A 72,089-nucleotide genomic window follows, 5' to 3' on the forward strand; every position below is an offset into this window, starting at 1 on the left:
GTATTTGAAAGTCAAATTTTCTATTCCGCTCTGGTCTTTTTATCAAGAATGCTTGAAAGTTCTCTATTTTATTGAAAATCCATATTTTGCCCTGGAGTATTATACTAAGTTTTGCTGGTTAGGTGATTCTCAGTTTTAATCCTAGCTCCTTTGACCTCCAGAATATCATATTCCAAGCCCTTCAATCCCTTAATGTAGAAGCTGCTAGATCTTGTGTTATCCTGACTGTGTTTACACAATACTCAAATTGTTTCTTTCTGGCTGTTTGCAATATTTTCTCCTTGATCTAGGAACTCTGGAATTTGGCTACAATATCCCTAGAAGTCTTGTTTTTGGGATCTTTTTCAGAAGGTGATCAGTGAATTCTTTCCATTTATATTTTACCCTCTTGTTCTAGAATATCAGGGCAGTTTTCCTTGATAATTTCTTGAAAGATGATCTCTAGGCTCTTTTTTTTTGATCATGGCTTTCAGGTAGTCTAATAGTTTTTAAGTTACCTCTTCTGGATCTATTTTCCAGGTCAGTGTTTTTTCCCAATGAGATATTTCACATTGTCTTCCATTTTTTCATTCTTTTGGTTCTTTTTTTTTTTTATAATTTCTTGATTTCTCATGCAGTCACTAGCTTCCACTTGCTCCATTCTAATTTTTAAGGCAGTATTTTCTTCAGTGGTCTTTTGGACCTTATTTTCCAATTGGTTAATTCTGCCTTTCAAGGTATTCTTCTCCTCATTGGCTTTTTGGAGCTCTTTTGCCATTTGGGTTAGTCTATTTTTTAAGCTGTTATTTTCTTCAGTATTTTTTGGGTGTCCTTTAGCAAGTCATTGACTTGTTTTTCATGATTTTCTAGCATCACTCTCATTTCTCTTTCCAATTTTTCCTCTACTTCTTTTATGTGCTTTTTCAAATCCTTTTTGAGCTCTTCCATGGCCTGAGACCAATTAATCTTTTTATTGGAGGCTTTTGATGTAGTATCTTTGACTTTGTTGACTTCTTCTGGCTGTATGTTTTGATCTTCTTTGTCACCAAAGAAAGATTCTATAGTCTGAATCCTTTTATGCTTCTTGCTTATGTTCCCAGCCAATCACTTGACTCTTGAGCTTTTTGTCAGGGTATGACTGCTTATAGAGTAGACAGTGCTTTGTCCCAAGCTTCAGGGCTTTCATGCTGCTGTTTTCAGAGCTACTTCTATTTTGAGGTGGTATGATGCTCCTTTCCTGGACTGTGCTCTGGTCTGTGAGTGCAGGCACTCCTTTCTGCAGTGCAGCTACCAGGAGGACTCCCTCTCCACAGCCCCTACAAAGCTCTGCCACACCAGTGCTCCTTCTCCCCCAGTAATTGCCAGCCAGGACTGCAACCCAGATCCAAGCAGGGCAAAGCAAGAGAACCTTCCCTCAGTGCCAGCAAAGCTCTCTCTGCACTCCCACTCTGATCAGCCACTTGATTCCTTCCAATGTGTGGGCTAGGGACTCTGGAAGCAGCTGCTGCTGTTTGCTACTGCTCTAGCCACCTCCACCACACCAGGGCTGCGGCCAGACAGTGTACATTTTTCACCCAGATCTAGAAGTTTTCCCATGGATGTGCTCCATTGTCTTTGGCCTTTGTGGATTGAGAAGTATGGTAACTGCCGCAGTTCAGTGATTCAGGGCCCTGAAGCCTGCTCAACCCAGTCTACTCTGCACCTGGTCTGTCCTGGTGCAGCCCACACTGGGTTGTGCTCAGCTCCCAGCAAGGTGGGATCGACCCTTCCCAGTGACCATCCAGGCCCTCTTGGGCTGGAGACTTGTTTCTCTCTGTTATTTCATGGGTTCTGTAGCTATAGAATTAGTTTAGAGTCATTTTTACAGGTGTTTGGAGGGATTTGGGGGAGTGCTTAAGGGAGTCCTTTTTTTCAAGCTGCCGTCTTCAATTAACATCAATTTCAATATTAGAGTATTGAATTTTTAATGTAACATTCTTCTAGCCAATCATTATACACTAGAAGTGAGTATGAAGTCTTCTGGAAAAGAAATGGGTATACCTGAAACCATGCCAACAGGAGGCACATTTTCCAGCTGTTTCTCACTCTATCCAGTCATAAAAGATGGAATACTTCTTGTCAAGAGAACATTAAATTTATGATTCTTTGGGAACCTACTGATTTAAGTCCTTCCTATATTTGTAATATATAGGACTTAAAGGTATATTTATGAAAAATTCTTGGGAGATTTTTCAAATAGGTCCATTTTATAAATCCATATTGATTTTCTTTAACTATATTGGTAGAGCTAGAATCCCAAAGTGTCTTTTGCTCAATTTGATTCTGAGTTAATGAACTGTTTTGAAGGTCAGAGCACTAGTACAATGTCCCTAATTATTGTTTTCACTAGTTTATTATTTCACGACATTATCTAATCTTTGGCTTGCTTCCTGAATACTTAGGAAGGCCAATGGAAAAACTCAGGTAAATAGAAGATGGCAGTTCCCTGACCATAAAACCACATTATTTTATAGTGGAGAGGCTCATTTCCTTCAAGGTTGTTCCTTGAATTAATATAATCTTAGTTCTCTGCAAATTAAAACCTATGAAAATGTTTATACCAATGTATGCAATCATTTAACTATATTTAATTCAATAAGCATTTATTATGCTTACTATTAATGACCATACATGTAATTGTGTTTGTTTTACATCATAATTTTTGAATTGTTAAGTTAAATGAAATAAACTTATGCTGTTGTTTAGTGTCAGAGGGAGAGAGATATATTTACAGAGTCCAGCTAGTGATGGGTAAAGTGGATGAGGAACAAAATAAGAACGATAGAATGTTAGAACTTGGAATGCCTAAAGATATCATTGAAATCTGAGATTGTAGAGATAAGGAAATAGAAGTTGAAAGACTCAGTGACTTGCCCAAGTTCACCTAGCTGTTGGTGGCAGAATGTTCTATGTTCAACAAATTATATAGAGTTTTAGACAAAGAGTTGGTGGGGTACTAATAGGAGACTGCTCCCGATCATCTGTCCAGGAAACTTAATTCTTATTGTCCTAAAATTTTGATTGAAGCATTAAGTAGATCAAATCAATTGTTTAATGCAAGAAGCAGCTCGGTAGAAGATAGTAGCAATAACTTTGCAGAGGAAGGAGCAAGTAGAAGCTTTGGAGTCCTAGAGGACCTCAGTTCTGCAGACAAAGAGAAAGAGGAGTGGAGCATAGCCAGCATGCTGAGCTATGGGGCCATGATGGCTGTCTTACCTAGAGTATAACTTTACCATCATTAATTCTCCAGGGACTTTGTTTTTCTCTCTACTCATGGCATGGGTGATTGTATCCATCTGCATCTGGGGATTCTCCTTCTTTTTTCTGTCTTAATCAAAATTTTCTTATTTGATAGATGATACCTCATCTGTGGTAGAGAATGCATTGGGTGAAGGCTCAAAGTGTATTTGAATAACTATGATTGTTCCAAACACAATATACCAAATCTAGGACATTGCTACCCAAACTATAAAAAGAAAGAGAGAAGTCAGAGAGGGGAAGAGGTTTTGGGGTAAGTGTGGCACAATTATTAATAATACAATGTGAAAAGCAGATGAATAATCATTTCCAGATGTCTCAATTATTTACTGTGAATTAGTGACAACTACTTAAGTTGCTAAGGCCCCCAGAATATATGCCAAGACTTAATTTACTAGGCATTGCTGCCCCACCCATTCCATGCCCCAACTCCAAGCTACTGCTTGGGACAGTAAGAGTTAAGTTTCCTGGACAGATGATTGGGAGCAGTCTCCTATTAGTATGCCGTCAACTCTTTGGCTAAAACTCTGTATAAATTTGAGCCTTGTGTGGCTTTTGGGGCCTTGGATTGGAGTACACAGCTTGTTGCATACCTGAGTCATTAGTTGCCTATGGAGCTGGGGACAGAGATGGGAGGGGAAGCTGCCTATTTTGTTCCCTATTAGCATTGACTGCCATCATTGCGTGGCATGGTCACTCTTTAAGAGAAGTTCCCTCTCTTTTTGCTCTAAATTTACACTCTTTTTCTGATGGTAAAATAAAGACTTTTAAATAAAATTTACTGCCTTGTTGAAAAGTGAAAAAAGTTAAATTGATAATTTTAATTTTGGAACATTTTTTTCATATGGCTATTCATCACTTGGTTTTCTTTCTTTGATACACTAATCTTCTTATCTTTTTCTATCCCAGGTCCACAGATCACTTCCTTGACCTCTCCAGCCATACCAACAACCATACCACCATGCATTCCCCCAACCTTTTCAATTCCCCTTTATTGTCTCCCCCCATTTAGAATGGAAGCACATTGAGGGCAGAGACTGTCTAGCATGCTTTCACTAGTAATCTACAGTGCTCAGCACAGTGCCTAGAATATAGTAAGTACTTAATAAATTCTCAAATTGTTCCCCATTCATGGAATATACTCTCTCCTCCCATGCAGCTCTAGGAATCTTAAACTCCTTTAAAGACTCAATTTAAGTGATATTTTCCACTCCGTCTACATGGTTTCTCTAATCCCCTAACTGCTAGCGTTCTACCTCCCCAAAATACATTCTAGATATTTGGTAGGTATTCTGTGAATACTTATATATTTACACATTGCCTTTGTTTCCTTAGCACTTAGATTTTTACTTGGCACACAGTTAGCTTTTAATAAATTCTGTTTGATTTATTGTTTAACGATGTACCGATTGTGGAAATGTTGCATTCAGCTAGTAGGATGTAACTTTCTTGGTGACAGCAAATATTCCGCTTTTGTCTTTGTATTCCTATTGCTTACCATTGTATCTTAAAAGATGATATCCACCAGTTACTATGACCGAGAAGGAAAAAAGAAAAAACACTTTTTGGTGAGCAATCATCATGATGATAGGACTCTAGAAACTTAATGAGACTAGCTCACAGCTGACAGACAGAAACTCCGTCAGTATGTTACACTTGAAACCTTCCCAGCTTGTAGGACCTGCCAGATTTTGTGCTGTACCGTGCTGGCTTAACCTCTTATGACCCAGGATCACTCCCACACCACAATGAGGCATCAGAATAGGACTTCAGTTTAAGGATGAATGAATAGAACAGAAGAAAAGGTGTGCCCACTGTGTAACTCCACCATCCCCACCATCCTGCAATTTAAAAACCACCTGAATTGATGCCTTTTCCCTGTTCTTTATCTCCTCCCATAAAAGACTGAGGTAGACACTCACATGGCAGCCCGTCAATTTTCCATTTCCCAAGACTATTAACTTCTTGGCAGTAGCAATGCTCCCTGTGCTCTTTTCTCCCCATATGCCATCTGTCTCCTTTGCTTCATATCACCACCTCCTTTCAACATTTTAAGCTTAAATGACAAGAGGTAAAGAGCACAGAAGCCAAAAAACTGGTTTGAAATCTTAGTAGAAACTCTTTTCTTTGAAGGATTCTTCATAAGTTAAAAATCTTGCAAGCCCTTGATAGAGAAAATCACTGAACAGAAACCAGTCTGGAACTTTTACCACTAAAAAAAAAAGCAAAGAGCAAAATGTTCCTTCTATAGAATGGCTGCAATTTAAATTACAGTTCAAAACAATTTTTTTAATCTGTTAAAGATTACTACATTCTATTTGAGAATGTTTGGGAAAATGTAATCTCACAGGAGAAAAGAATTGTAGCTAAACATAGACACACTACCCCAAATTCCCCAGGACAGTTCATACTAGCATGCACATTCATATGGTCCATCAAGTATGTGCCTCATGGCAATCATGTGACATTAATAGTACTAGGTCACATTTCAATTTCATATATGTGGAGATTGGGCCTCAAAGAGATTATCTAATTTGCCCAAGATCTCATGACTAATAAGGGGCAAAGCACAGACTAAAATGCAGGCCTTTTGACTCTGAAGAGCTCTTGCCACTGCATCACAAGACACTCTTTTAAATATAAACAGAGTGGCAACACACATCTAGGGCTATTTCTATTTGGAAACACAACAAACATCTTGCAAGTCCTTGAAAAATAGGACTGATTTTGCTTGTTTACCTTTCCTTTTTTTCCCCAGAACTTACCACACTGCCTGGCACATAGCAGGTGCTTAATAAATGCTTATTTTTGACTTGATAATTTGAAAAAAAAGCCCACTGTATTCCACAGTTGAGTATATGGGAAGGGTTTTTTTGAGGGGAGAGTTGTCCTTGTAGTCATAGTGCCTAGAACAGTACTTTGTATATAATTAATACTTTATGCTTATTGAATTTGATTGCATGAGATTAGATCTACATTGGTAAGTACTTAAGTGAAATTAATTTGAACAAATAAAATATTTGCATATATTTATTCCTAAGCATAGATTTTTATTAGCTATTTCTGGATCTTATCTGCATGTTCAATAGGATATTTATTGAAAGGATATATGGGCAGGGGGAGGAATGACTATTGCTTGCCAAATACAAGATATTCAACAAGGATCCTTCAGGACTAGCTTGGGTACATTCCTTGACCCCAATGTTTTCCATGTGTACTGGAAACATCTGGTCAACAATGCAGATTGTGGCCATGAGACTGTGAGTCTGATGGACCCCAAATCCATGTTCATGGTGACAGGAAGCTATATCAGTATGGCCAGATACTACAACGAAGCTAAACCAATGGAGGCTCAGTTTTAACCAATCCCCTGGGCAAGTCAAGGCCTGGGGACATCTTCAGGGAAATATTAACTTAACTCACATGAGGGAAGTGATTAGGACATTTCTCTCACCACAATATGCATATTTATTTACATATGCACATATGTAGGTAGATGTTTGGATATATAATTACATCACATACATGCATTTATGGTTGCATTATCAATATTTATACATGATATAAATATGTTTTGATAATATGTAAATAATGGATAGACAATACACATATACCTATATAAACATACACATACATATGCAGGACCATTATTAATAGTTTTTGATAATGCAATTATATAACTGAGTAAACATCCCTGCCCAGTGTTTGCTACTGAGAGTGATCTCAGCAGTCATCCCTTTCTGAAATTATCTTGTAATGGGGGAGAGACCACTGGCACCAATTCTTTCAGCTGATTGTCTTAGGTAATAGAAAGGTCATTGATAACTTTTGCCTTGTGATTATCTTAATTACAAACCTGATATAACAGAGAGAAAAAAGCCACAAATATACTATTCAGTAATATTTTAGAGAATGGTTATATCTCATTGGATATTTGTTCCTCATTTCCTTTAAATTCCTAAAATTCATCTGGTCTATGACTGCCTCCATTGCAACAAAAGCTATAATTCACATATTAAATTCGAAGATAAGGTTCCTACTTCCTGTCTCCTCCAGCCTTGCCCTGGGCAGAGAAGGATATCTGAAGCATTTTTTGTATTCTTCTACCTGTTTTATAGAGGAATGTCTGAAACAGTTGTGGTGTACATTTGCCTGTTCAAAAACTTCTTTTCCTTCTAAGACTAATAATCGCTTCCTTCAGAATATCTTCCTTGATCAGCTGAATTATAAGAGATTCATTCTCCTTAAATTTTCTGGTAGCACATTGGAACTCTCCTTTCCTCTGACTCAGTTTACTTTTTAACATGTGTATTTGTCTTAAACACTATGCGATTGATTGTAAACTCCATGAATGAAGAGATTACTTTGTTTTTCAACTTTTCCCTAGGTGCCTTATATAGTACCTTGCACATTGTAGAGCATTAATAACTATTTGTTAAATTGAAATGGTGATTAACTAGCTAAAAGCCATCTAATTATTGAAGGTAGCATGCCCTGCACTCAGTGGCAGAACAGATTAAGACTCTTGTTTCTCTAAATATTCTCTTAATATCTTAATCATATTTTGAAACAAAAATTCATTATGTTCAGATTCACAGAGGCAAATGGCATATACTGTACTGATATTATAATCTGGCTAGAAGTTAGGAAACCTGGGTTCTAACTATGGCACTGCAATTAATCATATTAGTTCAGTACATATTTATTAAGTGCTTATTGCATGTAGGAAAGCACTGTGGCAATAATGATTACAGTTTCTATTTATTCACTAATTTACAATTTAAAGAACTTTCACTTTCAGTAGGGTTAAAGTGACTTGACCAGGGTCACACAGCTAATTAGTGTTGAGGACAGATTTGAATCACACCTTCCTGACTCCAAGACTGGCACTCTATCCACTATGCAGCCTTGCTGTCCAAGCTGGCATCCTAGCAGAGCTGGATGCTAACTGAGAGCTTCTTACTTCAAGTCATAAGAATTGTTTGACGTGGCAAACATTTCAGTGTTTAATTTGCCAAGATTAGACACTCAACAAATCTTAGTTGAATCACATGGAATTAGTGTAAGACTCTTTCTATTTCAATGAGTTTTAGTGAATCCCAATAGATTGATTGGAGTGCCTTTTAAAAACTAAGTCTGTTTCTCCTTTTGCTTCATTATGCAATGAGACAGCTTCAATAACCATCCACACTACTTGGCCTTCCTTTCTCCTCACATATGTATGTATGTGTGTATGTATGTATATATGTGTATTTAAAAAATAACTTCTTACTAACCATGTATATATGTGACGAGAGAGGAAGGCCAAGTAGTGTGGATGGTTATTGAAGCTGTCTCATTGCATAATGAGATTCACATTATAACAAATTATTGGAAATCATTTCAACGATTGTTGGGATGGAGTCTAAGGAAAGAATCTGATGCTGAGTAATAATTTTGTACTACCCAAAGCACTTGAGAACTAACATCTGGGAAGAAGAAAAGGAACCCTAGACTGAACAAGATGAAATATTTACTAGCTGTTGAAATTATAATGATTCTGTTTGGAGGAGGGTAAGTAAAAATAGCCCATGCATTCGATTCAATTCCATTTGATTCAACAGGAATCTATTAAGTACCTGTTACATTTTTGGCACTTCGCTAGCTACTGGGGTATGAGGAGAAAACAGAAAGCATTGTTGTAGTTGAGAAGCTTACATGCTTCTAGAGGACGCAGTATACACACATACAGGTATATACACAGTATGAAAAAAGTTTTACAAAGTAACCCCAAGGATACTACAGTAATAACTAGGGAAATGAATAAGGCCCCATGAAGGAGATGTCTTCTTGGAAGGAAATTAGGGATTCTAAGAGGTCTGGATAAGGAGAGGGGAGCATATTCTGGGCATGGGGAGCAGCCTGTACAAAGGGATGGTTATGAGAGATGCAAGACAAAACAAATTTTCATGAAGAGGCTGCTATTTTAAATCTATTATCTAATGAAAATTAACTTTCACTCCAAAATTAACTTCAAAAATTGAAGTACACAATGATTTCATAAGTAGAGATAACATGGATCTCTATTGAAATTCACTCTGGGGGAGCCATTGAATACTAGATAAACTAGAGCCAGAAAGCACCCCACATATACAGTAAACATACCAGGGGGAATCTTGTGGATCATGAAGCAGCCTGAGCTAATAGGGAAGAACATATTTTCATTGGCCCCATGGGCTGTAATATAAACATTATATTCCAAGGGTTTTTTTATGAAGACTAAAGATAAGCATAAACTAAATGGTGGTTATCATGATTGCTAATAGTAAAATCTGTATTTATTCATTATGGGTAAAGTTTTTCTTTTCTTCCCCTTCCCCCACCGCCATTCTATTCTTTCTTTGGCTCCAATACAAGGAAGCCAGACTTTCTTCAAGAATGGGTTTCTTCTTTTCTAGTAATCATCTCATTGTCTTCTTATGTTTTTTTTAAAATGCAGACTATCCTTCTCGTTCCATCATGCTTAGTGATTGTTTCTGTGTCTGACCCTCTTTTCAACTTGTATATTAGCATTTCATTAGGATATACTGTTCTAACAGGGGGCAATCCCATTGAAAATGAACTCTGGTTTCTTGGAAATGGGTGAGTGCATTGGCATCTTGTTCTGTGATGATGCAGCATTCTGTTATTAATCCCCATGGTTGGGATTTGTGTCAAAGAATATTGGAAAGTGATTGAAGAAGAGACTTCTAATTGTGGCTTTAAAGGAACGAGGAGAGACAGCCATGTGTAGAAAAGGATAGTGGGAAAACATTTCATGTCCTCCCTCCTGGAAGCCATGGAGATTGTGAGAACATGGTAACAAGAATAGATGCTTGCTTAGGCAAGCCAGAGATTGGATTTCAAGTCCCTTGCTGTATTTCCCAGAGTCGTGATAATGAACAGTGATCCTGAAAAATGGAAGTTTATAGCTCCAAAATTAGCCTCAGAAATTCAAGAGATCAAAAGTTCTGGAATTGAGAGGCAGGTGATCACAAAGAGCTGATTCCAGCAAGAACTTCTTGGAGAAGAACCCTAGTTTCATGAGGATTCTATAGTAGCAAACAGAAGACCAAAGAGGCATGTCCTCCTGGTCAGAACAGACTTTGTGAGTTTGTTGGAGAGCACACATATGAAATGAAGGTGAAATAAATGTTTAAGAATCTCTCACACACATTTTTAATATCTTGTGAAATTATAACAAATGATGGATTACTTGTTCATGTTTTAAATATTTGTTAATGTACACTTATGAGTCCTTTGGGGTTCAAGCATTTCCTTCATGGTAGAGGTATAATAGCTATTGAATGCCTGTTTAACTATTACTTTGTACAGTGAATAACTTTATAGGTAGGATCCTGCTAATACCTTTTAGGGGAGAATCTAGACATGGCCTACATCTAAACTTTATGTAAGAGATATTTCTCAGAACTTAGGATGTAGGACTAGAAAGAAAGAGAAAGAAAATGCCAGAAGCAGGGAGAGAGCCTAATGCCCTCTTTTAGAGGGCAGACTCCACCTGGACTTATTTACTTAATTTTCATAACAATAAAAGTAGGCAATAAATTATTAAAACTGGATTTATTCAACCATCAATCAAGAATCATTTAGTAAGCCCCCTTTATCTTCTCTAGCTAGGTACTGGTGATTATCTAATAATATTAGCCACAAACAAAATATGGAAGTCAGCTTCCAGGTATGAAAATCACTAATTTGTCTAAATGTGTGTATTAGAAGTAGTAGTGGCCTTATGTCATAGCTACTCTGGGGACTGAGAATATTAGAATCCTAGAACTGGGGTCATGGCATTGTAATTTACTTTAGAAATCTATACTAGCTACTAATGGTTTCCTTATAATTGAAACTGTGAGTCATTTCTATTGTTGATTAATCCATTCTGTGCTTCATGTTCATCAGAAAAAGTTGTTTAATGTCACAATCTTTCACAGTTTAGTCATTTGAATACTGTCTGCAAGGTACAAGATGACTTTCTTAAGCAGTAGTTTTGAAAGAAGCCTAATCCAATAAAAAATTTCAAATTCATGAAGTAGTGTAGGTAACTATATTCAACAGATTTATATTTTAGGGGAAGACTTCTGCTATACCCTCAATCTATTTCACTGGAGGGAGATGCTTTTATAAACTCAAATTATTATGGAAATTATTCATTTCTATCATCCTCTTCATTGTTTGGCCTAGAATGTGTAAAGGGAAAAAAGATAACCCTGAGTCCCAGTCCAGGATTTTCTTGTATAACTGTGGAATTCCTCAATTGGAATCTGAAAAATAAATAAAAAATGTGGAGCTGGAAGAAAGCTTGAGATCTTGTCCATCCGTGTCATTTTCGTGGATGAGGAAACAGATCAGCAAAAAGGTCAGCTGCCAAATTAATGTAAAACAAAGACCAGAATCCAGGTATCCTGGCTCTATGCCCAGTATTATTTTCACTATAATATTCCTTTTTCTGTATTCCTTCATGCTAATAGATGAGGAGGAAAGGGAAAGGAACAAACATTTATTAAATGCCTACTATGTGCTAGGAACTGTGCTTTATAAGAGTGGATATGGGAACAATAAGTAAGACCAAATTAATTTAATAGTTCATATACTATAAGAATTTGAGTACATTTTAGAGATAATCTAGCCCAGTAAATCAACCTCCACTCTTTTTGAGCCTTTTAGTATAAAAGCATATTGAGGATTCCTGATGTTGGAGGAAATTTGCTGCAGAAAAAGCAAACAAATAGTATGCTATTTGAAATTAGATGAAGCTGTTCAAATCCTGCTTCTGCCATTTAATAACTTTGTGAAGTTGGGCAAGTTATTTAACCTTTGTGGGACTTATTTTCCTTTACTATTAAACAAAGGGGAAGGACTAGATTACTTAATAAGACTGTTCCAACTTTAAATCTGTGATCCTATAACTATGGAGTTGAAGTAATAATGACTTGTAAGGAGAAGGATAAATGAAAAATAGTCCATGTATTCAATTCCATTTGATTCAACAGGCATTTATTAAGTACCTGTAGATAGAGCACTGGGCTTGGGCTGTGTGACCCTGGAGAAGTCACTTAATCCTGTTTGCCTTGGTTTCCTTATCTATAAAATGGGCTGGAGAAGGAAATGGCAAACCACTCCAGTATCTCCTCCAAGAAAACCCCAAAATGCAGGCTGACCATACTTATGTTTTTGACACTACATGAGCTATTAGAGATACAAAGACAAAAGAGAAAGAGTTGTCATAGTCAAGAAGCTTACATACTATATGGGGGAAACACACATATGTACATGTATAGGTAAATACACAGTATATCAAAAGTTATTTGGATGTTTTATCTGTGAATGTTACCTGCATATTTTTTCTGCAAATAGAGCCAAGTATGTCCAAAATGGAATATCTCTCATATTATCCCCTACCACTCATCCTTCTTTCAAAATTTCTTGTTTCTATTTGTTATCATTATCTTCTCGGTCACACACACACAAACACACACACACACACACAAACTCTAAGCCATTTCCTTCACCTTCACATCTATATCTAGCCTTAAGATTTTGTGATTGTGAAATTAAACTATTATAATCTCCTTGATCCTTTTTTAGACTGTGTTGAATGTTTTATTCATGTAAAATAAAGGTAAACTAACAATGTTTGATGTGCGTATGGACAGATTTCATGTGTATATGCAATAACTCTATAGTTTTCTTTGTGACTGTTGTTTACAGGTTGGGAACTACTGGTCCAATTTATTATTAATGTCTGAAATGACTTCTTACATAGGATCCCTCACATTATGTCCACTTCTTAGCCTCTCTTGGTTCAAACGTACTGAATCATAAGTTGAAATATAACTTAGAGCTTAATTATTATAATTCCTTCTTATAAGAAAATGAGGCCTAGGCATGAGAAGAGATTTCCCCCATGTTCTCACAGAGTCAGTATTCAGTCAGTCTAGCCCTGATTGGGCAGATCAGAGGAAAAAAATATTCTATAGTGCCACACATCATTCATTTGGTGGTAGAATGCAAAAAACCCCAAACTAGAGTTCAGAGCATTTGGGTTCTTGTATCAGCTGTGTCACCAATTTTTACTTCCCATGTCTGGACCTCACTTTCTTACATTTGTTCCATCTCATTACAATTAAATGGGAATTGGCTGCTTATGAATACAGACTGTAGGTGAAATTTCAATGTACATTTCAATTTGAGGCCTAAGTAAACTATCTAAGAGTGATGTGATCTGGACTTACGATATAATCATTATCGTGTGCAATATTGTTGCCATCAATTCAGATGGCTGAGGACCAAATGCACCCTCTTCTCTTCAGCCTAATAGAGGGTAGACCATTATTCCTTGGTTAAAGTGAAAAATAACTGCAGACATTCTGGTCATAAATTATTTCATTCATAAAAGTGCCATGCACAGCATGTACCCCAAACATTGAGCAGCTCTCTAGATAATTGTTTCTGATCGGTTGAAGCCCACAAGTGGACTTCCTGAATATTTCAAAATGCTCCAGTATAACAGTGGGGCACTGAACATCTGTCACTTTCCTGCCCAATTGTCCATCAGGCAAAATGATTAAATCAACAAGCATTATTTTGTATAATAGAAATGAAATCACTGTAATAGACATTATCACAGGATCAAATTTCCCTGCTTTGAAAATAAGCATCTTGGCTACAAGTTCACAGTTATGTAACAGCAGTAAACTGTTATCCTGTGACAATATTAGATTCTATTGACATTATCTCTAAGTGATCCCTTGGTATTATATATAAAAGTTTAATATACATTCAATTTAGTAGGAATTTCACTCCCATGTCACATTGTCATCTTTCCATTTTCCATTTCACATGAGTGCTGATATTTGAATTGAAATAGAATTTGTAGTTCTAAAATGTTGTGTGCCTTTTGGTCAAGGTACAATCTTTTTCTGTATCTTAGCTGGCTCTACAAATGCACTGCTCTTCTAAATTTTTCAATATTACTTTCTGTATGCTAATTTTCATCTATGTGCATAGATATGTCAAAAAATATCAATTTGCATCTCATATTCACTCATTTATTCAGTAATTCATCAAGCAGTTACTAATTAGATTGGGGGATGAGGTACAGACACAAAGGACACACAGAAGCATAGATGTTAGGTGGTAGTGGTTTGAAAGGCTCACCTTAATCTTGAATATAGCATATTTTTTGGTGGACATAGAGCATCGTATCCCCTCCCTTTTCTACCTGATTAATTGGCTTCATATATTGTTCTTAGCTAGTTCTGACAGAGATGAATTATATCCCAGGGTTCTGAAAGAACTTGGAGATGTGATTACAGAATCCATTATCAGTCATCTTTGAGGAATCTGAGAAAAAGAGATGTTGAAATGTTTTGCATCTCAAAATAGGGGGGAAAGGTATATCCTAGGATAACCAGGGACTCAAATTCATTTCATTCAACTCTCCCTACTAGTGAAGATTGATCACTCAAGGCTCTGGCCTTGCATAGAGGGCAGAGGTATTGAGATCTTGAGAGAAGACAGTTCTTAATGTTCTGACTTCTTCCTATAAGAGAAGACCCATATTTCCATATTGTCTTCAGGTAGAAGCTCCTGAAGGGAAAGAAGTTTCCAAGTAATAGCCACCATAAAGAGAATCTGGCATCTCCTTCATGCCCCTATTCCCAGCCTACCTCACTAGAGACTTCAAGGAATTTCCCCTTAAGTAAAATGTGGGATTCTCTCTTGGTTGATCTGATATATCTCTCTCCCAGTGGGAGAATTCATTCACTGTGTGTATATTCTCATCTGTATAACTACTGTGATTTCTGTTTGCTATTCATTCTTTATAGTCTTTGTTTAACTGGCATATAGTGAGAAGGGAAGTCAAGCTTTAGATTAATAGCTTGGGCCACTCTTTTCCAATGAAGAGATAGCAACTACAAGCATGGCTTGAACCTAAAAATTATTTCTCCTAGACAAAGAATATTTCAGGAGCAGATAGATGTAATTCTAGCCCATTGTCCCAAATCTCTGAGGAGAGCAGAGTAGTCAGCATTTGGAGCTAGTCTCCTGCTTCCCATTCTGGTAGAAATCAAAGTATCGAGAAGTGGGTAGAGGAAGCTCTATATATCTATTGTGAAACTAATCTAGGTAGATCTGTGCAGGACATCATTTCCCAACCACAAAGCAGGGATATCTTCTAAATCTAAGTTCTGGGTCTTTTCTTTTCTTCCTATACATTGTCTCTTGGTGATCTAATGTGTTTCCAGGGGTTCCATTAATATCTCTATACAAATGACTGTCATGTCCATGTATTAAGCCCCAAACTCTCTTTTGGACTCAACCTCAAAATTGCTCTCTGCTTCCTAGAAATTCTACCTGGTTGTTTTATCTGCAAAAAAGCTAAATATATTCAAAATGAGATATCTCTCAATTTACCCCCCAGTCCTTCTCTCAAAATTTCCTATTTATTGCTACTATATTCTGAGACACGTATTAAAAAATTCTGAGTCACTTTCTTCACTCGTACCTCTATATTTAATCATAGGATTATGGGATCATAGAATTATACCTGGAAAGTACCTTAGAGATCATCAAGTTCTACTACCTTATTTTGTAAGTGAGGAGACTGAGATACAGGGAGGTTAAATGAGTTGACTAGGGTCACATAATTCATTAATATCTAAGGTAGGGTTGAAACTTAGGTTTCCCTGTCTCTAAGACCAGCATCTTACACACTATACCAGACTGTCAAGTCCTATTGTTTTGGGCTCCACATTTTTCACAACCATTCCCTTCTCTTGATAGTCACTACCTCACTTCAGGCTCACTTATTTATCACCTTTTGCCTAGATGATTATAAAAACTCCATTTAGCTCCCCTTCTTCCAGTTCCTCTTTTCCATTTCACTTCTCCTACTTAGAAGTTTTCAGTGGCTTCCTATTGTGTCTGACAAAATTACAAATGCACGAACCTGGTTTTTAATGTCTTCCACAATCTGGCTCCCTTTCTAACTGCATTTAACATTGCTCCCTTTCAGGTACTTCCTGTTCATGCCAAACAGAACCATTAGTTGTTACCTGTACTTCTATTTTGAGACTCCATTTTTCATGAGCTGCTCCAATACTTTGTACTTGCTTCACCTCTGTTTTTCAGCATTCTTACCTTCTTTTTTTTAAAGATTAATTTATTTATTTTTAGTTTTCAACATTCATTTCCACAAAATTTTGAGTTACAGTTTTTCCCCATCTCTCCTCACTCCCCCAAGATGGAATGCATTCTGATTACCCCTTTCCCCATCTGTCTTCCTTGCTATCACCCCTCATCCCCTTCCCCCTTACTCTCTTGTAGAGCAAGATAGATTTCTGTATCCCGTTTCCTGTATATCTTATTTCCTAGTTGCATGTAAAAACAATTTTTAACATTTGTTTTTAAAACTTTGAGTTCCAAATTCTCTCCTTCCCTCCCTACTCACCCTCGTTGAGAAGGCAAGCAATTCAATGTAAGTTATACATGTGTTGTTATGCAAAACACTTCCATAATAGTCATGTTGTAAAAGACCAACTATGTTTCCCTCAAGCCTATCCAGCTCCTCCATTTATTCAATTTTCTCCTTTGACCCTATCTCTTTTCAAAAGTGTTTGCTTCTGATTACCCCCTCCTACAATCTACCCTCCCTTCTTTCATTCCCCCCCTTGCCCATCCCCTTCCTCCCTACTTCCCTGTAGGGCAAGATACCCAAGTGAGTCTGTATGTTATTCCTTCCTTAAACCTAATCCGATGAGAGTGAGATCCACCTCCCCCCTCTTCCCTTCCAATATAACAGTTTTTTCTTGCCTCTTTTATGTGAGATAATTTATCCCATTCTATCTCTTCCTTTCTCTTTCTCCCAATATATTCTTCTCTCACTCCTTAAGTTTATTTTTTAAATATCATCCCTTCATATTCAACTCACCTGTTCCCTCTGTCTCTATGTATGTATATTCCCTTCAACTACCCTAATACTGAGAAAGGTCTCAAGAGTTACAAATATCATCTTTCCATGTAGGAATGTAAACAGTTCAACTTTAATAAGTCTACCTTTAATAAGTTTACCTTTTCATGCTTCTCTTGATTATTGTACTTGAAAGTCAAATTTTCTATTCAGCTCTGGTCTTTTTATCAAGAATACTTGAAAGTCTTCTATTTCACTGAATATCCATTTTCCCCTTGAAGTATTATAGTTAGTTTTTCTAGGTAGGTTAGTCTTGGTTTTAATCCTAGCTCCTTTGACCTCTGGAATATCATATTCCAAGCCCTTCAATCCGTTGTTGTAGAAGCTGCTAGATCTTGTATTATTCTGATTGTTTCCACAATACTCAAATTGTTTCTTTCTGGCTGCTTGTAATATTTTCTCCTTGACCTGGGAACTTGGGAATTTGGCTACATATTCCTAGGAGTTTTCTTTTTGGGATCTTTTTTCAGGAGGTGATCAGTAAATTCTTTCAATTTTTATTTTACCCTTGGGTTCTAGAATATCAACGCAGTTTTCCTTGATAATTTCTTGAAAGATGATGTCTAGGCTTTTTTTTCTTGATCATGGCTTTCAGGTAGTCCAATAAGTTTTAAATGATCTCTCTTGAATCTATTTTCCAGGTCAGTGGTTTTTCTGATAAGATATTTCACATTATCTTCTGTTTTTTAATCTTCTGATTCTGTTTTATAACTTCTTGATTTCTTATAAAGTCATTACCTTTCATTGCTCCATTCTAAGTGTTAAGGAATTATTTTCTTCTTCTGGCTGTATGTTTTGATCTTCTTTGTCACCAAAAAAGGAATCTAGAGTTTGAGTTTGAATCTGAGTTCATTTTTGCTGCCTGTTTATGTTCCCAGCCAACTACTTGACCCTTGAGTATTTTTGTCAGGGTATGACTGCTTGTAGAGTAGAGAGCACTTTGTCCCAAGCTTTAGGGTCCAAGCACTGCTGTTTTCAGAGCTACTTCTACTCCGCCATCAGACCAGGCTCTGTCCCAGCAGTGCTCCTCCTCCCCCAAGAACCACCAACCAGGACCACAATTCAGATCCAAGCAGGGCGCAGCAAGGGAACCTTCCTTTGTGCCCACAAAGTGCTCCTTGTACTCCCACTCTGATCCACTGTTAGATTCCTCCCACAATGTGAGCCAGGGACTTGGGAAGCAGCTGATGTTGGAGCTCCAGAAGCAGCCTCAGGAGCTTCCTGCTGCTGCCACCGCCATCACTGCACCACCTCCGCCACCCCCAGGGATGGGGCCAGACAGCTCTGAAGTCGATTCTGCAGTTTCCCACTAACCTGCTCTTTGGCATTTGTGGATTGAGAAGTCTGGTAACTGACACAGCTCAATGATCCATTGCCATAAGGCCTTTTCTGGCTGGCTGACTCCCGGTCTGGTCTGTCCTGGCATGGTCCACACTAGGCTGACCTCTGCTTCCAGCACTATGTGATAGACCCTTCCCGGTGACCATCCATGCTCTCCTGGACTAGAGATGTTTCCCTCTGCTATTTCGTGGTTCTGAAGATCTAGAATTTGTTCAGAGCCATTTTTGTAGGTGTTTGGAGGGATTTGGGGGAGAGCTTAAGCAAATCCCTGCTTTCCAGCTGCCATCTTGGCTCCACCCCCTCCCCCCCACCCCCACAGCTGACTTTCAATGAGCCCACAGTCTAATTTAGATTAGGAGAAACTCAGTTCAATCCAATGTGGATTTAGTTACAAATAGTGCATAGAATTGCAGTTTTCCCAAGGGCCATTTGCTACCAGCATCTTGAAGTACATCCCTGCCACTTTCAGTTAGTCTGGTGCCCATGTTTCTCGTGACAGCCTTTCTGCTCCCAAGAGGGAGGATCTGAGTCTGGAATTATTTTCTTCAGTGAGCTTTTGGACCTCCTTTTCCATTTGGCCAATTCTACTTTTTAAGGTATTCTTCTCCTCATTGGCTTTTTGGACCTCTTTTGCTGTGTGGGTAAGTCTATTTTTTAAATATTTTTAAAATTTTTTTTTATTTTTTAAAATTTATTTATTTAACATATTTAGTTATCAGCATTGATTTTCACAAGAGTTTGAATTACACATTTTCTCCCCATTTCTACCCTCCCCCCCACTCCAAGATGACATATATTCTGGTTGCCCTGTTCCCCATTCAGCTCTCCCTTCTGTCACCCCACTCCCCTCCCATCCCCTTTTCCCCTCCTTTCTTGTAGGGCAAGATAAATTTCTTCGCCCCATTGCCTGTGTATCTTATTTTCTAGTTGCATGCAAAAACTTTTTTTTGTTTGTTTTTGAACATCTGTTTTTAAAACTTTGAGTTCCAAATTCTCTCCCCTCTTCCCTTCCCACCCACCCTCCCTATGAAGTCAAGCAATTCAACATAGGCCACCTGTGTATCATTATGTATAACCCTTCCACAATACTCATGTTGTAAAAGACTAACTATATTTTGCTCCTTCCCAACGCATCCCCCTTTATTGAATTTTCTCCCTTGACCCTGTCCCCTTTCAAAGTGTTTGTTTTTGATTACCTCCACCCCCATCTGCCCTCCCCTCCATCATCCCCCCCTTTTTTTTATCTTCTTCACTCTTCTTTCCTATGGGGTAAGATACCCAATTGAGTATTATGGTATTCCCTCCTCAGGCCAAATTTGATGAGAGCAAGATTCACTCATTCTCCCCTCACCTGCCCTCTCCCCTCCTCCCAGAGAACTGCTTTCTCTTGCCACCTTTATGCAAGATAATCTACCCCATTCTATCTCTCCCTATCTCCCTCTCTCAATATATTCCTCTCTCATCCCTTAATTTGATTTTATTTCTTTTAGATATCTTCCCTTTATCTTCAACTCACCCTGTGTCCTCTCTCTCTCTCTCTCTCTCTCTCTCTCTCTCTCTCTGTATATGTGTATATATATATACACATATACATATACGTACATGCACATTCACTGCTTTCCAGCTGCCATCTTGGCCCCGCACCCAGAAGTCCGGATAAGTCTATTTTTAAGGTGTTATTTCCTTCAGTATTTTTGGGCCTCCTTTAGCAAACTGTTGACTGGTTTTTCATGATTTTCTTGCAACACTTTCATTGATTTTCAAAATTCTATTTAAGTTACTTCATGGCCATATTTTTCTTGGAGGCTTTTGATATAGGATCTTTGATTTTGTCATCTTCTTCTGGTTGTATGTTTTGATCTTCTTTGTCACAAAACTGAGATTCTATAGTCTGTTTTTTTTATTCTGTCTGTTCATTTTCCCAGCCAATTACTTGACTTTTGAGCTCTTTGTCTAGGTATGATTTTGCTTCTAGAGTGGAGAGTGCTCTGTCCCAAGCTTCAGGGGTTTTGCACAGCTGTTTTCAGAGATAATTCTAGATACCTGTAAAGTTTCAGTTCTTTTGAGGTTGTATGATCCAAGGAGAGGTGTTACTCCTCTCCTGGCTTACGCTCTGGGCTGTGAGCGATGCTAAGTACTCCTTTACACCCTGGAACTGCAAGTATGACTCCCCCACCTCTGCCACCATAAGCTCTGCCACACCAGTGATCCTCCTTACCCCAGGGCTACAACCCAGATACGAGCAGGGCAAAGCAAGAGAATCCTTCCTCAGTGCAAGCAAAGAGATCCCTACACTCCTGTTCTGATCAGCTGCTTGATCCTCGCACCCTCTGTGGGCCTGGAGCTCTGGAAGAAGCCACCACTGCTGTTCCTGCAGCTGCCTCTTTTGCTACAGGACTGGAGCTGGACTGTGCTCTTCTCTCACTTAGTTCCAACAGAGTTTTTCCATTGACCTGCTAAGTTGTCTTTGTGGGTTGAGAAGTCTGGAAACCACCACAGCTTAGTGATTCAGTGCCCTGAAGCCTGCTGTGCCTGGTCTATGCTGACATGGCCCATGATGGATTCTGCTCTGGTCCCAGCACAATGGGATAGACCCTTCCCTTCAACCTTCTGGGATGTCTTTGGCTGGAGACTTGTTTCTCTGTCATTTTGTGGATTCTGTAGCTATAGAATTTGTTTAGAGTCATTTTTACAGGCATTTGGATGGATTTGGGGGAGACCTCAAACAAGTCCCTGCTTTTACTCAGCCATCTTGGCTCTTGCCCCACTCCCCCATTCTTACCTTCTTTTAAGGTTAAATTATTTTCTTTCATTCCCATGAACAACTTGCCATTTTCTATTTTTTTTTGCCTTTTTTCAGGATGTCCTTGATACCTGGAATGCACTCCATCTTCAATCCCAAGTCATAGAATCCCTTGCTTCCTTCAAAGTTCAGTTTAAGTATTCCCACTTAAAGGAGGTCTATCCTTATCCTTTTAGTTGCTAGTATAACCATCCCTTGAAATTAATTTGTACATATATTGCTTAACTTTCTGTGCACATGTTGTAAGCCCCCCTCTACTTCCCTTCTGCCCTGTCCCCACAATTTAATATAAGCTCCAGGAAGGTAGGAATTGTTTAATTTGAGGTTATGTGTTCCCAGCACCTAGACTTGTTCCAAGCACAGAGCTCCTTTATGTTTGTTTATGTTTGTTCAATGAGTGAATAAATGAATGAATGGACTTAATTAGATTTTATAACAATCTAGTTCACCCAATGCTATCAAATCATTTAAGAATGGAGGTGGGTTGTCTTCACAGAGGAAGAAATTGGAAGTTAAATGCACTAATAGCTTTGACCATATTGACAGGCATTCCTAGTTAAAATATTTGGCTTTGGGCATTACCTAAATCTATAGAACCATTGTTTCATAGTCTGTACATTATTTTCTACCTACTACATACAGATGATAATACATAATATATAGCTATATTGCAAGGGAGTGAGGAAGCCTTCTTAATTCAGGCTCATAAAATTCTGCAATGCACATACATTGATGATGATGCAGGAAAATAAAATATCAATATAAATCATTTGAGAGTTGTTTCTAAATTGAGCATTTACCCACCCTTGAAAATAAGAGCTAGCAAGCCTTTATCACCAGTGATGATATCATAACCAGCTGTATCTAAAGGTTGTAAAATTTGTTAAAGTGTTGCAGAGAGAAGAACTTTATGCTTAATATGGCCCCTTTGTGTGTTTTCAGGTGGGTTACTGAAGTAGTTATTTTATGTTCTACTGTATTGAGGATGTGAAAGTATTTGTCACCCTGGGTAATAAAAAAAAGGTGTTAAAATGTACAGTACCCACTCAGCAACATAAGGTCAGATTAGCATTCATTTGGATTTCACAAGGTAACTGAACATAGATTTGAATTGTAAAGTAGCTGTAATTATCTTTTTAACAGACACAGTAACTCTTCTTTGGCAACAGGCTTTATAATTATGGACATTGTGTTCTATACTAACTTCCCTGTCTTTGACAGACTAGAAGATTAAAAGACACACTACCACTTCCTGTTGTTATTTCTCACTTTTGGGTCTTTCAGATGTCTTCACATCTGAAGGGATGACCCAAATAGGTTTTGTGCCTCATTATTCATGACATATTGTCCCCTTTAAAGGAATAGAGAACTTCATATTTCAAAACATAAGGCTGATTTCAGCTCATAACTCTGTGTGTGTGTGTGTGTGTGTGTGTGTGTGTGTATGCTTAACCACGTATTTTATGGGAGAGAATAAGTCTTTTACTATTGCAGGGAACTTCTGGTGTGTGGAATCTTCTCTACTCATGCGGATCAGCCACTGCTCCGTAACTTGTAGTTTTAAAGAATTTCCTGGGGCCACTGAGAGGTAAAGTGACCTCACCATGGTCACAAATAGTATGTATTAGAGATGAGCTAGGGCTTCCCCATCCCAAGACCAGCCTCCTATGTGCTTCCTGGCACCATGAAGTTAATAGCCTTCCCCACATGAAAAGATGAAGGAAGGAAGAGAGGAAAGAAGGAAGAGAGAGAAAAAGGAATGGATGAAGGAAGAAAGGGGAAAAGGAACAAATAAGGGAGAGAAGAAAAGAAGGGAGAGAAGAAAGGGAGAAGGGAAGGAAGGGAAGAAGGAAAGGATGGAGAGAGGAAGAAATGAAGTGAGGAAGGAAGGAAAGGGAGAGAGGAAGAGAGGGAAAAAAGGGAAGGAAAGAGAAAAGAAGGGAAAGAAGAAAGGGAGGAAGGAAAAATGGAGGGAAGGAAGGCAGAAAAAGGAAGAAGGGAGGCAAGGAAGGGAGATCAGAAAGGGAGAGAGAAAAGGATGGAAAGAAGAAAGGGAAGTAAAGGAGGGGGAAGGAAGAGAATGAAGGAAGGGAGGGAGGAAGGAAGGAAGAAAGCAAGGGAATAGATATAATGTGAGTAATGGTACATATTAAATACTTTACTGTATTAAGAATACGTGGGACAGCCTCTGTGGTCCACTGAGTCCACGTGACTTATAATGTCAAAAGAAAGTGAGGAAGGCACTCAACATGTTGAGTAGACTTCCTATGATACAACTTTGGTCAGACATGGAAAATAAATCACCCAGAATGGGCAGGCACCAGTTCCTTACCATTTGTGTTTTGCTGGGAACATACATGCCAATGAGATTACAGATTCATTGGACTGTTTGTATAAGATGATTTCCATTAATGATAAGGGGACCAGAGCATTCATGGGGACACATAAGTTTATGTTCTTCTCTAAGTCTACAAAAATGTATTTTTGTAGACTTATTGGCTTACACACAAGCATATATTTATTTACATGTACACATCCACAAGCATATATTTATTTACATGTATGCACAAATGAATGTACCATGTTCACATGTTTATATAACATACATTTATATAAGCATGTGTGTACAAATATGTGTACAACACAGTTCTGTTTGTGTGTCTCCTAGTCATCTCAGCATCTCTACCTCTGCCAAATTTGTTTCCCTTCTGGCTAAGAGTACTAATTATGAGCTTAGGACTTCTCAGAAGGGTATATAAAATGAGGAAGAGAAGAAACAGCTTCTCTCTTATGATGGATGGTTGAGGAAGTAATGAAAAGAACAACAGGTACAGAAGAACTTGGTTTCTTTCTTCAAATATATGAAGTGATCTCACGTTAAGGAGTAGACAAATACTCTTTGTACTTCTCCAGAGTAAAGATAGACAGAGGATAATGAGTGATAAGAGCAATACCAGACCTAGTTTTGGTCTTGACTCTGCCACTTGACCTCTGGACCGTCATTTCCATATGTAAATTTCCAAACATAAAACAACTTGATTGTATAGTGATGCATAGGGTCATTTTTACATCAAAAAATTTATTACTGTGACTCAGAATCAGGTACAATGGTAAAAGTTGCAGGAAAGCAAATTTTGGCACAATATGTGTAAGAGCTGACTAAAAATTGGAGTTTACCAACAAGGGCAGATACTATAACTGACTTCACTTTTATATGTTTACAGAGCCATTTGAATTGAACCAAATTGAACCAACTACCTTACAAAGTACTACATTCTCCATTACTGACCATGTTTAATCAGCGGTCATATGATCATGTCATTAATTTTGATGAATTTCATAGTAAATTTTATTTGATGATTTTCCCAGTCTATTCCAAATATAGTCCAAATAATTTCCAACAAGGTATTTTCAAACTTTTAGAACATAATCTATTTATTATGTGGGGCATCCTCCATTACTTTCTAACTGCTTTGTGTAATTTAGTGCTGACTTCTCAGCTAATAAACATTTTGAAGGAAAAATATATGTATATTTCTTTTATATCTTCATAGATTACCACATCCTCATAGTTGGCCCTCAATAAATACTTAGGGAAAGTATCATAGAGTTCTAGATTAGGAGCCAGAGGACCTGGCTGGAACTTGTGTAATCTTGGCCAACTCATTTAAGCTCACTGGGCCACAGCATCATGCAAAAGGATGGGGCCTGGTGTATCTGGTTCCTTCGAAGCCAAAACCATGGGCTTGCTAATTAGAAACTGGCTAGGTAAATTACATTTTTATTATTATTTTTTGATGAGGCATCTTTATTGATATTGATTTTCTGTTGATTATAAAGACAAAGCTATGCATATCTTCATTTGTAATCTTACTCTTGAAAAGTTTTAAAATTTATCTATGACAATAAAAATGAATACTTATTTTTAGATTATCTGCACATGTAATGGAGAAGAACAGGTTAATTTCCAAGTGGGTCTGTTTGTGCCAAAATATAAGAAACATTTTAGGGATTGTCAAAATTCAGGAATTGTAGATAATTACTTCAGATTAATTATACAACTAATTTTACTTTTTTCTCCTACTTTTCTAATCCCATCAAAGCAACGTTCTCAAGGCCTAAAAGTTTCACAAGCTCCTTCTAATGAACCTCATTTGTTTAATTTATTGTGCTTACAATTAGGGGAAATAACTGGGCATTCACCTCACTAATAAGCCTGTTTAAAGTATGCAGATTTGTCACTTGCATCTTGTCAATGGCCCTTAATGGCACTCCCATCCCGGTATTCTAATCCTTGCCTGACTGCAAACAGGTAAATTAAAAAAAACAACAACAACAGCAATGTTTTTGTATGTGTTTTAACTTGCTTGCAGGCCATGCCTGTGTTTGGGATGGCATTTTCACGAGCTTCTTAAATTCAAAATGAATCATCTACCCTTAGAAATAGTAGCTGATTTCATGCCTTAAAGGCTGTTTGTAATTGCTGAAACTCCTCCTGGCAGAGCAATTTCTCGTGGGTCTGACAAGCAAAGGTGTCAGTGCAAAGTTCCAGCTGCAGGAAAAAGAAAGAAAGGCTTAGAACTGCTGTGAGAGAGAGATAAAGAATATTTGGGGAAAAGAAAAATTGGGGCCAAGTTGATCTAATTGCTGGGATTTATCCCTTAGCTGTTGTGCTTCTTCTCCAAAGGAGGCATCTACCAAGCTCTAGGAGAGAGGGAGAAGGAGAGGGAACACACATACACACACACACACACACACACACACACACACACAGAGCTGGGAAAGGATGAACTAAGCAGGTCCTGAGTTTAAAGTGAAGTCAATAGAGGAAAAACAAGCCCCTTAAGCTTTCCACTTTGTCAAACAGAATTTTGACCCCAGTCCCAGGTCTCTTGTGACTACTGTATTTCTCTAAGACAGTCTCATTTATTCAGGATAGCTGAGAATGGCATGGCATTACATTTATATTGAATTCAAGCTAAATATTCACTTTCATGCTCTTGTGAATGCATTTATTTGAAAAAATGATGCAATTACCATCCAGCAAAAATCAAATTTTTGAAACTCTTCCAGTTGTTAGCACATCAGGGAAGGCAATACAACTGAAAGATAGTGGGGACACAGAGAAGAGGAACAGATGTGGTTGCTACATGGAAGGAGCACCCAAGCATTTTATCACATCCAGGGATTATGATAAGTGACAGATTCCAGTAGTAAGGACAGAAGTGGTACAATGGGAAGAGTGCTTTCCTCAGAATCATGCTCTGTGCCTCAGCTTCCTGGTCTCTACAATGCAAGGTTGGGGGGATGAAGTAGAAAGAATACTGTGGATAGAATAGCTCTGATGAACTGGAGTCAGAGCTACAATGAGAATGTGCCAAATAGGGCTTTGCCTCAGGGCATTTGCATAAAGGTTATGGGGTACTTCTTGTCCAGGAGGAGTGTGTGTGCATTTTGTGTGTGTATGTGTGTGTGTGTACTTACACAATTCTTCCCCACAGCACACAGTCGTAAAGTCACCTCATATGAAAATAATGGTACTCAGTGTGGAAAACTGTGTAACTGAGTATCCTCCCTTCCCCCGAGGGGTGTGCTGTTAAATGTTTAACAAATATTCTCTAAACAAACAAAAAACACTCAAAAATCAGTACAGGACACACCTTAAAATTATCTGCTTTATTAACATTTTTGCCATTATTTTCTTAAACTCAGTAAAAAATAAATCAAGGTCTGATTTGTCACTAATAGTTATTGATCTAGTTTCTCTTTCTCCTTAAAATGATAAATATGAAATTTCTGAGGTATAAATACTCACCGTGAAAATTTAACAATCAGCTCTTATGAATCAGTTCTAGCTGGCTCCAGTATACCTTTGCACCAGTGGAATGCCCTCTTCTGTGCATGGCTTATGTATATGTCTACCTTTGCCAAAGTGTTCCAAGGTCCTATTTTATATTACTGGGGAATCCATCCCTGATGTAGTTTGAGTCCTAGATTCCCTTCTTCCCTCCCCCTTTCTTTATCTTCCAGAGAACCATCTTTTAAAATGGGGTAGGGAGAGTTAAGCAAAAACATCCAACCTAATGGAAAATTCAGATATTACATGTACCACTAATGAGTCAAGCATGGGCCACGCTCTATTGATTGCCCTCTTGGAAAGGGCAGAACACAAGTAGACCATATTGATACAAACAGAAAGAAAAAAAGACCGGGAGACTTCAAACAGAGTCAAAAGTAATTGAAACCACAGCATTGTTAAATTCAGACAACTTAGAAAGAACAGGTTTTGGTGGAAATAGAGGATGGACAGTCTGCCATTTGGTTGTTCCATACCCATTACCCTTATACTTCGGCAAAGGGGAGAGTTAGTATACCTTCACTTGTATCTTTGGAACCAAGCTTGGTCATTGCAATCTTGGAGCATTCAGTTTTAGATATTTTATTGTTTTTTCCATCTTCATTGTTTTAGCCATTGTTTTTAGTTTTAGTTGTTCTACTTGTGTCACTTTGTATCAGTTCATGCTAGTCTTCCCATTTTTCTCTTTATTTATTTTATTCATCAACTAATATAGCATAATTATATACATTTTATAAACCATGTCATTTTTTTTAAGTTTTACCCAATTCGCCAATATACTTCATCAGATTCACTTCTAAGATTCTTCCCCTATCCCTTCAGGGAATCATCTGCTGAGCATATCCCCAAGGGCATTCTAGGAAGAGCCTTTGACATAGTCACCAAAAGTTATTCATCTAATTATTTTAAAATTTTTGTCTCAAGCTTTTTTCTTTCCCCCAAATTATGAACTTGAAATATGTGTAGACAAAGGTGATATTTTCAGTCTTGATGCTGTTGTGATCATTACATTCTGAAAAATAATATTAATGTAACGTAAATAAGCTATGCAAAGCTACACATGATCTATTCATGTTGTAATTTTAAGCAGGGGAGGGAAGGATATGGAGCAAGCATTTATTCAGCATCTACAATTGTCCATCTCTATAAAGGTAAAGGAAATAGATTGTCTTGTGATAATCACAGGGGGGAAGGGGAGGGAGTCTCTCTCTTAGTCATTGCTGTTAAGATTCTTGCCAAAGTCCTCCTTAATGGTCTAATCCTTCACCTGGAAGATGGTCAGCTATCTATCTGAGAGCCAGTGTGGCTTCAGAAATGGCCAAGAGTTGGTTAATATGCTGTTTGCTGCCCAACAAGTCCAGGAAAACTTCCAGGAGTGGAAGAGAGCTCTGTACACAATGTTCATTGATCTGACCAAGGCCTTTGATACTATCAGTCATGAGGGCTTATGAAAAATTATGTCAAAATTTGATTGCCTGGAATTCATCAGTATTGTATGTCAGTTTCATGATGGGATGCTTTCTTGGGTTCTAGATGATGGATGATGCTCTTGTACTTTCCCAGTCACCAGAGGAGTAAAGCAAAGCTGTGTGCTTGCTCCCAGGCTTTTTAGCATGATGTTTTCAGCAATGTTGTCAGATAACCTTCAATGAGGACAGACATGGCATTAAGTTCAACTACTGCACTAATGGTAAATTATTTAACTTGAAAAGGCTACAAGCTAAGTCCAAGTGGAGGGAGAGTTGGTACACAATTTTTTTTTATTTGCAGATGATTGTGTACTCAGTGTAACTTCTGAAGCTGAGATGAAAGGGTATGGATTGATTCTTTGCTGCTTTTGCTAATTTTGGCTTAACAAGTAACATCAAGAAAAACACAGGTTCTCCATTAGCCAGGACCACACCACCCATATGTGAAACCATAGGTTACAATAAATGGAGAAATTTTGAATACTGTGGATTAGTTCATTTATCTTTGCAGTATATTTTCCAGGGATGTCCACACAGATGATGAGGTTGATGGATGCATTGACAGAGCTAGCTCCGTGTTTGGGAGGCTCTGAAGGAAAGCATGGTAAAGAAGAGATATTAGACTGTATACCAAACCGAGGTCTACAGAGCCATTGTGCTGACCTCATTGTCATATGCCTGTGAAGCCTGAACAGTCCACCAGTGCCATGCCAGGAAACCGAATTGCTTGCACTTGAACTGTCTTAAGATTCTGAACATCACTTGGCAAGATAAGACACTGGAGTCTTTTCTTGTGCTAAACTGCCAAGCATTCAAACTCTACTGCAGAGAGTGCAACCCTGATAGCCTGACCACATTGTTTAAATGCCAAACATATGTCTGCCTAAAAGACTATTTTACAGAGAACTCACAGAAGGCAAGCACTCACGTGAAGGTCAGAAGAAGAGATACAAGGATACTCTCAAGGTCTCTCTGAAGAATTTTGGAATTGATTATGTGTCATGGGAGAATCTGGCAAAAGACCTCCCAGAATGGTGTGCCCACATCAAAGAAAGTGCTGTGCCTTATGACAAAGGAGAATTGCAGCAGCTCCAAAGAAAGATGAGATGATGCTCAATGTACCTTGACTCCAACATCATGATATAATTTTGGTCCTCTTCAGGGACAAAGGCTAGACACTGTGCTGAGCACTTTACAAATATTATCTCTTTTAATCCTCACTAAACCTCTAGAGGCAGGTGCTGTTATTGTCTTCATTTTACAGTTGAAAGAACTGAGGCAGAGGTTAAATGACAGATATGTACAGCTAGTATATATCTAAGGCCAGATTTGAACTCGGGGCTTCCTGACTCCAAGACCAGAGCTTTATCCATTGTTTTACTGAGCTGCTTCTAATTAATCATTATTTTTTAAGCTATGATTTAACACTTGAACCAATGGGTGAATGTTTTGTGTAAAAACCAAAAACCATGATCTCAGTAAACTAAATATTAATTTTGTTATTGACTCTCACTGATCACAATATTCAAATAACAAATCTTTTGGAATAAAAGTTGTTCTTCACCCATAACATTCTTGGGGGATTATAAATTCTTATTAATAAAGTAGATATCTTTTACAAATTAGCACATAAGAACATAAAAGCACTGAAAGACATCTAGGTGCAATGTGTTGATTAAGTGATAAATATGTTTAATGGTGAATAAACTAGGATCAAATATCAGAACAACTATGTATCCATAGACCTATACCATGTGACAGGCACTTCATGAAAGTGTCTAATTAAAAATTAATCTTAAATACTTTTAACTTTGTAATATAAATAAGTTAATTATATTTTGCTCTTAGGAGCTATTGATGTGATTCTTGTATTCATTCTAAGGTTTTTTTGTATCTCATATTTCAGGGGAGAAAAAGAAACTTGAAAGTTTATGATTGTCCAGCAATGTTTTGCCCACATGTTCTTTTTCTGGTATCAGGGGAAGTGACAATCTTCCTAACCCTGAAAGTGAAGAGAAGAAATGTATTCCCTTCTACTCTCTGGGAATTTATTGTAATAGAGAACACCTGCCCTGAAACTGGTTGTCATTTTGCCTTACCTTTCACTCCACTCTGCCCCCATAACAAGGCCATGAAAATTCTGTTTCTTTATTCTATTATTAAGTTTTCCTCTATGTATTATAATTTGTCAATGCTGTAGGAGAACTGGCATCTTAAATCCTGCAAATATTTGTCTTCATATTTTAAGCAGGATTTGAAGAGGAAACAGTTCTCACACATTTGAATATGTCATTGATCTGTGATTTCATCCATATAGATTTCCTCTCGATGTTTCTCTTGGGTGGGAGAAACTAGGGTGGGAGCAAGAGAAATAAAACAAGCATTGGTTACAATAATAGGAAATGGGTGGGGAAGTGCAGAGATTGAATGAGTGATGCCATCCAGGTGGCTAGCAGAAAGTCACAGGAGAATGGGGCCGTGGAAGAGAGAGGAGCTGAAAGTTCTCAGGTAAGTATGAAAAGATGAATGAATTGTAATGAATGATTCTTAGCAGGATATAGACATAACAGGAGAAATAGTTGTGTTTGAAATAGGCAGTTATTGCATTGCAGGAGAAATTGTGTAATCGAGATTTCAATTCATTAGCTTTCCTAGTTTTCTTTCAAACATCCTTATTTTTGCTAAAGGCTCCACTGTTCTTCCAGTCTCTCTGCTTTGTAATCTTGCTGTCAGCCTAGAATCCACCCTTTCTCTTGCCTCACATATATGCTCAGTTGCCAAAACTTGCTATTTCTACCTCTATAACATCACTCACTTTCACTTCTCTCTCCTCATGCAGCTACTTCATTAGTCCAGTCCTGATTAGTTCTGGCTTAGATGATTAGAACAGCCTCCGAAGGCATTTCTCTGCCTCCAGTCTCTTTCTATTTCAGTCTATCTTACATACTGCTGCCAAAGTGTTTTTTCCCCAAAGCACAAATCTTACTGTGTCTCTTCCCTACTATATAAATACCAATGTCTTTCTGTCATCTCTAGAATCAGCTATGGACTTCTCAGTTTAGCTCTTAGAGTTCTTTTCAACCTGGCCTCAATTTATCTTTCCAGACTCAGTGACACTAGTGCCTCTTCCATACTCCTCAGTCCAACCAAATGGTCTTCCATCTGTTTCTTACCCAGCACTCTATCTAGTATCTAGTCTTCTTGCTTTTGTAAATGTTCTCTCTCTCTCTCTCTCTGTATATACATATATATATGTAAATATCTATGTATTTTATATTTCTGTATGTGTCTGTCTTTCTCCCTCCCTCCTCCACCCTTTCTCCCTTGTTAGAATGCATCTCCTTGAGAGGATGAATTGTTTAATCTCTTCCTTTTGTATTCCTAGTGCCTGGTATATAGTAGGTGCTTGATAAGTGCTTATTGAATAATTGACCAATCACTATGATTCTTAAGCACTTCAAAGGATCTAAAGTTAGATGGGATGTTAGAAATCACCTCAGCCAGTCCCATAATTTCATAGGCATAGACACTGAGTACTAATGATGTCAAATGATTTACCAAGGTCATATAAGGCCTCAGTATCCCAGGGTTTGATCTGGGTCTTGCGATTCCAAGTCTATTATATTTTAGTTCATCACACTGCCTTTTCTTCTAAGTTTTCTTTACTAAATGATTTTTAAATAATATTTTATTTTGGGGGCAGAGCCAAGACGGCAGAGTAAAAGCAGGGACTTGCTTGAGCTCTCCCCCAAAACCCTTCATATACCTGTGAAAATAACTCTAAACAAATTCTAGAGCTATAGAAACCACAAAATGACAGAGCAAAAGAAATCTCCAGTACAAGACAACCTGGAAGATCCACAGGAAGCGTCTATTGCAATAAGCTGAGAGTGGAGCATAGTCCAACATGGCCCATGCCAGCACGGACTAGGCTGGAGAAGGCCTACAGAGATTGAATCACTGGCAGCTGTGGCAGTTTCCAAACTTCTCCACCCATAAATGCCAAAGACAAAGTAGAAGGTCAGTGGGGAAACTCTGTTGGACCTGGGTGAGAGAAGAGCATGCTCTGGCCCCAGCCCTGGGGTGGTAGAGGTGACAGTAGTGGCAGCAGCAGCAGGAGCTAGGAGTGCAAGGATCTCTTTGCTGGTACTGAGGCAGGATTCTCTTGCTTTGCCCTGCTTGGATCTTGGTCTCAGTCCTGAGTGGTGGTCCTGGAGTAAGGAGGAACATTGGTGTGGCAGAGCTTGTGGTGACTGTGGAGAGGGAATCCTCCTCACAGTTCCAAGATGGAAGGGAGTGCACAGGCCAGGAAAGGAGTAAACACCTCTCCTTGGATCATATCACCTTAGAACTAAAAATTTGTAGGTGCCTAGAAGTATCTCTGAAAACAGTTGCACAAAAACCCTGAAACTTGGGACAGATCACTCTCCACTATGAAAGCAGAGTCCTACCTTGACAAAGAGCTCAAAAGTCAAGTAATTGGCTGGTAAAATGAGCAAATAGCATAAAAAATCAGACTATAGAATCTTACTTTGGTGGCAAAGAAGATCAAAACATACAACCAGAAGAAGACAACAAAGTCAAAGCTCCTATATCCAAAGCCTCCAAGAAAAATACGGACTGGTTTCAGGCTATGGAAAAGCTCAAAAAGGAGTTTGAAAATAAAGTAAGAGAAGTAGAGGAAAAATTGGGAAGAGAAATGAGAATGATGGAAGAAAATCATGAAAAATGAGTCAACATTTAGCTTGCTAAAGGAGACCCAAAAAATACTGAAGAAAACACTTTAACACCTTAACACTTTAAAAAACAGACTAACCCAAATGGCAAAAGAGGTCCAAAAAGTCAATGAGGAGAATATCTTAAAAAGCAAAATTGACCAAATGGAAAAGTAGGTCCAAAAGCTGACTGAAGAAAATAATTGCTTAAAATTTAGAATTGAGCAAATGGAAGCTAATGATTTTATGATAAATCAAGAAATTATAAAACAGAACCAAAAGAATGAAAAAATATGGATCAGGTAGGTGGCACAGTCAGTAGAGCACCAGCCCTGGAGTCAGGAGGACCTGAGATCAAATCTGGCCTCAGACACTTGACACACTTATTAGCTGTGTGACCTTGGGCAAGTTACTTAACCTCAATTGCCCTGCCTTCCCCCCTCAAAAGAAAAGGATAAAAAAATAGAAGACAATGTAAAACATCTCATTGGAAAAACAACTGCCCTGGAAAATAGATCCAGGAGAGATAATTTAAAAATTATTGGACTATCTGAAAGCCATGATCAAAAAAAAAGCCTAGACATAAATTTCAAGAAATTATCAAGGCAAACTGCCATGATAGTCTAGAACTAGAGGGTAAAATATGAACTGAAAGAATCCACCAATTGCCTCTTGAGAAAGATCCCAAAAGGAAAATTCCTAGGAATATTGTAGCCAAATTCCAGTGTTCCCAGGTCAAGGAGAAAATATTTCAAGTAGCCAGAAAGAAACAAGTATTGTGAAATGAGTATTGTGGAAACACAATCAGGATAATACAAGATCTAGCAACTTCTACATTAAGTTATCAAAGACCTTGGAATATGATATTCTGGAGGTCAAAGGAGCTAGGATTAAAACCAAGAATCACTTACCTAGCAAAACTGTGTATAATCCTTCAGGGGAAAAGAGGACTTTCAAGCATTCTTGATGAAAAGACCAGAGCTGAACAGAGAATTTGACTTTCAAATACAAGAATCAAGAGAAGCATGAAAATGTAAGCAGGAAAGAGAAATCATAAGGGACTTATTAAAGATGAACTACTTACATTCCTACATGGAAAGATGATATTTGTAACTCATGAGACCTTTCTCAGTATTGGGGTAATTGAAGGGAATATATGGATTGAATACAAAGGATGACATCTAAAAAATAATGTTAAGACATGAGAGAGGAGAAGGAGAAATGGAGAGATAGAATGGAGTAATTTATCTCACATAAAAGAGGCAAGAAAAAGCTGTTACAACGAAGGGGAAGTGGGGAGAGGTGAAAGTGAATGAGTCTCATTGGATTTGGCTTAAGGAGGGAATGACATACACACTCAATTGAGTATCTTACCCTACAGGAAGGTAGGAAGGAGGGGGATAAGAAGGGGGAAGAATGATAGAAGGGAGGGCAGATTGGGGGAGGGGGCAGTCAGAAGCAAACAATTTTGAAAAAGGACAGGGTCAAAAGAGAAAATAGAATAAATAGAGGGTGGAATTGGATGGAGGAAAATATAGTTAGTCTTTTACAATATGACTATTATGGAAACATTTTGCATAACTACACATGTATAACCAATATTGAATTGCACGCTTCTAAATGACTCTTAATCAGATAAAAGCAGATTAAAACAACTCTGAGGTACCACTTTACACCTGTCAGTTTGGATTTTTTGTCTGAAAACTGCCTGTTTATTTCCTTTGACTATTTATCAGTTGGGTAATGACTCACATTCTTGTAAATTTTTTTTTTGTATTTTTTTTTCCTTTATTTATTTTTAGTTTACCACACACGGTTCTACATAGTTTTGAGTTCCAGTTTTTCTCCCCTCCCTCCCCCCTCCCTCCCCAAGACGGCATGAAGTCTCATATAACTGTCATGTATAACTTCGCATTGAATTAATTTATGCTCTAGTCAAGTCGTGGAGAAGAATTTTGACCAATGGAATGAATCATGAGAAAGAAGAAACAGAACCAAAAAAACAAAACAAAAAAAACAAACCCAAAACCAAAAACAAAAGAGAAGCAGAAAAGGCAAGCATGTAGTGTGCCTCAGTCTGTATTCAAACTTCGCAGTTCTTTCTCTGAATGAAGATAGCATTCTCCATCGTGAGTCCCCTGGAGTTGTCCTTGCCCCTTTAGGCTGCTGAGAGAAGCACAGTATGTCAGGGTTGGTCCTCACGGAATCCACATATCTGTGGCTGTGCACAAGGTTCTCCTGGCTCTGCTCCGCTCACTCAGCATTATGTCGTGTAGGTTTTTCCAGGTTGTTATGAAGTCTGCATCATCCCCATTTCTTATGGCACAATAGTATTCCATCACCTTCATATACCACAGCTTGTTCAGCCATTCCCCAATTGATGGGCATCCCTTTGCTTTCCAATTCTTGGCTACCACAAAGAGAGCTGCTATAAATATTCTTGTACATATGGGTCCTTTTCCCGCTTGCGTGATTTCTTTGGGATACAACCCTAGAAGTGGTATTACTGGGTCAAAGGGTATGAACATTTCTATAGCCCTTTGGGCATAGTTCCACACCGCCCTCCAAAATGGCTGGATCAGCTCGCAACTCCACCAGCAATGCAACAATGTTCCAATTTCCCCACATCCTTTCCAGCATTTATCATTCTCCTGATTTGTTATTTTAGCCAATCTGACAGGAGAGATGTGGTATCTAAGAGTTGTTTTGATTTGCATTTCTCTAATCAGCAGCGATCCAGAGCATTTTTCCATATGCCTGTAGATAGCTTTAATTTCTTCCTCTGAAATTAAATTTTAGAAATAAAGCCTTTGTCAGAGACACCGTAATATTGTCCCTCAGCTTTCTCCTTTCCTTCTAACCTTGCTTGCATTGGTTTTGTTTGTGCAAAAACCTTTTAATTTAATATAATCAAAATTATTCATTTTAGATCTTGTAATACTCTTTGTCTCTTGTTTTGTCATAAATTCTTCCATTATCTGTAGAAGTGGCAAGTAAACTATTCCATGCTCCCCTATTTTGCCCATGGTATTACTTTTCATAACTAAATTATGTGCCCATTTTGACCTTATCTCAGTATACAGTGTGAGATATTGGTTTATACTTTCTGCTGATTTATTCCATTGATCCACCACTTTGTTTTGATTACCTCTTTATAACACAGTTTGAGACCTGGTATGGAGAGACCACCTTCCTTCACATTTTTTTTCATTAATTCCCTTGATATTCTTGACCTTTTGTTCTTCCAGTTGACTTTTCTTATTATTTTCTAGTTCTATAAAATAATCATTGGTAGTTTTATTGTTATGGTATTGAATAAGTAAATTAATTTAGATAGAATTGTCATTTTTATTTTATTGTCTCAGCCTATCCATGGGTAATTAATATTTCTCCAGTTGTTTAAATCTGGCTTTATTTATTTGAAAAATGTTTTGTAATTGTGTTCATATAATTCCTGGGTTACTGTTGGCAAGTAGACTCCCATGTATTTTATATTGTCTATAGTTACTTTAAATGAAATTTTTTCTCTCTCTTGCTGGACTTTGTTAGTAATATTTAGAAATTATGATGATTTGTGAGAGCTTATTTTATAAACTGCAACCTTGCTAAAGTTGTTAATCATTTCAGTTAGTGTTTAGTTGATTCTCTTTTCACTTTTCCTGGTTTAGTTATCAGCACCTTATTTTCATTGTAAAAGTAGTTTGATAGGACTTATTCTTTGCCTATTTTTTCCAGATAGTTTATATAAAATTGGAATTAATTATTATTTAAATGTTTGGTAGAATTCTTTTGTGAATCCATCTGGCTCTGAGGATTTTTTTCTTATGGTGTTTATTGATGGCTAGTTCAATTTCTTTTTCTAAGATATAGTTATTTAAGAATTCTTAATACTTAATACTACTGCTAATCTGGGCAAGTTAGGTTTTTGTAAATATTCATCCATTATACTTAGATTGTCAGATTATTGGCATATAATTGGGCAAAATAGCTTCTAATAATTGCCTTAATTTCTCTTTATTTGTGGTAAGTTTACCTTTTTCATTTTTTATACTGGTAATTTAGTTTTCTTTCTTTTTAAAAATCAATTTGACCTATGCTTTATCTATTTTATTGTTTTTTTAAAATAAAACCAGCGCCTAGTTTTACTTATTAATTCAATATCTTTCTTTCTTTCAATTTTATTAATTTTACCCTGGATTTTCAGATTTTTCAGTTTGGCATTTAATTGGGGATTTTTAAATTGTTATTTCCTTTCTTTTTTTTAAATTTTATTTAATTTATTTAATATATTTAGTTTTCAGCATTGGTTTTCACAAGTTTGAATTCTGAATTTTCTCCCCTTTTCTACCCTCCCGCCCACTCCAAGATGGCATATATTCTGGTTGCCCTGTTACCCAGTCAGCCCTCCCCTCTGTTATCCCACTCCACTCCCATTCCCCTTTCCCTTCTTCTCTTGTAGGGCAAGATAAATTTCTACACCCCATTGCCTGTGTATCTTATTTCCTAGTTGCATGCAAAAACATTTTTTTTGTTTGTTTTTGAATGTCTGTTTTTAAACTTTGAGTTCCAAATTCTCTCCCCTCTTCCCTCCCCGCTCACCCTCCCTAAGAAGGCAAGCAATTCAAAATAGGCCACATGCGTATCATTATGTAAAACCCTTCCACAATACTCATGTTGTGAAAGATTAATTATGTTTTACTCCTTCCTAACCTATCCCCCTTTACTGAATTTTCTCCCTTGACCCTGTTCCTTTTTGAAAGTGTTTGCTCTTGATTACCTCCTCCCCGTCTGCCCTCCCTTCTATTGTCCCCCCTTTTTATCTTCTTCCTCCTTTTTTCCTGTGGGGTAAGATACCCAGTTGAGTGTGTATGGTATTCCCTCTACAAGTCAAATTGGATGAGAGCAAGATTTACTCATTCTTCCTCACCTGCCCCCTCTTCCCTTCCTACAGAACCTCTTTTTCTTGCCACTTTTATGCAAGATAATTTACCCCATTCTATCTCTCCCTTTCTCCCTCTCTCAATATATTCCTCTCTTATCCCTTAATTTGATTTTATTTTTTTAGATATCATCCCTTCATATTCAACTCACCCTGTGCCCTCTGTCTGTATATATATATATATATATATATATATATATATATATATATATATATATATATGCACACATACACCTACATATATACATCCATAGACACACACATATGTGTGATACTGAGGTCTCATGAATGATACACATCATCTTTCCATGTAAGAATGTAAACAAAACAGTTCAACTTTAGTAAGTCCCTTATGATTTCTCTTTCTTATTTACCTTTTCATGCTTCTCTTGATTCTTGTGTTTGAAAGTCAAATTTTCTATTCAGCTCTGGTCTTTTCACTGAGAAAGTTTGAAAGTCCTCTATTTTGTTGATAATCCATATTTTGCCTTGGAGCATGATACTCAGTTTTGCTGGGTAGGTGATTATTGGTTTTAATCCTAGCTCCATTGACCTCCGGAATATCATATTCCAAGCCCTTCGATCCCTTAATGTAGAAGCTGCTAGATCCTGTGTTATCCTGATTGTTTTTCCACAATACTCAAATTGTTTCTTTCTGGCTGCTTGCAGTATTTTCTCCTTGACCTGGGAGCTCTGGAATTTAGTGACAATATTCCTAGGAGTTTTCTTTCTGGGATTTTTTTGAGGAGGTGATCTGTAGATTCTTTTAATTTCTATTTTACCCTCTGGCTCTAGAATATCAGGGCAGTTCTCCTTGATAATTTCTTGAAAGATGATATCTAGGCTCTTTTTTTTGATCATGGCTTTCAGGTAGTCCAATAATTTTTAAATTTTCTCTCCTGGATCTATTTTCCAGGTCAGTGGTTTTTCCAATGAGATATTTCATGTTGTCTTCCATTTTTTCATTCCTTTGGTTCTGTTTTATAATATCTTGATTTCTAATAAAGTCATTAGCTTCCAATCTAATTTTAAGGTAGTATTTTCTTCAGTGATCTTTTGGACCTCCTTTTCCATTTGGGTAATTCTGCCTTTCAAGGCATTCTTGTCCTCATTGGCTTTTTGGAGCTCTTTTGCCATTTGAGTTAGTCTGTTTTTTAAGGTGTTATTTTCTTCAGTATTTTTTTTGGGTCTCCTTTAGCAAGTTGTTGACTTGTTTTTCATGGTTTTCTCCCATCACTCTCCTTTCTCTTCCCAATTTTGCCTCCACTTTTCTAACTTGCTTTTCCAATCCTTTTTGAGCTCTTCCATGGCCTGAGACAAGTTCATGTTTTTCTTGGAGGCTTTTGATGTAGGCTCTTTGACTTTGTTGACTTCTTCTGGCTGTATGTTTTGGTCTTCTTTGTCACCAAAGAAAGATTCCAAAGTCTGAGACTGAATCTGCGTCCGTTTTTGCTGCCTGGCCATGTTCTCAGGCAACTTACTTGACTCTTGAATTTTTCAGCAGGGTATGACTGCTTGTAGACTAAAGAGTACTTTTTTCCAAGCGTGAGGGGATGTGCTGTTGATTTCAGAGCTATTTCTATACAGCCAGCTCTGCCATACCAGCACTCCTCCTTCCCCAAGAACTGCCAACCTGGACCTGATGCAAATCTTAAGCAAGCTCTGCACTCCTGCTCTGATCTGCCACTTAATTCCTCCCACCAGGTGGGCCTGGGGCCAGAAGCAACTGCAGCTGTAGTTCTGTAGCTGCACCACCCTTGCTACCCCCAAGTTGGGCCGAATGGTGAACTCTTTTCACTCTGTCCCCTGCAGCTTTTCCCACTGTTGTCTTTGGTGTTTGTGGGTTGAGAAGTGTGGTAACTGCCACAGCACACCAATTCAGGGCACTAGGGCCTGTTCCACCTTGCTCCTGGTCTGGATGATCCTGCTGCCACCCACACAGGGCTTCGCTCCCCTCCACTCCGTGCACGATAGACCTCATCCAGCGACCATCCAGGCTGTCCTGGGCTGGATCCCTGCTTCCCTCTGCTATTTTGTGGGTTCCGCAGTTCTAGAATTTGTTCAGAGCCATTTTTCATAGGTTTTGGAGGGACCTGGAGGGAAGCTCACACAAGTCCCTGCTTTCCAGCCACCATCTTGGCTCTGCCCCCTGAGTCCTAAGTTGTTATTTTCTAGTTTTTTTTTCTTTTAGTTGCATGCCCAGTTAATTGGTTTGCTTTTTATTTTATTGATGTAAATGTTTAAAGATATAAATTTTCCTCTATGTCCTGCTTTGGCTATATCCCATAAATTTTGGCACGTTTCATTGTTGTTATTCTCTTTAATGAAATTATTGTTTCTATGATTTATTGTTTGACCCGCTCATTCTTTAGGATTAGATTATGTAGTTTCCACTTACTTTTCAGTCTATATCTTCATGACCGTTTATTGAGTGTAATTTTTATTTCATTAAGAAATGAAAAGGATACATTTAATATTCTGCTTTTCTGCATTTGGTTGTGAGGTTTTTATGGTCTAATATATGGTCTGTTTTTTGTAGATGCCGTGCATCACTAAGAAAAAGGTCCTTTCAATTCCCATTCAGTTTTTGGCAGTGTTCTATCATATATTTCAGTTTTCTAAAATTCTACTTCCCTCCTTAACTTTTTAGTCATTGGTGTTTCATTTTTTTCTAATTCTTAGAGGGGAAAGTTCAGGTCCCCCCTAGTATAGTTTTACTTTCATTTCCTCCTAAAACTCATTTAACTTCTCCTCTAAAAATCTGGATATTATACCATTTGTTGCATATGTGTTTAGTATTGATATTGCTTCATTGTCTATGGTACCTTTATAACAACATGTAGTTTCCTTCCTTATCTCTTTTAATTGGTTCTCTTTTTCCATTTGCTTTGTCTAAGGTCATGGTAGCCTACCCCTTCTTTTTGTTTTAGCTTCAGCTGAAGCAAAATAGATTTTGCTGCAGCCCCTTATGTTTACTCTGTTTGTCTCTTTGTTTTACGTGCCTTTCTTGCAAAGAACATATTGTGGGATTTTGGTCTTTAATCTGCTCTTCTATCTGCTTCCATTCTATGGGTAAGTTGATCCCATTCACATTCACAGTTATGATTACTGTGTATTTCCTTCCCTCTTAATCTCTCTCGCTCTCTCTCTCCTTATCCCTCTCCCTGAACCTCTCCTTTTCTCCCCGCATCATGTGCTTCCTTAGAAATGTTTTGCTTCTGACCACCTCTCCTAATCCTGCCTCCCTTTTATTATCCCCTCTTTCTACCTTTTCCCTCCTACTTCAGTCAATTTTAAAGCAGATTTCTAGTCCTATTATGTATGTTGTTCTCTCTTTGAGACAATTGCAATGAGAATAAGGTTTAAGCTTTGCCCACCAGTCCTCCATCTTCCCCTCTATTGTAATAGCTCTTTTGTACTTCTTTCAAGAGAGTTAGTTTACCCCATTCTACCTTTTTCCTCCCCCTTCACCCATTGCATCCCTCTTTGTCATCCCTTAATTTTGTTTTATTTTGGGTGTTTTTGGATATCATCCTATTACATAGTCAACTCACACTCACATCCTCTGTCCATCTATACTGCTTCTAACTGCCCTAATACTGATACAGATCTTGAGTTATAAGTATTTTCTTCCCTTGTAGAGATGGAAGTAGTTTAACCTTGTTGAATCTCTTATGTTTTCTCTTTCCTGTTTACTTTTTATGCTTTTCTTGAGTCTTGTATTTGAAAATCAAATTTTTGGTTCAATTCTTGTCTTTTCATCAGGAATGCTTTAAAGTCTTCCATTTCGTTAAATGTCCATTTCCCCCCAAAGTAACATACTTAGTTTTGCTGGGTAGGTGATTCTTGGTTGTAATCCTAGCTCCTTTGGTTATGTTTTTTTGCATACCATATTCCCAACCCTTTGATCCTACAATATTAATGTTGCTAAATTTGTGTGATCCTGACTATGGCTAGATGATATTTGAATAGTTTCCTTCTGGCTGTTTGCAATATTTTTTTCTTGGCCTGGAAGCTCTGGAATTTGGCGATCATGTTCCTGGGAGTTTTCATTTTGAAATCTCTTTCAGGAATTGATGGGTAGATTCTTCCAGTTTCTAATTTATCCTCTGGTTGTAGGATATCCAGGCAGTTTTCCTTGATAATTTCTTAAAATATGCATAGGATCTTTAAAAAAGTCATGTCTTTCAGGTAGTCCAATAATTTTTAAATTATCTCTTCTGGATCTATTTTTCAGGCCTGTTGTTTTTCCAGTGAGATATTTCCACCTTTCCCTCTGTTTTTCCCCCATTTTTCTGATGTTATTTTATTGTTTATTGATGTAATTTATTCATTAGCTTCCAGTTTTCCAATTCTAACTTTTAAAGAATTATTTTCTTTAGTGAGCTTTTGTACCTTCCTTTTCCATTTGGTTCATTCTACTTTTTAAGGACTTGTTTTCTTCCATGAAATTTTGTACATCTTTTTTCCATTTTTTTATATTTCCTTTACCACGATGTTGGACTTTTTTCATGATTTACTTTTTTCTTTCTTGTTTCTTTTCCAGTTTTTCTTCTACCTCTCTTATTTGATTTTAAAAACTTTTTTGAGCTTTTTTTCAGCAGTTCTTTTTGGGCCTGACACCAATTGACATTTTTCTTTGAGGCTTCAAATGTAGCTATTTTGACTTTTTTATCTCCTTCTGATTTTGTGTTTTGATTTTCCCTGTGACCATAGTAACTTTCTATGGTCAATTTCTCTTCCTTCCTTCTTTCCTTCTTTCCTATTCCTCAGACTGTTTTTTTAACTTTTAGTTTTATGTTATAATTAAGCTCTGCTCCTGGGGTGGCAGGGACACTGTTTCAAGCTTAAGGTTTTTGGTGCTGCCATTTTTAGAGCTAATTGTGGGGACTTGTAAGTTTTTGGTTCTTTGAAGTTGGTTTGATTTAAGGAGAGATGTGGTCACTGAACTTGCAGTTTGCGCTCTGGTCTGTGAATGACCCTAAGCACTTTTTTCTGTCCTGCCTTACTCCTCCATCTTAGCACTGCCCTCTTCATCTTTACTAAATACTTGAAGATAGCATGGTACAGTGGAAGAGCACTCAACTTTGAATCATAAGACCTGGGTATGAATCTGTCTCCTGCCATTTGCTAGACTGAAGCCACTGAGAAAATCTCTGGCCCTTTGTTTCCTCCTCTGTATAACTGAAGGGGTTTGATTAGATAGTTTCTGAATGTACTTTCAGCACTGACAGTCTCTAAATCTAAGTTATAAGCAACTTAGCAGAGACTACCAGATATCCCTTTTCTTGAGCAGTTAGTTAAATTCCTTCCCTTTCCTTTTGGAGATCTTTTGTAGAGCAGCCTCAGGATAATTTTAGTACCCTGGCACAGTAACTCTGAGGAAAAATGAGAGTCAGAGAAAGGTAGAAAATACTCCTCTAAATTCCAAAACATTGTCAGGCTATGCTGACATGAGTGAGAGATGTGCCATCCAAGTGCTGGGGAAGATGAAGCATATTATACAGACAGAGACATTAGTATTTTTTGTGTTTTTTTTTTTAACAATGCAGTGTTCTCATAGTACCCTGAGAGACTTTTGGTTATGGAGCCTGGGGACTCAAAGTTACAAAATATCTCAAAAGGAATGGAGATCCTTTGGTCCAAAGATAAATTTTCTGTTTCTCAACACAGTTGGGAGAGGCATGAGATACAAAGTGGCTGATCCCTGTGGGACAACTGGATAGAAAGCTGGTCCCCTGCAGAACATGATGAATACTATCTATTAGAGAGTGGCAGAACTGCAGAAGTCAACAAAGCAGCTGAGGAGGGGGTTATGGGAGAGAAAGCTACCAGCGTCAGTGATACTGGATCTGAGCTACAGGAGGAGTTGATACAACAGTGCTTGGAGGGAACTTAAAAGAGAGAGCTATAGAGGATGGTGGTTCTGAGGGGTAAGCTACAGGAAGCTGGATGCTTCATGTAGAGATGACAGTTGCTACTAGGGAAAAATTAGCAGAGTTCTGCAAAAGGATACTGAAAGAGGAAGCCTGACCTTTACCCACACCTTTTACTTCTCTCATTATGTGAGAAAAATAAAAAGGAATTATAGTGGAAAAAATATCAAACTGTGATTAGAAATGGAAAATAGGCAAGAAAGTTAAGGACAGGGAGGTGGCACAGTGGATAGTGTGTGAGGCTTGGAGTCAAGAAGATTCATCTTCCTGAGTTCAAATCTGGCTTGAGACACTTATTAGCTATGTGACCCTCGGAAAGTCACTTAACCCTGCTTGCCTCAGTTTCCTCATCTGTAAAATAAGCTGGAGAAGGAAATGGCAAACCACTCCAGTATCTTTGCCAAGAAAACCCCAAATGTGGTCACCAAGAGTTGGACACGACTGAACAACAGACAAGAAAGTTAAGGGATTGAATAAGTATACCATCCAGCTGGCTAGCAGAAAAGTCAGAGAAGAACAGACCTAAGGAACAGAAAGGAAAGAGTTCTCAGGTGAATACCAGAGCATGATAAATCATAATGAATGACTCTTTAATCTTTTTGTGTTCAAGACAAGAAGCTTGGAATGGTTGTTTTGTTTTGCTTTGCTTTAGGCATGAAGCAGTTGTTCTCTAGTGAGGCACCTGGGAATATGAGGAGTTGTCAGATAAATAGCTTACTTTGTATTTTGAGTCATTCCACCCTGGGTTAGGAATTTTTTTCTTCACATGCCCTAGAATGTATGTTATTTTTCACTAGGTAGAAGTTGAGAGTTCTACATGATAGAAAGCCAATACAAGTTTCTCTGACTAATAGCTTTTCTCTTTTATTATAGAAAGAGCGTATATTTATTTGCCTACTATAGCCCTCAGTGGCTCCCTCCTGCTCAGAAATGCCAAGATACACTGTAGGGACCTTTTACTTCTGCACTGTTGTTCCCATACAGGGGGAACTTGGAAATTCCCATATTCCTTCAAGGGTACCTAGTAACTCACAAGGCTAACTACTGCAAGCATGTAGATTAAATGAGGGAATTTCAAACTTTTCCAACTGTAAGACTTTTTGATTATCTTAATTGACATGGGAAATACTAAAGAGGCCAAGCTTCTTACAAAAACACCCACACATGGGTATAAATAGATATATCTGTACACACACACACACACACACATACACACACACACACACACACACACACACACACACACACTCACGCACTCCTTAGCTGTGACCTCTGCATGTCTATGAAGATGTGTACTTCTTTCTCTTTGGCTCCAAGTTTCAAAGCCTTGTTGGGATCTGAAAGTCTACCAGGTGTTGGTGCCACTTTTTGTCTGTTTTTTTCTTTGTTTTGATAGCTGTCTCTGTGATTATGGCAGCTGTGCCATGGCAAGAAATAAATCACATAGAATCAACATTGGAGCTTAGCACCATTTAATTTTCTTCTTTATATTTTCCAAATATCTTAACAAAATAAAATAGACTGGGAGAGACTATGAAGTGAAATCAGGTCCAGGAGGATCCGTAAGATACAAAGTTGCAAAGCAGCTTAGAGATCATTTAGTTTAACTTCCTTATTTGACAGACGAGTAAACTGATTCTCTAAGAAGTTAGCAGAGGTAGAATTTGAAGCTAGATCTTTTGAGCCAAAATTCGGTGTTCTTTCCATGCTATCATACTATATCTTTATAAATATTGGATTTTATAAACCAGAAATTGATAAATGCAGAATATCTATTAAACTACAGGCATCTATTTTTCATATACAGTATACTTAAGATAGATTGCTGTGTCTGCGTATCTTTGGACAGAGCAGGAACTATACTGTTAGTTTCCTTTCAGATGCTCATTATTTAATTTGATGAGGAGAAATCTTAGTTTTTTCGTAGCTTTGTAACATTGTAAAGGGTTGATAGCACACGTTTGATAACATTTATTGAAGCTGAAAAGCATAAGGTGACTTCAAAACAGTTCCTTCTCCTTCCCCAAAGGAATAACATACAGTCCAGATGCTTATTTGACTTAGGAAAATGTTATTTCATGTTTCATCTAAATGTTGGTTTGATGTTTGATCCAACAACGTAAGATTGGAACTGTGCAAATTCCCAAGACAAGGGGTATTGTGAATTCTGAGAAAATTTGGCATCATGGATAAGAGATGAGGCCATTCTGGGGAAGTTGTCAGGAAAAACAGGAGGCCCTGCTGTCTGGGAATACAGACATAAGGTAAAACTCAGGCTTGGAAAGTGCATTCTCTTTTCAGAAAATGCAAATGTAGTCTGAACTCGATTTCCTAGAAAAGAAGTAATAGAAATGCTAAGGCCCTCATCACCTTTCACCTGGACTGCAGCATACTGCTGTAATTGGTTTTTCAACCTCCAGGCTCTGCTCTCTCCAGTTCAACCTCTACACAGCTGCCAAAGTGATAATCTTAAAGCATAGATCTCATTGGGTTGTAGAACTCCGGGCACCCCTGCCAATACACCCAGAGCCCAAATAAATTTGAATGGCTTCCTGTGATCTTTAGGATTAAATACAGGCTTATTTGTTTGCCCTCTAAAGCCCTTCCCAACCTGACTCCAACCTACTTTTGTAGTCTTATCACACATGGTACACCCCTTTACACAGTGTATGATCTAGCCAAAGGAGCCTTCTTTCTCATACAAGATGTTTCTTATCATCTCCATAACTTTGGATAGGCTATCTGCCAGGTTTGAAATGGATTGATTTCCTTTTAGAATCCCTTTTTTCTTCAAGGTTCAGCTCATATAGCAGTCCAACATGAAGCCTTTCCTGATGCTCCTCCATCCCTCTGCTCCAATTGTCCTCATCATGATCTTTTATTTCTTTTACATACATACATTAATACATGCACACATATATACATGCATAGATACATATTGTCCCCTCTGAGAGACTATAAACTTCATTGAGGCAGACACTGTTTCATTTTCTGTTTGTATCCCCAGCACCTAAAAGAGAACCTGTCACATATTAGGCAGCATATAAATGCTGATAACGATTAATTTTGATGATGATAATAAAAATGGAAAGGGAAAGACAGTAAACTAGAAAAACTAAATTTGAGTGTGAGAAAGTCGAGAAATGAATCAGTTAAATCTCTGTAATCCATGTCAGCATTAATCAGTTCTCTTTTAATTCAAATAAAGCTAGAAGTTAGAATAAGAAAAGTGAATAACCAGCAACAATCTATGCATCTAAACCTCGATGAGTTATGAAATCGTGCATTGCATCATGCAAATTGTAACTTGAGGCATCTCTGCATAAACCACTCAGCTTCCAAAAGGCAGCATATGTTTTGTGCTTTGGGAGTCAGACAAAGCTTATATTCTGTGTATAGTCTTATTTTTTTTTACCCAGACTCCCCACATCATGCACTTTGGGTTACACAAATTCAGTCCTTATGAGATTCTCTGTAGCACTGTAAAAAGAGGAATGGCCTTCACTGAAGACCCATTCAAGGCTGACTGACAACGCATGCATTCCAAATGTTAGAAATATGAAAAAATGGCATCCATTACATTTCTTCTGAGTGAGTTTTTTCAGGGATTCACATTGTTGCATCTGTTAGAGAACACACATCTGTCTTAGGCCATAAAGATATTCAAAAAAGGAGGCTTTTAAAAGTTTTTTTAAAAAATAAGTTGAAGGGAAAACAGACTCTAGGAACACCATGAGATGGTTATAAAACAAACATAAACAAAAGTGAGCATGGAACTTTTTTTCTAGGCCAGCCTCCCCATGAAGTATGGCAGAATAATAAGAGCCTAACATTTGCTTAAGCATCAACATGCAGTTGTAGTAGAGAAATCAATGACTTAGGACAGAGATTTTTAACCTTTTCTGAGATCCCTTTGACAGTCCAGAATTGCTCATGGAGTATGGCTTGGGACAATTTTTTTAATTCATAAAATAAAATATAAAGAATTATAAGAGAAACACCTTCAAATGTAGCTATGAAAATATATTTTTAAAATCCACCTATTTCCCATAAAGCCCTTGGCTCTTTATTGGTAGGCTTTGGTTCTTTTCCTGTTTCTGTGCCTAATAACCATATGAAAATTGAATCTACGGGACCTAATGAGATCACCAAGTGAAATAATATAGAAGGGGAAGAGAAGAGAGCTCAGGACAGAGTCTGGTGTATTATCCAAAGTTAACAACATGGCATAACCTGGATGAAGAGCTAGCAAATGTGACTGAAGAGTGGTCAGATATATGGGAGAAGAACAAGGAAGGCAGTATCAAAAAATCCTAGAGAGAAGAGTCTATCAAGGAGAAAAGGGTGATTAAGAGTGTTGAAGGATGCAAGGAATTAAAGGATGAGAACTGAGAAAAGACCATTAGATTTGTCAATTAAGTGATTGCAAGTAATTTTAGAGAGAAGTTTTTGGTTGAATAACGTGAAAAGCCAGACTCTAGAAAGTTTAGAAAAGAGTGAGAGGAAAGGAAATGGAAGTACCTCTTGTAGACAGTCTTCTCAAAGAGTTTAGCTACAAAAAGCAGGAGAAATATAACACTCTAGTTAGCAGGGGTGAATGGATCAAGTGGGGGTTTGGGGAATGGAGACAAGTGGGAATATTTATTGTCAGTAGGGAAACTTCTAGTAGATAGAGATTGAAGATAAGTGAGGAAGAGGAAACAATCTTCTGGAGAAAATGGGATAGAATGGAATCACTTGTGTATGTAGGTACCCTTGTTAAAGAGAAGCATCCCCCTTTCAGGTGATAAAGGGGTGAAGGAAGAGATAGTGGCAGAATGTATCTGGGTGCTGTGAGATGAGGAGGAGGAGGGGAGACAAAGAAGATGTCACTAAAACTTCTCAATTTTTCAATGAAATATGAGGCAAGTTACTCAGCTGAAGAGAATTGGAGGGAGGGAGAGCTATGAGAGGCTTAAGGAGTGGTAAAAACATTTGGAAAGCTGTTGTAGTGAGTCACCTTTCAGCATATGCATCATGAATATCTCTTACATAAATAATGAACCGGATCTAGAATTACATAGGAGGAAGAGATCGAATGGATTACATCTGGGAGTGTGTGCTTTTACTGATCTCAATGTTCCTCATGAAACAAAATCCCATCATTTTAATATCGATATTCTTGCAGTGACATTGAATGGTTTGAGTATTTTTATGTCATGTTATGAAGAATTCAAATTGCATATGCCCCAAGGAGAATAAGGGGGATAAATAATGGTCATGAATGGGCTATAGCATTTTCCCAATAAAGAATTGAAGAGATAAAGGAACATAGAGGAGCATAGAGCATATTGTGAGAGATGCATGATCAGAAGAAGAGGTGGGTTGATCTAATAGTCCGTGATGGATAACTGATGGATAGCTCTCTTTTCTTTATGGAATATCAGGACATCTAAAGGAAGCCCTCTAGCATGTTGCATGGACTCCTATGGAGGAACTATGACAGGTCATGGACAATGGTTACAGTCACAAAAGGTATGGACGGCTTGCAGACTGTACTGTGACAGGAAATAGGTCAATTTTAATTAAGTGAATTAGAATCAATTTTCCTTTAGATTTTGAAATATGATTCTTGGAACAAAGGTATTGCAAAACAAGAGTGGGGAATTGCGAGTAGACAAATCACAGAGATGAAACTTTTCAACTGGTTTGTTTGGTGTTTTGCCAAAATGATCTATTACCTTAAAAAAAGATGGCACTCTGTGTTTTGATCTCTTCCTTCTTGTGAGCTCCTGCAGCCAGAGCACTAGGGTGGATACTGCAGTTAGAAATGGATATGGCTTCGTATCATTTCATTGCTGCCAAAACTACTGTTATCCTGTGGTGTGGAGGTTGTAGAGTTTGACAGTCCTGGGCATGTTATGAAAAAGACATGAAATAATGAAAAGAACATTGGATTCAGCTCATCTGAAGCCTGGCTCTGCCCTTTATTTTGGTGACATCACTTGACCTCTTTGAGCCTTAGTTTCCTCTCTGAAAAGAATGTAAATGTCCAAAAGCCATTCCAGTTCTAACTCTCTGAGTGTATTTTTCAATACTCATATCTTGCTCATTAAGTTACAGAGGGATAGGAAACCCATTGACTGACTTGTGACTGACTGGTGCTTGGAATTCTTCCAAATATAAATTTTGCCCCATCATCAACACTCTTTTACATTATTATGCCCTAATTATGATTTTATAGATTCTAAGTTAGTTTCCCACTATCCAACCATTTAGTAAACTTCCAAGGCATTTAATTTCCTTCACTTGAAATGATTTTAGACTATACAAATAAAAGTGGGGACAAACCTCTTGTTAGTATAGAGAACATGGTGTTCTACTTTAAATGGAATCAAGAGAGAATTTGAAAGAGTAAAGGAGGAGCACAGACTAAATTATAGGAAGGAGACCAAGAACAAAAGTGGCTTTCATATTTATAGAAATAATTTAATGACTTTTTCTGAATGTTGTGACTCAAGCTTAATTCTCTTTCATTAAATGCAGTGATAAACATGTAATAAAAGAGAAGCAGGCATGGTTTTCTCAAATATTATGATATACTTTGTGATTTCATTTGTATAGCAAACTCCCAGATGAGGTAATTCTCTCCTATCAATGCAGATTGGCAAATTGCCAGTAACTCATAGTTTTAGCCAGTTGCCTAAAATATTTAAAAGTGTAATGGCCCAAGGGCACATGACCAGGATGTGTCAAGGAGAGGATTTTAATTCATCTTCCTAGCTTTAAGGCCACATTGCTATGAATTGCATCATGTTGCCTCTAACTTACTAGCATAATGATTTATCCTGTGTTTTCCTTTACTCACTAAATATTTTTGAGGAAAAGATCTTTTCATCATGGCTCCATGAACTTGCATGTAGTGGGAAATTTTATTTCTCTCCTCATCACCCCTCACCCCCAGAATTTTGTTAGGCATTTTGTAGGCATTCCTTGCCACTTGGCCCTAGGACACTTTGTGTAGAAGGCTTGAATTCACCTCCTACTCTTATTAGCTGTGTAACTGGGCAAATAAACTACTTAAACTTGCAGAGGTTCAGTTTTCTTACTGGAAAATGAATATGATAATACCTTTAGCAACTATCTTACAGATTTTGGGGAAGACTAAAGTGAGTTAATATGTATTAAGTGCTTTTCCGACATTGAAACACTATTATTGTATTTGTATCATGGACCCCTTTGGTAATCTGACAAAGCCTATGGAACTCTTCTCAGAATTTTCAAAATCATAATGGAAGAAAATGTGAAATTTCAGTCAGCAAAAATACTTTCTCCCTATATTTCCTGAAAGATATCCATAGCCTCCCTTGGGAGTCTGTGTCAAAAATTCCTGCTGTTAATGCGTTTGTTGCTGCTGCTGCTGCTGTTGTCAGTGATATTCAGAAAGGAAAGATCAAGGAATAGGGTTGTGTGGCCTAATTATGCCTTCAAGCAGAGTTTTTCTCTCTCTGGCATTTCCTGCATGTGAATAGGACCCCAGGCCCATTTGTTCTGCTGTTCATAGTATCCATATCATAGAAAAACAGATTGAGGTGATGGTGAGTTGACTCTGTAGCCAGAGCAGAATGCTAGGTTGCTTGTAATGGATTTGTCTTCCCTTCAGTGCCAGGCTAGTTGTGTTGTTGTCCTGTCATGAATTCCAAGAAGGCATCTAAATTGGTCATGGATGCCACTGAATTTGGGCAGCAGCATCTTTTGATCTTTTTTTTTTTTAGTATTTAGTTTATTTATATTCAGTTTTCAACATTCATTTCCATAGGTTTTAAATTTTCTCCCCCTCCTTCCCCAAGAAGGCATGCAATCTGATATGTGCTCTACACATACATTCCTATTAAAAACATTTTCTCATTAGTCATGTTGCATAGAAGAATTATAACAAATGGGAGAAACCATGAGAAAGGAAACAAAACAAAAGGAGATAAGAGTCTGCTTCACTCTGCATTCAGACTCCATAGTTCTTTCTCTGAATGTGGATGGCATTTTCCATCATAGTCCTTTGGAGAAGTTTTGGGTCTTTGAATTGCTAAGAATCAGTCTATCAGAATCAGTCATTGAACACTGTGGCTGTTACCATGTACAATGTTCTCCTAGTTCTGCTCACTTCACTCAGCATCAGTTCATATACGTCTTTCCAGGTTTTCCCAAAGTCTGTCTGCTCATCATTTCTTATAGTATTCCATTACATTCATATACCACAACTTGTTCAGCCATTCCGCAATTGATGGGCATCCCCTCAATTTCCAGTTGTTGGCCACCACAAAAAGTTTTTTAAATATTTTTGTACATGATAGTCTTTTGACCTTAAAAATGGAGGTACATCCTTATTTGTGATCTTAGACAATAGCACAAGGTGTCCTCCTCCTTCTCCTCCTCCTTCTCTTCCTTTCCTTCATTCTCTTCTTCCTTCCCTTTTCTTTTTCTTCCTCTTGCTCTTCATATCCCTTCCCTTCCCCTTCTCCTCCCTCTCTTCCCATTATCCTCCTCTGACAACAATTACGGTCTCCTCCACTCCAAGAAACAATCCTTCCCCCCTCCCAACTTAACCCTCTCCTCTCCTCAGATGTATATAATCTTTATCCTGAGTTTTATTTTGCTAGCACCACCATATTTTGAACTTTAGCTTTTAGACACAATTTCTATGCCACACTCTTATGTTTATCTTCTATTTATTTTTTTTTTAAATTTTAAGTTGACTGTTGAGTTCCCTGTGTATCTATCTCACTCTTTGCTGAAAAATCCCATTCTCCCTCATCACTGGAAGAGGTTTCCCTTTGTGTTTTCAGAATCTCATTCTAGAGTAGTTCCCATCTTTATTGGCCTGTCTATTCCTGTAACATTTCTGGGGAGAAAAAATTTGATGTCAGGCCACAGTATTATTAACGGGTGATTTTTTTCTTTGCCCAGCACTACATTCAAAATAAGAAGAAAGAAAAGATTTTAAATGATCCCTCCATGACCTCAGTAATTTTACAACTTTATTTTTATATTCATTTATTTTATGTTTTTTTAAAAGTTTATATCTTTTGCCACTGAGGTATATAGAGCTCAAGGCAAGGTCAAATTGGTTAAATTAGTTTAACAATTAAAGAATATCTATTTAACATATATTAGATGCAAGAAAGGCTTTATTAAAAAAAACAAAAACAAATAAAGTGTGTAGTGCAGAGAGTCAGTACGAGAATCAGGAGTCTATGAATTATTTTTCTCACTTAACAATTATTTTATTATTTAATATTTTGGTTTTCAACATTGATTTCCACAAGATTTTGTTACAAATTTTCTCCCCATTTCTACCCTCCCCCCACTCCCACTGTGTTTCCTAGTCAGCCCTCCCGTCTGTTTCCCCACTATCCCCCACATACCCTTTCCCTTTACTTTCTTGTAGGGAAGGATGGATTTCTATGCCCCATTTCCTATGTATCTTATTTCTCAGTTGCATGTAAAAACAACTTTTTTTTGAGCATCTGCTTTTAAAACCTTGAGTTCTAAATTCTCTCACCTCTTCTTAAGAAGGCAAGCAATTCAATATAGGCCACACAGGTATCACTATATAAAACACTTCCACAATACTCATATTGTGAAAGACTAACTATATTTCCCTCCATCCTATCCTGTAACTCTTTATTCAACTTTCTCACTTGACCCTATCCCTTTTCAAAAGTATTTGCTTTTGATTACCTCCTCCGCCATTTGCCCCCCCTTCTATCATCACTCCTTTTTTATACACTTCTCCCTACTTTCCTGTGGGGTAAGATACTCAATTGAGTGTGTATGCTATTCCCTCCTCAAGTCAAATCCAATGGGAACAAGTTTCACTCATTCCCCCTCACCTGCCCCATCTTTCCTTCCAACAGAACTGCTTTTTCTTGCCACTTTTATGTGAGATAATTTACCCCATTCTATCTCTCTCTTTCTCCCCCTCTCAATATATTCCTCTGTCACCCCTTAATTTGATTTTTTAGATACCATCCCTTCATATTTAACTCCCCCTTTGCCATCTATCTATCTATCTAACTATCTATCTATCTATCTATCTATATACATATATATGCATATATATATATATATATGTATGTATGTATGTATATTACCTTCAACTACCCTAATACTGAGAAAGGTCTCATGAATTACACACATCATCTTTCCATATAGGAATGTAAACAAAACAGTTCAACTTTAGTAAGTCCCTTGTGATTTCTCTTTCTTGTTTTCATGCTTCTCTTGATTCTTGTATTTCAAAATCAAGTTTTCTATTCAGCTCTGGTCTTTTCACTGAGAAAGCTTGAAAGTCCTCTATTTTATTGAAAATCCACATTTTGCTTGGAGCATGATACTCACTTTTGCTGGATAGGTGACTCTTGGGTTTAATCCTAGCTCCTTTGACCTCCAGAATATCATATTCCAAGCCCTTCAATCCCTTAATGTAGAAGCTGCTAGATCCTGTGTTATTCTGATTGTGTTTCCACAATACTCAAATTGTTTCTTTCTGGCTGCTTGCAGTATTTTCTCCTTGATCTGGGAGCTCTGGAATTTGATGACGGTATTAATAGGAGTTTTTTGGGGATCTTTTTCAAGAGGTGATTCTTTCTTTTCTTTTTTTAAAATCATTATTTATATCCTTAATATTTTTAGTTTTCAGCATTAATTTTCAAAAGAGTTTGAATTATAAATTTTCTCCCCATTTCTACCCTCCCTCCCACTCCAAGATGGCATTTATTCTGATTTCCTCATTCCCCAGTCAGCCCTCACTTCTGTCACCCCATTCCCCCCCACATCCCATTTTCCCTTACTTTCTTGTAGGGCAAAATAGATTTTTATAGCCCATTGCCTGTGTATCTTACTTCCTAGTTGCATGCAAAAAATTTTTTTTGAACATCTACTTTTAAAACTTTGAGTTCCAAATTCTTTCCCCTCTTCCCTCCCCACACGCCCTCCATAAGAAGGCAAGCAACTCAACACAGGCCGCATGTGTATAATTATGCAAAACCCTTCCCCAATACTCATGTTGTGAAAGACTAACTATATTTTGCTCCTTCCTTTCCTATCCCCCTTTATCCAATTTTCTCCCTTGACCCTGTCCCTTTTCAAAAGTGTTTGCTTTTGATTACCCCCTCCCCAATCTGCCTTCCCTTCTGTCATCCCCCCTTCTATTGTCACTCCTTTTTTATACACTTCTCCCTACTTTCCTGTGGGGTAATATACCCAATTGAGTGTGCATGGTATTCCCTCCTCAAGTCAAATCCGATGACAGCAAGATTCACTCATTCCGCCTCACCTGTCCCCTCTTCTTTTCCAATGAACTGCTTATTCTTGCCACTTTTATGTGAGATAATTTACCCCATTCTATCTCTCCCTTTCTCCCTCTCTCAATATATTCCTCTCTCATTCCTTAATTTGATTCTATATTTTTTAGATATCATCCCTTCATATTCACCTCACCTGTGCCCTCTGTGTGTATGTATATATCTGAATCTGAGTCCGTTTTCTCTGCCTGTCCATGTTCTTAGCCAACTACTTGACCCTTGAGTTTTTTGCTGAGGTATGACTGCTTGTAGAGAGTACTTTGTTCCAAGCTTGAGGGGTTGCACTATTGTTTTCAGAGCTATTTCTACACAGCAAGCTCTGCCACACCAGTGCTCCTCCTCCCCCAAGAACCACCAGCCTGGACTGTGACTCAGATCTTAAGCAGGCTCTGCACTCCTGCTGTGATCTGCCATTTAATTCCTCCCACCAGGTGGGCCTGGGGCCAGAAGCAACTGGAGCTGTAGTTCTGTCCTCAGAGCTGCACCGCACCACCTCTGTCTCCCCCAGGGTGGTGGCCTAACCTCAAACTCCTTTCACTCTGTCCCTGCAGCTTTTCCCACTAACCTTCTCTGTTGTCTTTGGGGTTTGTGGGTTGACAAGTCTGGTAACTCACAACTCACTGATTCAGGGCACTAGGGCCTGTTCCACCTGGCTCCCAGTCTGGTTGGTTCAGGTGCAGCACACACTGGGCTCTGCTCTGCTCCTCCTTTTCCATTTGGCTAATTCTGCCTTTTAAGGCATTTTTCTCCTCATTGGCTTTTTGGGGCTCTTTTGCCATTTGGGTTAGTCTATTTTTTTAAGGTGTTATTTTCTTCAGTATTTTTTTTGGTTTCCTTTAGCAAGTCATTGACTTGTTTTTCATGGTTTTCTTGTATCACTCTCATTTCTCTTCCCAATTTTTCCTCTACTTCTCTTACTTGATTTTCCAAATCCTTTTTGAGCACTTCCATGGCCTGAGACCAATTCATCTTTTTCTTGGAGGCTTTTAATGTAGGCTCTTTGACTTTGTTGACTTCTTCTGGCTGTATATTTTGATCTCCTTTGTCACCAAAAAAAGATTCTAGAGTCTGAGTCTGAGTCTGTGTCCTTTTTCACTGCCTGGCCATGTTCCCAGCCAACTACTTGACCTTTGAGCTTTTTCAGCAGGGTATGACTGCTTGTAGAGTAGAGAGTGCTTTGTCCCAAGCCTTAGGGGCTAAGCTGCTGTTTTCAGAGCTACTTATAGTCCACTGTCACCACAAGCTCTGCCGCAGCAACACTCTTCCTTCCCCAAGAACTGCCAACCAGGATTTTGACCCAGATCCAAGGAGGGCAAAGCAAGCCCTGCATTCCCTTTCTGGTCTGCCACTTGATTCCTCTCACTGCATGAACCAGGTACTCTGGAAGCAGCCACAAGAGCTTCCTGCTGCTGCTGCTGTTGCTGCTGCTGCTGCTGCACCACCACCACCTCCATCACCCCCAGGCCTGGGACTGGACCACTCTCTAACCCAATCTAGCAATTTACCCACTAACCTGCTCTGTGGTCTTTGGCTTTTGTGGGTTGAGAAGTCTGGCAACTGGCACAGCTCAAGGATTCATGGCCCTAAGGCCTGCTCTGGGCCAAATCCCAGAGTGAGGCCCATGCTAGGCTGTGCTTGCCTCCCAGCTCCATGTGATAGACCCTTCCCAGCCATCATCTAGGCTGTCCTGAGCTGAAGACCCGCTTCCCTCTCCTATTTCATGGGTTCTGCTGCTCTAGAATTTGTTCAGAGCCATTTTTACAGGTGTTTGGCAGGATTTGGAAGAGCTTAAGCAAGTCCCTGCTTTCTAGCTGCCATCTTGGCTCTGCCCTCACTAGAGTCTATGAATTTTAATTGTCCTCTGTAACTATTCGACAAGCTACTTTATCCATGTTTTAGAATGTTGGAAATAGAAGAAAATTTAGAGATCATTGATTTTAACACCCTCATTTGATAAAAGATAAAAATGATCTCAGGAAAAGAGAAATGTTCTAATAAGTTTACTCCCAGATATTTTAAGCATTTCCTAGTCATTTTAAAATTGAATTTTCTTGTCTCTTTTTCTGGTTTTGGTTAACAGTATTTAGAAATGCTAATGATTTTTGTGGATTTATTTCCTATCATGTTACTTTTTAGAGTTATTAATCATGTCAATTAGTTTCTTTATTCCCTAGGGTTTTCTAAGTAAATATAATTTGTCTGTAAATGGGGTAATGTTGACTCACTTTTAAAGTTTTAATTCAATTTATTTTTTGTATGGTTGTCATACCTTGCATTTCAAGTATTATGTCAAATAAAAGGAAAAAGAAAGGGCATCCTTACTCCACTCATGGCGTTACTGGGAAAGCTTCTTCTGTTTCATCAGAAAACAAAGCAAAACAATGCTTAGAATTGGTTTTTGATATTTACTTGTGATTTTTATTAAGGAATTACTTTTCTAGACCAGTGGTCTTTAGCATTTTTAATATAAATGAAAGCTGTAGCTTGTCAAAGTTTTTTCTTCTTTTTCTCTCTCTATATGGGGCTACTTATTTATATGTCTGAAGTTTCTTTCACCTCTAGGTTTATAACCCTATGACCTAAATCATAAAAATTCTTTCTCTAATGCTGAACTATTTTTGAACCCTTTGCAGAAATTCATCTTTGTTATAATGACTGCCTTTCTGGGATTTCTGCCTACTAAAGATTCTGCTAAATTTTATTTCAAATGTTTGCATCAGGATTTGTTAGCTATATTGATTTATAGTTCTCTGCTTCATTCTTCCCTGGGTTGATTGTCAGGATGTAATTTGTTTCTTAAAAGTAGCTTCATAGAATACCCATGAAAAAATCATTATGGAGCATAAGAGTTTGATAGCTATCACTTAGAGATTTTTGTGGATTGGAAGTTTCCTTCCCTCTTCTAGGTCATTTATAACTTGCTCAATTTGTCTTTCTGACATTGGATAGTTTAGGCTCTCATCTCTTATTTTTGCTAATTTGAGTATTATACATATTTCACCTATATCTGTGGATAGATCATTTCCTTTAAAAATCTCAATTTTACTGATATACATATATACATACATACATATATGTGTGTATGCACATATGTTTATACAGAAATATATGTATATGTGTATAAATGCAATATATACATTTATGTGTGTATATGTGTGCATGTATATATATGTATGTATGTGTATGTGTGTATGTGTGTGTATATATATTATATATATATATGTATATAATCCTTATTTCTCCCATCAGTTATTTTGTTGATTTTCTTTGCCACTCTGGAACTTTGTGCAATTGTTTCATTTTTTCTTGGGGCATATAATTGTTGCAATATTCTCTCTCCTTTTTGAATCTTAGTATTGCTTTCTTTTATTCTATATATTTATTCACTGTATGTCTTCCTCATTTCTGGCACTTGGAATCTCTGTTTTCCTTCAAGTCTCATATGACATATCATCTCCTCTGTGAGGCCTTGTCTTTTCAAGACATCATTATAGTGGCAATAGTGCTAAATTTGCATTCAGAGTATCCAGTTTCAAATCCTACCTCTGTAACAAAGCACTTTCTACTCTACAACCTGTGTGACCTTGGCCAAGTCACTTATGCTCCTCGAGCCATAATTTCCTCATTTTTTAAAATTAAGGGATTGGATTTGATGGCCTCTAAGGTCCCTTGTACTCTTTACCTATGGTCTTACTATCCTCTGACTTGCCCATGGCTACCCAGGGGCTGGATGCTTTGCCCACTAAGTGAGATTATACTCAAAGGCTCTTCCTCCCTGGATCCCTTTTCCACAAAGCTCCCCAAGTTTCAAAAGCAAAAGTCTGACCATGCCACCCCTCCATTCAAAAAAACTAGTGACTCTCTATTCCTTCTAGGATCAAAAGTTAATTTCTCTGCCATTTAAATCTCTTCACTACATTTCTCTTTCCTACCTTTACAATCTTATTAAATATTACTCCAATCCATACAGTTGATTGATGATCCAAACATATTTATCAGCACTTATTTCGATGCTGAGCACATGGTAAGCACTTTACAAATTCTCATTGACTGACTGTCCTACTTGCTGTCCCACACACATGGTCTTCCATCTCTCTTCCTTCATACCAATTGTCTTCAATGCTTGGCACTGTATTTCACTCTCACCTTTCCCGGTCAGCATCCCTTTTTTCTTCAAGGTTCATCTCTGATGCCACTTTCTTGTTTAAGCCTTTCGTTGCTAGTGAACTATCTACTAAAGCTACCTTGTGCTTATTTGTATATATTCCTCCTTGAAGATAGGGGGTTTTCGTTTTTATTTTATATCCTTCACACTCAGCAGTATGTATAGATGAACCATCTAATATATTCCTACTTTTAATCTTGGTATAATGTTTATTGATTTGATTATTTTCTGTACTTCCTATGGAGGGAAAGGGCAATGATATACTTTCCTTTAGTCTCAGAACAGATTTGGTTAGTAATTTTTGTGTGCCCAATAGAAAGAATATGTATCCCTTACATTCAGAAAATCTCTAGGTTGAGAAAACAATTTGTAAAACTCCTAATAATAATAATGATCTATCTTCAATGACATAGTCTGTGACATTTCAAGGAATTTATACCTGTTCCTAGGATATTTATGTAGGGTGGTATAGAAAATGTTGTAATCCCCATGATTTTTGCAAGCAACCCATTTTACCATTCCAGTACAAAGATAGAGGAAAAACTGAATACAAAAAGGAATCATGTTTTAGTACGAAATGACAAAACTTTGACATGGGCATTCTCTTCAAGTACTTGAATCACTCATTAAAAGGAGGAGGAAAGCATCCAGTTAGCAGCAATCACATGTAGTCATTCTCTTCTACCTCAAGGCAGTAGTGACTTTTGCTTCCTTCTAGAACTGTGCAAAATGGTTCATTTTTCTTGCTGTATAAGTGTGTGAAATTTGAACATTTTATAGTTATTCCACAATATAATTCCCAATGAAGTGTTGCCATTTCTGTCAATGCATGCAGCTGATCACAGCAGAAATAGCCCAAATCCACCCTTGAGCAAAAGCCTTCATTTATGAATTTTTCTCAGAAGAAAAAAATGACATTTCTTTGAAAGGAAAAGCAAAATTCTACCATTAATATCAGGCTTCTTTCTTGTTTATGTGGAAGTCTACTGAAGATTAAATCCTCATTGTGTACAGTAGAGTGGGCTATCTTAGAAGTAAACATACCATGAGATCAGTAATAAAAAAGATCTCACCCCTTCCCAGAGTTATAATTACAGCAAGATATTTGGAGCTTTGCTCCTGCGTTAGATAATTTACAAGGTTCTGAAAGCATCTTCCTGGGAATGTTTTATCCTCGATCAGTTCTCAGGTGGCAGAAACAGTCCTTGTTCTTATTGATGTGGCCATTCTTCAGAGCAGGCATCATCCACTGGAAGTCTTATGTCTCTTTCCAGTTCTACCTCAAGCAACAACGCACCTGTTGTCCTCTGTGGTCGTACTCTAAGAATAGTATGAAACTTTGAGGTACCTGGGAATTCACTTCCTCCTTTAAGCCTACACTTGAGATTGAAACATCCTATCCCCCACCCCATTACGGCTTGCTCTAGACGAAAATTTTGCTACTTAGAATGTTATTCAAATATTTTGTGCTTATATATCTTTTGTTTTCCTTTTAGAAATAAAATTATGCTTGAAAAAGGCATTGTTAAAAATCTGAACAAATAATCTCATTTCTTTCCTCTGATCCTTCTTTATTGCAACTTCTTCCCCCTTCTCTTAGGCTCTCCTTACTCTAATTCCCCATACCACATCTTTTATTCTTCCTATTCTGGCAGTTCCTCCCATCTTCCTTACTCCCTTTTTTACTTGCCCTCTCTTTAATAGGCAAACATGGCTTAGTGGATAGACACTCAGCCTCAGAACTAGGAAGAAATCAGATGGTACATGCACACATATTGACTGTGTCACCTTGAGTAAGTGATTTAAACTTTCTGTCCTCTAGTCAACTCATTAAGAAAGGTGAGCAAGAAAAGGTGACAAACTCCAGTAGGAAGAGTTTCTACATCCAGGAAATCAATAATAATAATTAATAATAATAATAACATAGATCCAGTCTAGAACCTAATCATTGAATTAAGCTATTGGCTGCCATTTTTGGTGGGTTTTGCTCTTTAAAACTTAGAGATTTTTACTAAGGGCTTTTCCTTTATTATCATCCGAGCACATCTCCATTTTATTATAGGTGAATGTATTCACTAGAAATAAAGTGTAGGTCTCTAAAGTAAAGCTTCAAAGTCAATGGAAAGCCAGAGATAATGGATGCATCCAAGCTTAAAGCTGAAAAGAACAAAAGAAGAAGAATTGTGTTATATAATCTCTCCTTTTTTATATGAGGATACTGAGGCTTAGAGACAGAATTTATATGTATGTAATATACATTCATAAATTCCCTATCATTGTTTAGTGGTGAAATGAATAGACCAATCAAACACTCTATACAACAAATTATCCATTCATCTTTATAATGTATAGAGTATTGAACAATATAATGGTTATATTGACTTTACACACCTAGCTTATTCGAAATATTTTGGGGGTTTTAAGAGAAAGTTTTATTTTCTACCGTAGAGGAATATATCTTATTAAAATTTTAAATAAGGCAACTTTAGGCAAGTTAATATCTATATCTCTGTATTTGTATGGACTCCTCTACCTTTTGAATAAGCTTCGTTCAGTCCTCCTTGGATTGTGATTAAATTTTGGAGCCCTAAGGAACAAACAGAGCTATGAGCACAACAAGCAGCTATATGAGTTAGGTCCTTAATTATTAAGATCAGGGCAAAAGAATCTTTTCCACCCTCTGAAGTTATAACAGATATTGGCTGTGGTGATTTGAAGGTGCTTTGATAATGGCATCTTCTCATCTACCATCTTGGAATAGCTGGTGTTTATCCCATAATCAACCCAGAAAGTATGAAAAAATTATATTTATTATTATATGACTAACTAATGATAGTTAACACTTCATAGGAAGACTACATTTAATATAGATATGTTTTAGTCACATAAATTTAACCCAGATTCTATTCAAATTAGTCTGGAGTACTTATATAATCACCTATTTCTTTTGTAAAAAGTTATCCCAGGTTGGATTTGTATCATATTTACTTAGTGTTTACATTCAAAACTCTTAAGAAGTTCCAGTTATTAGTCAATCAGTTAAAAAGCCCAGGATATTAAAATAGAGGGGAAATAGATCAACTTGCTTCAATTGCTATATTTTATTTATTTGCGAGGTAGTGGAGAACAACTCTTTACCATTTTTGGTTTATTTTCAGTAGTGTCAGAGATGTCAGAGATGAGGCAGCTCAGTGGCACAGTGTATAGAGTACAGGGCTTGAAGTCAGGAACACTCATCTTCCTGAGTTCAAATCTGCCCTCAGACACTTACTAACTATATGACCCTGGGCAAGTCACTTAACCCTGTTTGCCTCAGTTTCCTCATCTGTAAAATGAGTTGTAGAAGGAAATGGCAAAATGCCAAGAAAGCCCTAAATGGAGTTGTGAAGAGTCAAGCACAGCTAAAATGAATAAACAACAATAAAAACATCAGAGAAAAATAAACTAAACATTTTCCCTCCTTTGACTCCTTTGTTTTCCATGGCTTCACGCATAGCACAGGTTGGTCCTGACAAGGAAGTTCAAAGATTAAAAGCTTGAGTTTTAAAAGGATATGAGTTAACCTGGGATTCAGAGTGAGGGAAGCATTTTTGAACATGGTCAATTTTAGGAAGTTGTTTTTCTTGAATATACATATTGTTAAACCTGAAAATTTGGTTGAAGGAAACAACAGAGCTAGGTGATAGAAAAATCCATGTTGTTTATTATTTTCCCTTAAAGCATAGCGAAGCTAGCTTACTTGTACGTACAAGGAGTCAGAGTATAAACTCTGGCTGCCTGAACAAAGCAATGAGAAAACTTATATATGTTATTTTAGCAGAGCTAGCAAGCCTGTATTATCTCATTTTTTATGACCCTCATGTATGTTTAACCATGATACAAGAAGAGGATTTTCCTTAATGGAATAGAGTTGTAAAAGATGTTGACAAAAGTCAGTTGAAACTACAGCCCAGCGTCTCTGTGTCTCATTACATTCCATAACATAGTATATACCTGTAGAATATTAAGCAAGGTAATCTCTCTTGGGGTTAGGGTAATGTCCTTAATGATCTGGCCTTGTTGACAGAGGTAAGGGTATTGCCTGAGCAAACTTTTGGAGAGAACAAAGAAGCCCAGGTCCTGGATCTTCATCCAGTTACTCATTAATTCAGGCTCTGGGTCTGGTTCAGAATTAGAAATTATATAAAATAGTATAATATTTTCCACAATATTTATAGAAAGATTTGAATTTTTTTTCCCAAAGGAGAGAAGGTTAGAGAGGAAGAAAAAATGTTAAATGAAAAAATTAAAAGAAAAAGGGAAGTACCATTAGTCATCAATCCTAAAACTTCAATATTGGCTCTTATTGAGGGCAGCAAAATCCAATTGGAATGAGTTTTTCTAATCAGCTTAGTTTAGATGTAATTTACATATTTTATTGGATTAAATAATTCCTTTTTGATTGAAGATTCAATAAACACTTACCTTTAAAGATAAAAAATCAAATCCCCTTGTCACATATCATAACAAAATGAACTGTGCATGTCTATGGAACTCAAAATATGTGATTCATGAAAAGGAATAGCTCTCAATAATCACAACATTTCACAAGCATACTATCTCAAGGATTCTTGTGAGGGAAACACTTTTAAAAACATTAAACTTAATATTCTTAGTTATTATCACTCCTCTGAAGTCATTCTTGATTATTTCAGCTGCTCTTTTGCCTTCTTCAAATATTCCTGGATCACTTTGTCTTATCTCTTATTTGCATCCCCTCACAATGACCTTGAAGTACATCTATCTGTGCTCATGTTGAATTATCTCCAGCAGAGTTCAAGCTCCTTGAGGGCAGGGACTGTTTCACTCTTTTCTTTGCATCCCCAGAACCTAGCACAGTGCTTCTTGTATGCTATGCACTAAATAAAGACACATTGAATTGCTAAAATATCATTGATAATAAGTATTTACCATTTAACAACTGGTAATTAATGACAGACTAAGTTTAATGTTTAGTTTAATTTAGTTTTAATTTTTAGAATATTTAGTAAGCACCTACTGTATGCAAAAGACTGTGTTACTTTCATGCCAGGAATAGTCTAAGTTTGTGTAAAGCTCAGTCACTACCATGATAGAGATTATTTGGAGAACAGGGATAAGTTAAACTTGGTTGGACTGGAGAGTTTATGGAGAACAATTATATGCAGTAAGGGTAGAGAGGGAAAAAGATGCCAGATTGCAGAGATCCTTAAAAAGTAAGGAATAAGTCACTTCTGAAGTTTTTTGAGCAGAGAAGTACCACGAGTAGCTCTCTGGGTGGTAAGAAAAATTAGTTCACCAGCTGCATTAAGGATAAATTGAAAGAAAGACAGAATGGAAGCAGAAAGACCTGTTAGAAAGTCACTGTAATAATCCCCACAGGTAATGATAATAAAGGTCTCTATTAGGGAGACAGCAGTTTGCCAAAGGGTACAAATGCAAGATGTGAATCAAAAGGATTGCTGCTGCTAACATTTCTGCAGCACTTACTATGTGCCGTGCATCGTGCTCAGTGCTTTACAATTATTGTTTCATTTGATCCTTACAACAACCCTGGGGAGGTAGGTGCTATTATCATCCCCATTTTACAGATGAGACAATTTAAAAAAATATTATATTTTTAAAGCAGAAAGTTTTGGATCGCAGAGTAGAAATTGGGATACTGATCACAAATTGTAAATTAATAACTAAAAGACATCAGGCAAAATTAAGTGGACCAGTTAAAAGTGTATTCTGGAATGGGAGAAAAATCATCGTGGTAAATTTTCCTCTGTTACTTAAGTTGTATTAGAGTCAGTCGTAAAAAAGGCAAGAACTTCTTCACAGTAGGGTAGAGAGCCTGTTTGACTGAGACTGTTCTTCTCTTGGACTTCAGACCCTTTTACTCATAGGAGGTAAGAAGAGATGATTCCTGCTAAGGTGTTGGCAAAGTATCTCATTAGAACTAGCCCCTTTAGGCATCAAGTCTCTGATAACCTTTCACAGCTTTCTGTTGTGGAGAAGACCTAGCAAACAGGAATTTTTTTAGCTGAGATGTGGGAACTCTGGAAGTACAGATACTGCCAATTTCCTATAAGCGGTAAAGCCCAGGGTCTCATAATATCAAAGTTATTGTCTCAGGGGTTGTTTGAACTTTGGAGTTCCTGAATGAATACAGCAGTGGGGTTTCTGACTCTAGGGGAAGATGTACAGGGTAAGATAGTGACAAGACAGAAAGGTCTTCAAGGGTTTAGCTCAAAAACAAAGGGACATTTGAAGTAAGAAAGAGGAAGCTACAGTGTGGGTCTAGTTTTTATGTTAGATCCATAAACCGGGGCAGGATGTGGGGTAAAGGAAGCATGGTAGAGAGAATTTGGCTGAAGATAAAAAGAGAGAAAAATAGAAGTGGGGTTGGCTATATATCATAGAACTTGCCCAGATGAGGAAAATAATGTTTCCCTGATATTTCACAAACTGGCACAGAGTCAGATTATAGTAGGGTGGAGGACTTGAATTAGCTGGACATTTACTGACAGTTTCATTATCTTAAAAGCAGAGCATCTGATGAATTTCCCACTTATGTGGCTAAAAAAATTCAATTCTCAGAACCTAGAGGAAGCAAGGAATAAAATTCAAGGACTGGTTTGTGACTGTCCAAGAGAAGCTGGTTGGTGAATAGGGAATAATAAGAGCTTTGAGAAAAGTATTGGAGTCCATGGGGTTCATGGAATACACACACACACACACACACACACACACACACACACACATACACACATAGATATATTTTGTATATATGTGTGTGTGCATATACACATACATGTATGTATGTATGTACTCATACATCTATATATTCACACTTATGGATCCTTGTAGTTGGGAATGTAAATTTCAAGAAGGTCATATAAAAGATTGCTGTGAGCTCATGACTTTGAGTTTGTAAAGTTAATTTACTAAAGAAGTATGGGGGGGGGAGGGAGGGAAGGAGGGAGAGAGGAGAAGAGAGAGAGAAAGGAGCAGAGAGACAGAGAGAGAGACACACAGAGAGAGAAATGGATGCAATAAGCATTTATTAAGTACTGACTATAATCTGGCTTTTGATACCACCATTCTTTACTTTCAGATTTCACCAATGATTTCTTAACTACAAAATCTGATGGCTTTTTCTAAATTTAATTTCCTTGACTATCCTGGGACACATTCATAGTGAGGCCATCTTCTCCTCATTTTAGGAAGGACCCGAATAATGTCTTACCTCATTCTCTTTAGGATTATCTCCAGACTGTCTCCTCCTCTGACAAGTATGTCTTTCCCCATTAGAATGTAAGTTCTCTGAGGGTCAGGGCTATTTCGCTTACTTGTATTTGGATCCCCAAGTGCTCAGCACATGGTGAGTAATCAACAAATTCTCTCTCCCTTTTCCCTCTATGTTTTCTCCTCTTTCTGTCTCTCTCTGTTTCTCTTTGTCTCTCTCCCCCCTTTCTCTTTCCAACTCTCCCTTTCCCCTCTCCTGCTGCCCTCTCTCCTCTCTTCCTTTCCCCCTCCCAGCTTTCTGAACTTTACAAATCTGGTAAGTTCATCAGAGTTCTTTATGCAACCATATTCTTTTTCCTCTCGTCTTTATGAGGATAGTTTATGATTCTATTTGCAGAATTTCATATTTGAGCTTCCAAGCCTTTTTGAGCTTTTTTTTTCTTTTAGATTCTTGGAACATAAAATCATACATATCTTGCCTCTGATCTTTTTTGACAAACGCTTTCCTGAATTCTAGCACACACAGACAAGACACAGACATACACACACATCTGACTATGCTCAATATTCCCCTAAGGATCTTGCAACTTCTTGTCACTAACCAGTTCTTTACCTTGCATTAGAATGAAGTCTAGAACAAACAGTTCCCATAATTGTGTGTTTAAGATGTGAAATTATCATCAAGACAAGTAACAAATTTATTATTAGACTGATTTTAGCAGAATTACAATTCCCCGACATATGTCGTTAAAGTCTTCCATCACTTGACTGTGTATCCATTTTATAACCTGACTTAAGAAAGAATGGGTGGCATAAGTGGAATGATCAATGGACTCAAAAACTGAGAGCTGAGGTGGAGTTCTGACTGTGCCACTTATTATCTGAATGACCTTGGATGATCTTCTTAACCTTGATGAGCTTCAGTTTCTTCGTCTATTAAACAAGAATATTCTTGCTTTCCTTGCCTAAATCAAAGTGATGTTTTGAGGAACAATTAAGATAATATAATGGGGAAATGCTTTAAAATGTAAAACATTTTCTAAATATAAGTTTTTATTGTCTTCTGCTTGTATGAGCATCATGTTTTGTACTATAATAATACTGCTAATTTTAGTGTTATTATTTTAACCAAATTTCAGGTGCTCTCCACATTATTTAATCCTTGGAGTCACCATTATTGAATTTCTATTCAGGTGTAAACCTCCTTGATGTACAGTATTAATCCATCATGCTTTCTATCCTATCTGTTTCAAACAGGGTATACCTTTCCATTATCATATTCCAATAAGGACTCCCTTCCCACCAAATCCTATTAATACTTAGGAGGTCATATTGGCTTCTGTTGGATAACATTCAAATTCACCTTTTTTATTATTCATTTTTGGTGCTGTGCCATGAAATCTAACCATGCGAGGCCATAAACAATTCTGGATCTTCCCTAACTCTCCCTGCTTTTTTTTTCTGCTGAAAATGTTTGGATAATTTCTCCCCTGCTATTCTTCCTATACCAAACTTGTCCTCTACAATATCATCTAAAGTATCTTATACCTCTCTTAAATTCCATTTTAAAACTCTTTTGATCATGTCAGAAAGTTTCATGCCAGATCTACCCTATTAAACATTTCTGAGCTAAACTTCAGTGCTTATTAGTCACTGTTTATTCGGAGAGCCAAAGTTCAGAAGGTGAGCTTCTTCTTCTCAAACTTATTTATAAAGGCAGATGTCGACTTCCCTTTCCTACCTTTTTTTTTCTTCCAAATTGTGACATTCAGTTGGAAGGAATAGATAGGTACCACATCTATAATTTTCTTGGTGTATTGAGCTCTGGGTGAGGAAATTCCTCTAACTAGGAAGGTCATCACCTTCTCAACAATGTCTATTTTTGGAGAGTGCCTAGAGGATTGAGGGGTGAAATGACTTTCCCACAGTCACACAGACAGTATATATCAGAGTCAGAACTTGAACCCAGTTTTTCCTGTCTTGTAGTCCAGTTCTTTACCTACTAATCCATCCTGAGCATGCTTTTCAGTGTGGACCAGTGAAATGACCAAAGAATCTGGTGCTAGAAAGGCCGGAGTTCAAATCTCATTCAAATGAGATTTGAAATCAAATCAAATAGTTTTATGATCTTGGGTATGTCTTTGCAGTTGTAAGAAGAGATGAAAATTGTGTCCATGCCCCCATGTCCTACAAGTTTCTCTCATGAACTTTGAAGTCAGTACAGATACATTTTTGGTCTCTTCTACCGATATCATTTGTTCCCACATGAATTTGAAGGGGTAGGTAGCAGTTGGTGAGACTGATGACTCTTAGACTGTTGCTTTTTACATCTCTCTAGGGGAGAAACTAATTCCAGTCCTATACATCTAGTAGTACTTTGTTTTTTTTCTTGTTTTGCCATATGTTTATATTTGGGAGAGCTGCTTTTGGAGTCACATGACATTGAAAATAGTAAATACTTGTTGTGGAAGACAATGATAATTTCTGGCCAGTGTGGCCAGTTATTAGAGAAAACCTGCACCATCTAGATTCACAGATTGCAGCAGGGATTGAGCGAGAGACAGCCCCAACACACTGATATTAGGGCTGGCTGGACTCTTCCCCTTCCCTCACAGGATAGAGAGAGCAGGTGGTAAATAGGAACAGAATGACGATGAGTCAATGAGTAAAACACATCCTTTCATCCCCACATTGAACAGTACCAAAGGAATTACCAATACCTGGGTTCACCTATATATAATTTATTCATGATCAGGACCAAAGGCTAATAGAACTAGAGCTGGAAGGAACCTCAGCAGCCATCTAATCTAATGTATTTTACAGGTGAGGAAACTGAGGCCCAGAGATGCTGAGTGACTCGCTCAGGGTTACATAGCTAAGTAAATTGCAGACCAGATCTTCCTGACTGCAAATCCAGATTTTAACCCTAATCATCTCTCAAAGGAAGCATGAAGTATGTTTGATACATTAAAAAAAGTTCTAGTTTCCTTTGCATGAGTATAAAACACTGCTACTGTTAACACTGATTCATGGAGATCTGAGATCATAGGTCCTACTGAGGAAATCACAGGATCTGCCCCCTAAAAATATGTGCATTAGAAAAGAATGGGTAAACACAACAAATATATTTTAATATAGGTTATATTATTTTTCTGATTAATTAAAATGTAAATAATGCAAATTAGATGTGTCCCATTTTTGGTGAATATTGTTTATGACAACAAAAGAGAGGTTGGAAGGAAGTATTAAAAGAAGTGTCAAACTTCATTATCATGCTAGTTATATTATCTTCTTCCTCATTGGCCTCAATAAACATTTATTGTTTCTACTCTGTGGGGGTCACTATGCCCTTTACATTATCATTAACAATGCTCACACATACACATACATGCACACACACACACATACACATAAAACATAAACAAGAAGATAAGTGATGAACACTATACATTGGTGACATTTTAACATGTGGAGAGCGCACAAAAAGTAGAAAGCTATGCTAAATTTTTTAAAAACTCATTTTCCTGAGAAGGTTGTACTGAGCAGGAAACAATGGAAATAAGAAAAAATCATACATATTTCAACGTTTGTTTCTTTGAGAGAAACATTTATTTCCATTTGGCCTTCATCTAGCTGAGTCTCATTTCCCCTCATTGGTTATTTTACATTCAGTTGTCAATCACTCTGCCAGATTTCTTTCTCTTGAGGTGTTTATTTCCCCCTTACCTGTATTTTTTACTAAATATACACATTTTATTCACTATACCTCAAACATATTATTGGTGAAACTGTATGAAAAAAACAACCAAACAAACAAAACCCCATTGTGAGTTAATCAAGGCCCAAGCCTATTAGCATCCACTTAGCTACACCCAAGTCAAATGATTTACTGTTTCTCCACTCTACTTTTGTGTTCAGTTCAGTGCTCCAACCACGGAAGGGGAAGAATTTGACTGAGCATGTCTCAGAGAAACAGCAGTCAGCAAAAGCCTCTTAGCCCTCTTAGCCTGAGGAATATGTGTCTCTAACAGATTGCTGGGAAAGATTAACTGCTGCAGGTAAAGCAGCTGCTGGTTCAAACAATTTTGATCTTTTTATATCTTGTGCTCAATGGAGTTCCACATGGAATTGGCCCACTTGTTAAGGGGAGCTGCAGGTAGTCCATCTGCTGGTTCAAAAGAGCTTGGTCCCATTATAGGTTCTGCTCATTGCGTTCTGACACCGAATGGGCCCAGTTGTTTTTGGTGGACCCTGAGGAAAACTTTTACAAAGTGGTTTCTTAACCTTTTCAAGGAGACAAACACACCCTCTCATTCTGTTTTCCTTTGGTAAGTGGAACAGGCTGCTCAGCAAACCCTACCAGTTCCTGCTAGTCAGTCTATAGGGACTTTATTGAGTAGAGAAAGATATTTTAAGAGGTTTTGAAGCAGGAAATAGATAAATATCTAAATCTTCATGCTCAGCTGTTTTCCAAATGGGATATTTGACTGTGGCTTTGGAGATGTGTGTGCAGCATCTGCACCTGAAAAGTCATTGTTATGCTGTTTGTTACATTAGCAGGCTTTACACATCTCAAATGTCACCCTTCACTTAAATCCTTGGGGTTCCAAAATAGGAAAAGCATTCACAAACTGTTTAAAAAGATAACATTACATATACAAACAATCAACACAAAGCAGTGTATCTCAGGGGGTTAATCCATTTGGATAGGTGAACTTGAGAAGAACAATTGACCTCAGAATTCCTGAATGAACTTTTTATCCCCTGTAGATCCTCTCCTTTGCATGGCAGTTGCCTTATAAACATTTGTTAATTACAGTGATGATGCTGATGGTGAAGAGGGCAGACTATAACACACAGTGGGCAGAACAGTAGATTTGGAGTCAGAGTCCCTGGGATGATCTTACCTCTGTCAGTTATTACTTGTGAGACCTTAGACATGTCTTTAACCTCTCTGGGCTTTGGTCCCTCATTTATAAAATAAGGG

The sequence above is a fragment of the Trichosurus vulpecula genome, chromosome 6 (genome assembly GCF_011100635.1).
Source record: "Trichosurus vulpecula isolate mTriVul1 chromosome 6, mTriVul1.pri, whole genome shotgun sequence".
In the NCBI taxonomy this organism is placed as follows: Eukaryota; Metazoa; Chordata; class Mammalia; order Diprotodontia; family Phalangeridae; genus Trichosurus; species Trichosurus vulpecula.